The 71,498-nt window shown below is 46.3% G+C and overlaps 2 protein-coding genes across 2 annotated transcripts in view; both read left to right on the top strand.

Annotated features, from left to right (window-relative positions):
* The first annotated feature begins 35,340 nt into the window (after positions 1–35,340).
* On the top strand, positions 35,341–62,295 carry LOC309595280 (immunoglobulin delta heavy chain-like). Its single transcript, XM_082322045.1, has 7 exons — positions 35,341–35,473; positions 37,968–38,337; positions 57,199–57,254; positions 59,657–59,941; positions 60,629–60,691; positions 61,168–61,287; positions 61,761–62,295. The coding sequence occupies exons 1-6, from the start codon at positions 35,401–35,403 to the stop codon at positions 61,284–61,286; spliced, it is 966 nt and encodes a 321-aa protein (XP_082178171.1). The 5' UTR covers positions 35,341–35,400; the 3' UTR covers position 61,287; positions 61,761–62,295.
* Positions 62,296–65,900: 3,605 nt separating this feature from the next.
* The window catches only part of LOC309595136 (NACHT, LRR and PYD domains-containing protein 3-like), a 17,043-nt gene continuing 11,445 nt past the window's right edge, over positions 65,901–71,498 (top strand). The window contains exons 1-4 of the mRNA XM_082321685.1: positions 65,901–65,978; positions 69,078–69,282; positions 69,727–69,765; positions 70,224–70,295. Of these exons, the coding sequence (XP_082177811.1) occupies positions 65,976–65,978; positions 69,078–69,282; positions 69,727–69,765; positions 70,224–70,295 (319 nt within the window). The 5' untranslated portion in view covers positions 65,901–65,975. The remainder of the gene's footprint in view (positions 65,979–69,077; positions 69,283–69,726; positions 69,766–70,223; positions 70,296–71,498) is intronic.

Below are 71,498 nucleotides of genomic sequence, written 5' to 3'. Positions count from 1 at the left end.
AAATTCACGGATGCTTCTGTTAGGGGGAGATGCTGATGTGATCTCTCTGATCTGATGTGATATTTAAATTATCCTCCTTGCCCCTAGGCTTTAATTCTTCCAGGAGGCATTTTGATGCAGTGGCTTTGTCTATCTTCGCTTTAACCCTTTCACCTTCGCAGGCGGATTGCCTGCTGTGTCTTTAGGCACTAACACAGCCCAGGTTGATGGGCTAAGGTGTGCCATAGCCATGGAGGTGTTGTCTTCTCTCCATCTCCGATCCTGTGGGGACTGAGAGTTTGGGGAGTGGAAAAGTGTTTTAAAGTCGTCTCCCAACCTTTCAGGTGAGTGAAGGGACAACTTGACAGGTGACAGATCCATGGGGTTTATTATTGTTACCTGCCTCAGCGGTGGGTATGGGAGTGCTGCTGGTTCTCTAAAGCTTCTCTGGTCTCTCCCCCACTTCTGTTGCAGGCAGGTCTCTCTGGAGAAGGAGCTCGTCTTTGACCTGGTTGTGTGCTTTCTCTAATTGCCTCATTTTCTGCTTTAAAACTGTTTTTGTCTCCTTCCTTTAAACTTCTGGTATTTTGCCTTAGTAGGCAGATACCACAGAACGTATTCTGTTTCCTTCTTGAAGCTTGGGCAATGTAATAGGGATGCAATGGTGTCCTGGTTTCAGCTGGGATAGAGTTAATTTTCTTCTTAGTAGCCGGTATGGGGCTGTGTTTTCGGTTTAGGATGAGAACAATGTCGATGATACACTGATGTTTTGGCTCTTGCTAAGTAGTGCTAAGTAGTTTCTAAGTGGCGCTCACAGTGGTCAAGGACTTTTTCAGCTTCCCATGCACAAGAAGCTGGGAGGGGGCACAGCCAGGACAGCTGACCCAGACTGGCCAAGGGGCTATTCCATACCACATGACGTCATGCTCAGTATATGAGCGGGGGGGGGGGGGGGGGAAGTTGGCTGGGGTAGGGGCAACGATTGCAGCTTGGGGGACATGCTGGGCATTGGTCGTCGGGTGGTGAGCAACTGTGGTATGAGCAATTGTACAGTGTACCACTTGCTTTGTATTACTATTGTACTATTATTACTTGTTTTTATTATTATTGTTATTATTACTATTACTACTGTTCTATTTTGATTTTACTTTAGTTATTAAACTGTTCTTATCTCAACACACAAGTTTTCCCCTTTTGTCCTTCCGATTCTCTCCCCCATCCCACCAGTGGGGGAGTGAGCTAGCAGCTGCGTGGTGCTTAGTTGCTAGCTGACATTAAACCACGACAAATGGGAACAAAGGTCTTCTCCTGGAAGGGGCAGCTCAGCTCACATCTCAAGGAGCCTTTGTCCTGTCAGCCTTCTTGGGGAGATTCATCTTTCTGTGTGTGACAGGACCATAATTGGAGGGGTGTCTGCTGCTGGGGGGTTGGTCACAGGGAGAAATTGCCAGCTCTGGCACACAAAAGCAGCAGCTGCACCCCTGCCAGCATCACCAGCCTTTTGAGTGCTTAGTTAGTATGCAGTTTGAGAGCAGGAGTAAGGATTAGCATCTTTTGTACCCATTGAATGAAACTGAGATCTCTGGAGTGTTAGGCAAGCCCTTCTCTAGATCCTTCTGTTCCTCCATTGTGGGCCCCCCCCCCCCCATCCTTCCAGTACACCCCATTTCTCCCCTGTGCTCTCAGAGCCCATTGCTGTTGTGCTTGTGTAGCACTCCTGTTTTTCAGCTCCCCCTCACACCTTTCCCAGCTGACATTACACAGCAGTGCCAGAGCCTCAACTCCCACAGAGTTTTGCCAGGCTCCAGCACTCTGACGTACCCCTACCTCTTGGTGAGGGCATTTGCTACATGGAGCAGCCAGAGCTTTGTTACTTGTTACTAGGGCATTTCTGCTCAGCCAATGCACGAGGAAAAACTGTGCTGCCACCCAAGGGATATACTCACTCAACAGCTCCCAGCTTACCTGAGTTTCCTGTACTCAGAAAAGAAAGCCTAGGAGGGTGGAGGGAGGAATGAACCTCCAAGGAAAAAAGGCAAGGAACTGCACATGCTGAGTTTTAAGTTTGGACAGATCCTACATGAGTATGACAAAGTCAGAAACCACTTCCCTTTTGGCACTTCGTAGGGCGTTGTTCCTAAAGATTGATCTGTGCTTCTCTCTGGTCCTGGCAGCCATGTTCCTGGGCTCTCGTCACATGCCTTATGAACAGATCAAGACTGCAGTCCTGGAGCTGGATGAGACTGTGCTGAGCAATAGCATGGCACAGGTGAGTGTGCGCACTTGGCAGGAGTAAGACTATTCTGGGCATTTGTTTCCTGACTTTGCTGCATTGCGTTGTTTCCTGACTTTGCTGCATTGCAATTTGGGACCATGAATGACCTCATTTACTGCAGAGCTCTGCTAAGTTTTTATGCCCTCCCTTTCTTGTACGGGAAAGTTATGTAGTCATGGAGCTATCTGTACTCTATGTCACTGGGACTTCTCCCTCAGTTGCCTGTAGCACGCTCAAGGTGCTTGTCCAGGCAGCTCTGTCCAACTGATTTGTGCACTTCTCTTGTAGAACTTGATGAAGCTGCTGCCACAGCCACGTGAGCTGGTGAAGCCTGCAAAAATGCAGGCTGTGTATGATGATCTGGCAGAGTGAGCAGTTTGGGGTTATGGTAAGTAACTTTTCCTCTAGTCAAACAAAGAGAGATCACATCAGCATCTCCCCCTAACTGAAAAATTGCATTTTTCACTGTTTTGTTCCTTGTGTGATGTCCCACTCTACCTCCCACTTCATGCTCCTTGCAGTGTGTCTGCATTTCCTTTGACTAGTGTTGCACAAAAGGTGACAGGACAGGATAACATGCAAACAGGTTTAGTCTCAGGATCTGTTGCTAATGGCAGGCATCAACTATAGCAGTAAAAGTTCCTTGGGGGAGGTGGGGAATAAAAAGAAAAAGAGAGGAAAAGGAAAGGAAAACCTTCCCCCAGTCGCCACCTGGGAAGAGAAACAATGCAGCAAGGAGTCCCCCAAATACTTTTCTTGCAGTAGCTATCTGGTCCCTTCAGGACTTGCTCAGTCTCCCCAGTTTCACTCAGTGTTGATTGGAGCAGGCTTTGATCAGGTGCAGGCCTTGCAGTGCTAATTACCCATTAAACTTTGTACTGTCCATTATTCGGTCCAATAAACATGTATTGGTTGCTTAAATTGCCATTGTCTCCTGTTGTTGTCTACTGAACTCTTTGGTCCCTTGTTCAAGGCTATAGATCTCAGCTAAAAACTGAGGGGTGGAAAAGGAAGGACAACTCTTCCATCAGTGGACATTGCTTCCCACTGCATCACACAACACAAGAAACCTGACAACTTTATTGCAGTACACTTGTGCAAGGCCCTGAGGGTTAGAGCCCTTTGGGTGCAGGGTGAGAGCACTGCCTAGAGCCTGCCGGTGGAGGCTGCAGGGCTGTGAGTGAAAAGACGACTGCAGGGAGAGGCTTCAGCGTTACAAATGTGAGGAACTTCACCTTACATGTTACAACACTGTGGACTCAGGACTAGTCTGAGGACTAGTCTGAGGTCTGGGTCTTAGTTTGTAAACCCTTAAACACCTTGTCATGGTTTAACCCCAGCCGGCAACTAAGCACCACACAGCTGCTCGCTCACTCCCCTGCCCGGTGGGATGGGGAAGAGAATCAGAAGAGTAAAAGTGAGAAAACTCATGGGTTGAGATAAAGACAGTTTAATAGGTAAAGCAAAAGCTGCGTGCGCAAGCAAAGCAAAGCAAGGAATTAATTCGCTACTTCCCATTGGCAGGCAGGTGTTCAGCCATCCTCAGGAAAGCAGGGCTCCGTCACGTATAATGGTTACTTGGGAAGACAAACGCCATCACTCCAAACGTCCCCTCCTTCCTTCTTCTTCCCCCAGCTTATCTACTGAGCATGATGTCATATGGTATGGAATAGCCCTTTGGCCAGTCTGGGTCAGCTGTCCTGGCTGTGCTCCCTCCCAGCTTCTTATGCACATGGCAGAGCACAAGAAGCTGAAAAGTCCTTGACTAGTGTAAACTCTACTTAGCAAGAACCAAAACATCAGTGTGTTATCAACATTATTCTCATCCTAAATCCAAAACAGAGCACTATACCAGCTACTAAGAAGAAAATTAGCTCTATCCCAGCTGAAACCAGAACACCCATGAATCACTTCTGTCATACCTCTGAACATTTGGAACACTTTTCTTCCTAAAAGCAAAAGGATATTGTCATTTTTTCAACAAATTTGTCGTTCTCATTGGTGTCAGCTGGGAAGTTCTGAATATTATATTCCATGCTTGAAATTTGCTCCTTTATCAGGTACACACTTTTCTTCAAGTTCTCAGTGGGCACTAAAAATAAATAGTATATAATAAATATATATAAAATAAGTATATAAAAACAGGTATAATATATATAAATAAATAAAATAGAGAAGGACATTCCTAAAATATTTGCTTCAACCAGGAGCATGGTTTCTACCCTGCCTCCCATGGTATGCCTGCAAATGCCTTTGACATCACTGCCAGAAGTGTGTCTCACCCCACATTTAGATTCAGGCAAATCACCCCTATGCATTGATAATTAACTGCTTCAGACAACACCTCAGTGCTCCAGAAGCCTCATCAGCAGATCTTCCAGGAAATCTGGTCCTATCTGCTCCTGGATGGCGCTTACACTCAGATGAAGGGCAAAGCTCACTCGTACATACTTTCACAGGCATTTACAGGAGAGGTCTCTGGCATTGGTATAAACCAAGTTATACTAAACCAGCACCAAGGTTCTGTACTCTCCTTTTTTTGCGGTATTTTGGTAGAGGGGACACAACAGGAAAGCTCTTCATGCTTCAACAATCTCCAATCTCTGAAATGCTGTAAAAGGTAACTTCTTTTGACCTGGTGTTCAAAGCTGTTTGAAGACTGACAGCCCCCAAACCAGGTGCCTCCAAAGGCAGCATGAAGCGACCTGCCCAACTCCATGACAGCACAGTGGGATTGGCTCAGCAGCCCTGGGACAAGGGATGGGATGGAGTTACACTGGAAATGTCACTGTGTGTTAGAAGGAGCCTTAACAGCTGAACATAAATGTGAGATCAGCCCTGTCAGATCACTGACAGGTAAGACAAACTGCACAGCTCTGTGTGTGTGTGTGTGTGGGCAGGGGGTGGCAGTCAGGTGCTAAGCAGAGAGCTGAGGGAGGGGTACGCCAGCAGTCTGCCTCCTACCCTGGCCTCCTGCTCCCCTTCCTCCCTGGAGATGGACTCACCACCACCAGCCTTTTATCCCAGGACAGGGTGTCCTTCCTTCCAGGCATCGTATCTGTTTATTTCATCCATGTTTCTTTTCTTTGCCACCCTGCGCAGTACAGCACAGCCACAGCACTAATAAGAAAAAGGCTTCTACTATACAGCCATCTTTCTTCTGGCACCCACAGGCATATCCACAAGCCAGAAGCATCTTTGCTCAGAGCAGCCCAGATCCAAATACCTGTCCCCAGCCACAGCAAATATCCATCCTCTGTTCCCCTGAAGAGAAACTGTCCCGGTTGGCACATACCAGCCACAGGCCATCTGCCCTGCTGCAGCATATTTGCTGGCCTTTTCCACCTGCCCAAGCCCATCAGTGAACTCCAGAAGTCTGGGTAGGACTGCTCACACTGCTCAGCCACAAAGTGCAGCAGTGTTGACTTCTGATCTGTGGACTTTGTGTCTTGGAGCTGGTAATGAGAATAACTAGTCATGAGAACAGGACTGCACAGAAGAGCCAGCAGGTATTTCCAGCCCCTCATGCAGGTGGCTGGGAAATAACCACAGAGGATATCAGTCAGTTCCCCAAGTTGCCCACTGAAAAGCACTCACCTTACAGATAAAGTTGATTTTGAAGCCAAAGGCACCAGTATTTGTAGAGCCTGAACTCTTAGAGTTGCCCACCAGCAGAATGAACTCCAGCAGCTCAGAGAAGCTCTCTTATGCAGGTCCTCACAAGTGGCCGTCACTAGGATGATATTCAGTATGAGGCCCTCTACCTGCTTAGTCAGCTGTAGCTTGAAGAGGAGGGCACTGAAATGGGGCTGGAGGTGAGGAATTGAGCTGATCTGAGAAGGGAATGGGAAAGGAAGAGTGCTCACTCTAAGGAGAGGGAGAAAACTGAGTTGATCTGGGAAAGAAAGGGATGAGAACATTATTACTTACCACCGACTCTAGTTCTATGCAGACCCACTCAAGAGTCACAAAGCTAACCCAGAGCAATCACCCCTCAGAGACTCACACTCAGGTACCTCAGGTACTGGTTTCAACTGAAGAGACTGAGCCCACGCAATACATCATGATCAGGCCCAAGCAAAAAACTTAAGTCAAAGGCACAGAGGAAGCAGGTAACTGAGTAGGTGCAGGATGTGCACATGCACTAGGACTGGCAGTCAGCAATCTTTTTCTTTGTACAAGATTGCCATTGCCAGTTCCCACTTGAAAGATCAAATCCAGAAAACATTAAAGCGATGCCTACAGTCCCCCAGACATCAGGCATATCAGGCACTTGTTTCCTGCTGACCTGAGTCAAAGTCCACACAGCTACAAGCACAGAAAGCAGCAGGAGAATAATGCAGAACGTGTTTAAACAGAGAGGAAGAGAAGCTTCCCAAGATAAGCACCGACCGCCTGAGTCTAAAGGGACCCTCACCAAGCACATTCATGCCACAGGATCCTATAGCAGCACAGGCACATCAGTTCATCAAGCAAGACTTTCTGCTTTTTGAAATCCCAGCTGCCTGAACACAGTTACTGGAAAACAACTGCTTGTTACTTCTGCTACTTCCCAACTTGTTATAGCCACCAGAAAGATTTTATGAATGGTTGGGTTCTATCTCCAGAGCAGTTTCACATTCAAATCTTGGGCAAGCTGTCCGGAAAGCAAAAGACCTCACACCAAATGTATATTATCATGTCCAGGAACAGGCTTATAAGGTTATCGATGCACTTGGGGAGGAGGAGGGAGACTAAGTTCAGACTCCAACTATTAGGGAGGTTACATAGAGCTGGGTAGAGTGAGATACTTGCAGAAAGAGCATTGGCAAGGGCTGAGTGATGGCAGAATTATCATCCTTCATGGAGAATCATTCTAAGCAATTAGTGCATCTCAACTGTAAGAACGTTACTCTGATCAAAAAAATTTCTTCTGTCCAAGCAAGTTAAAGACATCAGTACCTTTTCTTGACACATTAAGCAAATTGTTTATATTCATCACTGGTTCATCATAAGGATGCTAAATAGCATATCAACAAGCAAGATGAGGAAGAAAAAGAGATTACATAAATAAAGTCACTACCTCAAATAGAGGGTGTGTAGCAGACACACAAGGCAGAAGAGACTTTTCAGTGTTATTTACCTTGAAGGTGTGTCCTGGTTTCAGCTGGGATAGAGCTAATTTTCTTCTTAGTAGCTGGTATAGTGCTCTGTTTTGGATTTAGGATGAGAATAATGTTGATAACATACTGATGTTTTGGTTCTTGCTAAGTAGAGTTTACACTAGTCAAGGACTTTTCAGCTTCTTGTGCTCTGCCATGTGCATAAGAAGCTGGGAGGGAGCACAGCCAGGACAGCTGACCCAGACTGGCCAAAGGGCTATTCCATACCATATGACATCATGCTCAGTAGATAAGCTGGGGGAAGAAGAAGGAAGGAGGGGACGTTTGGAGTGATGGCGTTTGTCTTCCCAAGTAACCATTATACGTGATGGAGCCCTGCTTTCCTGAGGATGGCTGAACACCTGCTTGCCAATGGGAAGTAGTGAATAAGTTCCTTGCTTTGCTTTGCTTGCGCACGCGGCTTTTGCTTTACCTATTAAACTGTCTTTATCTCAACCCATGAGTTTTCTCACTTTTACTCTTCTGATTCTCTTCCCCATCCCACCGGGCAGGGGAGTGAGCAAGAGGCTGTGTGGTGCTAGTTGCCAGCTGGGGTTAAACCACGACAATGGGGTTAAGCAAACTTTGGAAAGAGAGTGAGCAGAAGGGCCCATGGTGTGGGAAAAGGCATTTCTGTCATGGTGTTAAAGAAGTGTTCCTGTACAGTTTTGGCGGGATCTTGCAGTGCAGCAGGGACACTATTCGCCATCAGCAGGGGATCCCAGTCATTCTGAGCCTCCTTGACAGCTTTGGGCAAAGGGATTGCTGCTCTGTTCAGTTGTCTTCTACAAGTTGAGCTATCGGACTGGACTGATTCAAGGTCAATGGTTTGCTGGGAGTGTTTCATGCTTGCTGAGGGACTCCAAGTTTTGTGGGTGTTGCAGGGCAGCTGTGCTGATCCCAGCTGTGCTGGGATGGGCTTTGCGCAGTTGAGGCTGAAATCTTTCAGCAAGAGGTGCTTGCAGGTTTGTGCCATAGGACTTTCATCCAGCCTGTGAGGTGGAGCATAAGCAAGATGCTGCTTATTTGAGAGCTGCATATTCCTACTTTTTGCCTTTGACATAAAAGGTTGAAGTGTCACCCAGCCACTGAGCAGATTAGGTTGGGTTCATCTCAGCATCATGGTCTGGTGATGGTGGCAAGCATCTGTACTATACCACAGATGAGGTTGAATGTTGCAGTAATCTGTGGTCTGTTGCTCACTCTGATGTTTTCCATCCAGCAATTGGTTTATGGTCCTTGACTTCTGGATTTCACAGCTTTGTTGAGGATGCCAAGACACATTATGACAATTCGCAAATGAGGTGCTCAAAGATGGAGAACCTGTATAAGGAACTGGACCAGTACTTTCTGTTTGACCCCCAGAAAATGGCTATTGATAGCTTCTTCATAGAACTGGATAACCTCAGAAATATGTTTCTGGTGAGCAAAATGCCCTTTTCTCTTCTTATTCTTAACTGTGTTTCCTTCATTACCCAGATCTGCCATGGTTCTCAGTACTCTTCTGAAAAGGGATGTTAATTGCCTTTGTTCATTTTTCCCCCAGCCCCTAAGCAGCTGTTTCTCCTGTTTTGCAGCAAGCTGTCAAGAAGAATCACAAGCAGCGTGAAACAGAGGAGAAGATATGCCGTGCAAAGCTGGCGAAGAAGGCAGAGAAGGAACACCAAGAGATGTGGCAGCAGAGAGGACAGCTGATTTACGTAAATGCAGGTATAAGATGAAACTGGGTGTTTGGGACAGCAGAAGTTTTGGACTGGATGCAAAGCCCTATTAATACAGTTGAAGACAGAAATGCTTTGGAGTTGGATTCCCAGTGACAGAGGCCTGGGGATATCATGAGTGTATTACTCTATTCTTTATTGAGAGGATAAGTCCTGAAAGCAGCAGCTTGAGGGTTTGCCTGCAGAGCTTTGAACATAGTTGCTGGATGACTCACAGTAAACCCATCTCCAGCGGTATGCAAAGCCTACTAAGGTACAGAGAACCTTGCCAAACTTGAGGGCCTTCTTGAGAGGCTTCTCACCTAAATAAAATGCAACAATTGGTATGACACACCAAAAGCTGTAGGATGAACTGTACGGCCATTCAATGCTGTAGTCCTGCACTCCGTCTCCTCCCTTGTTTTTTTGGGAGGACTGGTGGGTAAGAGCTCTTCTCTCCCTGCTCTCCAAACAGTTACACTACAGTCTGCTCTATTAATGCAGGAGTCTGGCATTACACTCCTCTATTCCAGCCACATAAATTTCAGATTTCCTTGCAAATGTATTTTAAAAGCAGAGGGGGAGAGAGATCATAAACAGTCTTTCAAGCTTTGCCAGAGCTGTTGCATGACCCTACCTAAACCAGGTGCAGCTCTTTGGGATAGGCTTGTGAAGTTTATGCTGACCAGATGGTACTCAGATTCCTCATTCATCCCCCCTTCTGTGCCCTTACTTTTGAGTGAGTGAGTCTGTAGAACAGTAGGTACTCCTACACCACAGCTGTATGCTTTCTGGGAGCAGAGTGGACCTGACATCCCTGCTGGCACTGCCAGATGAATGGCAAGATCATGTTCTGGTGTTATTGTTGTCCACTTTCCTTCCTGGCTCCATAATATGCTTTAGTGACATGGGTGTAGATCTAACCCTGTCATTTTGCAATAAATCAACCATTTCCTTCACTTTTTGCAACATAAACTACTATATTAATGAGTTTCAGGTTGGAAGTGCCCTGACCTGTAGCTACTACAGGTTTAGACCTGAAAGTCCAGCCTGGAGGCACCCAAGTGACAAGTGACTCATCTTGGCTTCATCAGCAGTTGTGGCTAGTCTGAATTCAAAGGCCTCTGCTTGGTCCAAAAAGTCAACTTTACTGTGTAAGTGCCCTGTGCTGTCCCCACAGCATGGGCTTTCTCACTTACTGTCTGCTTTCAGCTATGAGATGCATTCTTCACTTGCAACATGTGGACTCAATTACGATCCCTTTTCATTGATTTCCTGCGTCGTTGGGCTTCATAAAATGTATGAGGTGGTCCTGGTCTAGAACATGAACACGTAAGGGCCCAGATCCACACTGTCATTATAGCTGAGCCCAGGAAGCTTATAAGGGTTTGGCTTCCTGCAGAAACAGCTCATTAAGTGTATGTTCAGTGACTAGCAGGGATGTCACAGGGATGTCCCAACTCCTCTTTGCAGAGGTCCCCACCCTGCCTCAGCATCATTCCTATATCACTCTGTAGTTTTTGTCCAACTGCTTAATTTGTAAGACTCAGGCTTTCTTCCCATTCCCTTCTGAGACCATGGGCTTTCTGAGCCTGTGCATTTCCAAAGGAGCATCAGACTGCTCTGGGTTTCTCCTGGGTGCTGCTTGGCTTCTTTCCTGGACATTTACTTCTGCAGGACTTGCCAAAAAACACATGCTTCTGCCTGTAAGAGCACTTGAGGAGGAGGGGAGAGGGAGCAGTGTGTTCTCTGCTAGTGGTTCTCTCAACTTGTGCCTGCTGCTCTGAGAGAGGCCCAGGTGCTACAGCATCAGGATGCTTGAAATCTTAAGAAGTCTTGAGCTCCTTTAAGAGATGGGGACAGATGAAAACAGTTAAAACACACAAGTGTACATGTTAATGATTTCCATCCCCTTGCTGGCATGCTTCAGTTTTTGGAAGGGGGTCAGGCCAGCAGGTGTGCCAGCAATTGCAATTGTATCTTAAAAAGAGTATTTTTGTTCTGTGTCTGCTTTCATCCATGGCCTCTTTGGATTCCCCTGACTCCTGCATATACCAGAGCTTTCCATGGCTCCTGCTGCTATGAGTCCCTGTGACTGTTTTCCCTCCCATGCCCAGCAATGGAGTTAGATGATGGGGCGATGAAGAAGGCACTTGTTCACTCCCTGCTTTCATCCTTCCCCAAGCAGAGGAGAGGCTTTCTTCCAGGATCCAAGGGACTCAACAGCACTTGCAAATGGAACAAACAGCTGCAGCTTCTGCACCTCTGAATCCAAGAGCACAGAGGAGCAACTTATGGTACAGCTTGGGGTTTCATGTGAGGAAGATTCAATAAATCTGTGGCTGAGCAGTCCTGCAGTCAGCTTCAGATGCGGAAGTCCATGCATTTATTTTGTGCCTGAGTTCTCACATCTAAGGATGCTAAGCCCCACCAACAGGTATTCAGGAATGAGCTATTCCTGTGACTGTTGTTGGAGCTTCCCCTTGAGGGATGGTGTTCATTCTCTCCCAGACCACTTCTCCCATGATTAGTAGTAACTCTCTAATATCCTCTGATCCTGGTATCCAGAGAGCCCTTTGTGTGATACCAGATTAAACTCAGCACTGCTTTTCTTTCCCACACCAGGAATGCATCTGTTGAGCTCTGCCATCAGGAACATCACCTTAAATGATCTGCCTAGCACTTCCTTAACTTCCTACTAGCCTTTTTCTGATGCCTCTTCCTATTCCAGGCAGTGGTGGATATGTGGACGGGAAAATATCGAACTTCTCAAATATAAAAGATTTTTAGAAGTCCTTGAGTACTGTCCTGGTTTCAGCTGGGATAGAGTTAATTTTCTTCCTAGTAGCTGGTATAGTGCTGTGTTTTGGATTTAGGATGAGAATAAAGTTGACAACACAGTGATGTTTTAGTTGTTGCTAAGTAGTGCTTACACTAGTCAAGGAATTTTCAGCTTCCCATGCTCTGCCATGTGCACAAGAAGCTGGGAGGGGGCACAGCCAGGACAGCTGACCCAAACTGCCAAAGGGCTATTCCATACCACATGACATCATGCTCAGTATATAAACTGGGGGGAGTTGGCCGGGGGCAGCGATCACTGCTCAGTGACGAGCTGGGCATCAGCAGGTGGTGAGCAACTGTACAGTGTATCACTTGCTTTGTATATTATTATTGTATATTATTACTATTATTACTACTGCTGCTACTACTACTACTACTATTACTACTATTCTATTTTATTTTGCTTCAATTATTAAACTGTTCTTATCTCGACCCATGAGTTTTCTCACTTTTACCATTCTGATTCTCTCCCCTATCCCACCGGGGAGGAGGAGTGAGCAAGCAGCTGTGTGGTGCTTGGTTGCTGGCTGGGGTTAAACCACAACAGTACTCTAAAGCTGGAGAACAGCAAGTGAAGCCCAGAGGTGAAGCAGGGACCCCAAATTACCAGTGTTCTGTCATCCTTCTGCCTTCCAGTCCCATCATCTGGCTTGGGCTGAGTTCAGTCTAAAGTCCCCACTGGGCTGCTTCCTTGCCTTATCCTCAGAGACCCTTCACAGCAGCCTAGACCTTCCACTTGGGCTTGCCATAAGCAGATGCATAAGTATATGGGAAACTAGAAAGCACTGGCTCTAATGGATGGCCTACTGCTGTTGCCCAGCCCTGCCCCCAAAACTTTACAAGAGCCACAAAGGTGAACCTGGACTGGTTTTCTCTGAGAGAAGTGTCTCTGCCAGCTTTAAGTGGCAAAGTCACAGTGATCAGTGTGAGGTGTTGGGTGCTGCCAGCCTCTGCCCCGGCTTGGGAAACTTAAGTCAGCAGCATGGTGGGTGGGTTTGCCAGCAGGTGGCACCCAGTGCAGGCAGTGCAGGCAGGCACTCACAGATGTGTAATGGGATTTTATAGCTCTGGGTTTCATCAGGAGCTGTTGCGGAAACTGAGATTTGCAGCATGCTCATACATTTGGTGTTACCCATTTTGGTGCCTCACTGATGGCCAGGGCAGGCAAAGGGAGGATGCATAGGAATCTTTCCTCTTTTGCCACTCCCCACACTGGCACAGGGTAGCAAGGAGACTTGACTGGCTCCTTTTAAAGGCATGTCATGAGTAATTTGTGCCTGGAGCCAGAAGTGTTAAAGAGCTTGCAACCCCAGCCTCTCTTTTCAGAGAGGCAGCAGGAATGTGCTGCTTTGTTTAGGACTGGATTTTTAGTGGCCTTGAAAAATCTGATCCTGTGCTGTTGGAGCACAAGGCTGTGCCTTGGAAGGATGCAGAGGGGCTCCATCCTCTGCCCAGGAGTCCTGGCCCTCTCATTTTCAAGCTGTGGAGACTCCCACACAGACAAGAGGGGACAGAAGGTGAGGTCCAGTACAGTCCTTCAAGGTTCCCAGCTGGGGTGAACGTGCTGTACCAGAGTGACCTTCCCAGCACATCTCATCCTACCTGATGGCTGAAAGTCTGTGGCTCAGACATCTACTCTGGGCCTGTCTGGCTGGGCAGGAGAGGGCTCCGGAGCTGCACTGCCATGTGTGACTGCTGGCACTGCAGGAGGCTGGGAAGTTCTCCTTGTTGGTAGGGAAGCAAAGAGCTGAGGCCAGACTCATGTCCTCAGTGATCGGAGCACCATCAAGAGAGTGGAAGTGAGGTTAGAGGGCAGAGGATGGCATTAGTGTCACAGGTTAAGCCATATCATGGACCCGAAGTCAATCATAACACCTAGTGCATTAGAAACTTATATTTTTTTACATTGTTACAGGATCAGATCAACTTGACATGTTTAAATGGATCTGCTTGTTTGGTTTCCTCTATAAGATCATCCTAACCGCGGTACCACCAATGCCAAGATCAGTAGCATGAATTTACAAGGGATTATTTAAGAACGCCCCCAACGAAGTGAAGCCATTAACCAGGCCAGCAATTGTAAACATCATTGAAAAAGTAAAGATATGGACTATTTGGAAAAGGAAATACATCCCTTAGTGGCAAGGCGGGACATGTAGTCTAAACAGCTGCAGGAAGGTCTACAGAATTTTCCTTTGAGATTGTGCTTGGGGAGAAGTTGGACTCTACTGTGTACCACTACCTCTGGTCCCGGAAACTGCCCCTACCCTAAACCCTATCACTATGACTACCCAAAATCCCTATGGCACAAAAACCCTTCCATCACATGACTATCATCTACTCATACTCCCCATGGATGGGGATTTGCAGGACTGTTTCAAAGAAACTTTATACAAGGAAAAAAAGTGATTACTCAATTCAGGGTTGAAATGGCGGACACATACATTTATATCATTGGGAAAGAACAATAACTTGGTCCATAAATGGGACTTTCTTGTTTCTGGTTCCAAGGTAACCTTCATTGTGGAACAGGCATTAATAACACTTGGAGACTATTGAAATTGGCTGAGGATTTACACACAAAATGTGCAGCTGTTGCTATCCCAGGATGGTGTTACCTCCTAGTGATTTAACTATGGGGCACTGAGAACAGTGGGATGTGTACTATACAACTGGAACTCACCACAGCTATACCTGGGGTACAAAAGAATTTGTTATTTGGAAATGTTGGGATGATAATTCCCTCACAGGAGAACATCACAGTTCAACATCAGTTGAGTACAGGTTACCAAATGTGACACACATCTGCAAGAAGGGCTGGAAGGAGGATCCAGGGAACTACAGCCCTGTCAGTCTGACCTTGGTGTCAGGGAAGGTTATGGAGCAGATGATCATCTTGAGTGCCATCACATGGCACATACAGGACAACCAGGGGATCAGGCTCAGTTAGCATGGGTTTATGAAAGCCTTTCTGTACATGGCCCCCAACTCCATCTTGGCAGATCTCCTCTGGACCCTCTCCAATTCCTCCCCACTCCTGAATGAGGAGCCCCATACCAGGACACACTATTCCATAGGACCTCATCGCAGCCTGCCAATACCTATGAGGAGGTTATAAAGACCTAGACCCTTCACCATGGTGCATGTTGGTAGGATAAAAGACAATGGGTGGAAAGTGAAAAAGGAGAAGTTCATCCTGGACATAAGGAAAAAATGTTTCCCCATGAGCATAGCCAAGCATTGGTACAGGTCACCCAGAGAGGCTGTGCAGTCTCTGTCCTTGCAGTGTGGCTTGCTCTCTTCAAAGACTGAGGAATGTCATGGACATTCTCTTCAAAGACTGAGGAATGTCATGGACAGTCCTGGGCAGGGACTGTTTTGGGGGCATGGGGCTCTGTGTAAGACACAAAATAACCTCTTAATGCTGCTAGCCTGACATGTACTAATTGATGTTAATAAAAATGAAACAAAGAAGTGAAGACTAGGATCTAAATCAAAGCTTTTAAAATTCTTTTGGGGTTTGTTTTCTGTTGTTTTAATATGCTGGTCTTTGTGGGGATTGTGTGTCTTTTTTCTTTCTTTGAAAAAGAAAGATGTTCAGAACTGGGTTTGGATGTGAGACAAATGTCTTCAGTTACAGGAACTCAGACACCTGGTGCCAGCATCAATGCCCTGGGACCCTCTGCCCAGGCTCCACCTGCAGCTCCTGAGGGGCTCTGTTCTCCCACAGGTCCTCTGTGGTAGTTGCCAGTCCCAGGAAAACACCTAAGGTACACTGGGGCCCTGAAAAGTGGAACTGGATGTTTGTGGTCAGACAACTGAGGTCTGCCTAGAAATGTGAACAACTTTTTTCAGTGTTTAGAAGAATTTGAATGCATTTTGATCAGCTGAAACAACTGAGTACTTTTAATAAAATGGCAATGTTTTTCTACCATGCCAGCATGGGAATTTCCAGGAAGTATATTAATCATAGAAAAAATATTGATCTCCTCCTGTACTTGCACTACCAGTACTCTGCAGTTACACTGCATATTTAATCTACCTCATCTTTCAGGTGTTCCCACCTGTTGTGATTAAAGGACCATGTTTAAGAGGGCATCTTTTCAGCAGACTATCTGGACATGTGCCCTTCCCATTGCTCTTCAGATTTCCCCTTCCTTTTTGTTCATTTAGACACTTCCCAATTAGTTGCTGCTTTGAGCTTCAGGGAGTGAGAAGCTTGCCCTATCTCTCAGAAGCCTAATTTATTCTTTAATCTACTCCACTGTGTTTGTATCTAGCCTTTCCTATCTCTCTCCCTAAAAAAAGTTCTTGTACAGCTATCCCCTGTGGAAGGTGGACATCATTAGATGCAGCTTGCACTTAGCATACAGTTAAGGAGTGTTTTACTGTTCATTAAATTGTGTTGTGTGTAACGTTTGTTGACAATGAAGAGAAATCCTTCTGTGCCTGTGTGCAGGCAGTTCTCTGAGGAAAGCAGGTGGGAGTTGGTGCAAAGGAGCTGTAACATTACACTGAAGCTGCAGACTTCAGTGGAGAATTCTGATGTAAGGAAAAGTTATGCAAGTCCCAGGGGGCAGATGACAGAAATGGTGGGGTTGGGAAGCTGAGGAGGAAGTTTCCCTCTGGATCAATATCAGTTGGAGCATGCTGCTATCACTTCTTCTGTAAAGTGAAAAGTCATAAAAATATCCTTAAAAAGCAAAAATCCTTTCTTATTAAATGGTCATTGAACTCTTCATCATTCACTACTCTCCTGAAAACTCTCCAATTAGCTGTACAAGGCGTGAAGACTTGAAGAAAATTACAGGATTGTAATGAGCCCATGGTGTCTTTGGTCCTAAATCCATCAGTCTCAGATACTAAGAAGAGATTGAGCAAACTGCTCGAGAAGGTAAAGTCAGAGGGAAACGCTGAAGTTTCTTGGAGTATTTAATTGGCCCCACTGAGGGCCATTACTGACAAAGCCTCCCCATGGACTTGTTAGTGCAGAAAACTGGAGGCAGTGATGAGAGGAGGGGAGAGGCACTGTGCAGGTGGCTCTGATGCTGAATAAAGCCTTGATGTATTTATCAAGCTATACACCAAGTCCTGACCACCACCACCCTTGGTGAAGGGAGATCCTGTCCCTCACGTATGGCTCAGGGCTCTTCCTGGGGCAGTAGGATATGAGCTTTGTCATGCCAAGTGAAGGACAAAGGTATGACACCTTCCAGCCTCCTTGGGGGATTCAAGGAGGAAATGAGGCTCCAGTGCCATGAGGAAAATATGTTTCATCATAGGCTTTGGTGGCAGAGACATCAGACATAGCCAAGGGGACAAAGACCTTGGTTCTGTTGGAGCCTTCCAGCCTTGCCAGCACCCTTGGCCATCTCCACTGCAGGCTGTCCTACACTGTTCCACATCTGCGCCTGTTTCCCTGCAGGCTGTAGACATTCCATCCAGTTCCCCAGCTTGTTCTCACCCCAGCATGTCCTTACCTTCACTGATTTCTCTCCATCCTCACTGGCTGTTCCTTGAAATACAAAGCTATGGGCTGATCACGGATTCCCTCTAAGTCACCTGTAGCAGCACAGCACTACCTTTTGAATGACATTTCTTCCTCCTCCTGTTCAGTCTGGACCTCCAAAGCTGCAGTTTCTGGTGGTTTTCCTTCCTCATACTCTTTCCCACTGCCAGAAAAACATGCAGTCATCTCTGTAAGCAACTGTCAAGCTGCCTCAAGCTACTACTACACTACCCTGAGCCTCTGCTTCAACAGGCCTAAGCAGCCCAGGTCTCTCAGCCTTTCCGTACATGGCCCCCAACTCCATTTTGGCAGATCTCCTCTGGACCCTCTCCAGTTCCTCCCCACTCCTCCTGAATGAGGAGCCTCAAACCAGGACACACTATTCCAGATGTGGCCACACCAGCGCCAAGTCAAGGGGAATGATAACTCCCCTTGTCTGGGTGGCCATGCTCCTCCTAGTGCAGCCATATTCACATTTAGCACCACTGACTCATATGGCATCCCTTGTAATGCCCATTGAGGCATGGTCGTTGAGGTTGCTCCTCATCCAGTCAGGTCTGAGCCTCCCTTGATGTGCAGGGTTGTTCCACCCACTGGTACAGAACATCAGAAGATCCCTTCTCCTTGGAAAATGTCTAGAGGTTTCTACTGACCAAATCCATTTCTCAAGGTCTGCTTGGACTGAAGCTCCGTTGTGTCAGCTGTTAACATGTAGGTGAAGATGGAGATGCTAGTTAAATGAAATTGCTGGCCAAGGTAGTATGTATTACCATGGTAACCATCCCAGAAACACCAAATGAAGGTACAATGCAAGTAAAACCAGGGACAATGAGGAAAGGGTAAGCAGAGGTGTGTTGATTGTACAGGAGGACATGAGGATGATCAAAGGGAAGAACTTGGGAGAGGCAAAACACGGAATAAGAAAATACAAGATGAAGCCACAGATATGATCAAGGCTGTTTTGTGTTACCTGCCAAGCAGCCTTTCACCTGAGAAAGACTGACTGGAGTGGGACAAGAAAGCTGCACTTGATCTGAGAATATTTACGCCTGAGTTACTTCCATGGTCACAGACAGTCTGAGTGCTTTGCATACCAGCATCAAGGGAAGATCCATAGTGGATGGAAACACAGAATTGTTTGGGCTGGAAGTGATCTCAGGAGGTATCTAGTCCAGCCTCCTGCAGGGTCAGCTATGAGGTCACAGCAGTTTTGACAGGACTTTATTCATTTTGGGCCTGAAAACCTCCAAAGACAGAAATGGCACCAACTCTGGGAAACCTTCTCGCTGCACATTGGCCCTCGTCCCCCAATCATGTATAGCAGTGATAAGCATAGCTCTTCCTGGTTACTTCCTGGTAGGTGTGGGAAGGCTGTTATACAGTCTCCCCAAAGCTACCTTTTCTCCTGACTGAAAAAAACTTAGTACTTTCAGCCTCCCATAGTGAGAAAGTCAACGTTACAAATGCATGCCTGAGATGTTTAAGGCTCTTCCAGTCCTGCTGTATTCTCTTGGATCTGCAAAGGACTTCAGGGTTGTTTGTTAGAATACCATCATCTTCCTGCTATGGTGTTCTGCAAGTGTCAATCTCAGTTGTCATCATGATGTAATGCACGTGTTGTAGGCTATGAGGAGGGCACAATCTGAACAACTAGTCATTCAGAATTAAACTTTGTACTTAAAATGTTTCAGGCCCAAGAGGCAACATCACACCACTAGGAGAGGATTGCTCTGGGGGATCCATGCTTGGTGCTAACCCACATGCAGGAGAGGAATTCATGACTCCAAGAATCGCAGTAGCTGTCACTAGAGCCTTAGGAGGTCTCCAGTCCAACCTCCCACTCACATCAGGATGAAGACTGAATTACCACCAAGTTCCTCAGGGCTTTGTCCAACAGTGTCCTGAAAATGTTTTCTGGGGACTTTGTCTAAGATCATTTGTGGGCTCTAGGGAATCCTCTGAGGAAGTTGAAGGTGCCTTTTGCTGCCAGGTAAGGGCAGCCACAGGATTCCTTGACTCTCAGCAAGCTGTCAGCAACCTCTAGCAGCTCCTAATGAACTCTGTCCACTGTCCTTGATCAAAACGTGCATTGTTGAGAGGCTGCTGAAGCTTTTCAGGCCCTTGGACGATTACTCCTTGCTGCTCTTCCATGTAGGCATCAATGATACATGCAAACGGGTTAAGTATAGGGTATAACTAAATGACTCTGGGGGTGATGGTCAAGGGCATGGTGACCTAGGTGGTAGTGTTCTTGATCTTGCTGGTGAGGAGGTTTGCGCACTGGACAGATCCTATGGGTTAACAATTGGTTGTACAGCTGGTATAAGCGATAGAGTTTTAGTTTCTGTGACCATGAGAACCTCTCTAAGGATCAGCGACTTCTTGGAATACATGGGGTAAAATTACCCTCTGATAAAGTGGGGTAAAATTATCATCTTTGCTAACAGACTAGCAAACCAGTTAAGAAGAGCTTTAAACAGGAATTTTGGAGGAGGGAGGAAGCGATGGATGGGATAGGCAAGCAAAGGTTTATATAAACAAAAGAAGCATAACAATCAACAAAGCAGGGCTGAAGTGGAATCACCCCAAGTGTATGCACATAAATAAGGAAGTGCCTATGGCACAGCATTGCAGTGAAAGCTCTCATACCCTTTCCAGGAAATCAGCACAGCTGGGCACCTCTCTGAAGTGCCTGTACACTAATGCATGCAGCCTGGGGGAAAAAATAGGAGGAATTAGAAGTCTGCGGGCAGTTCCAGAGCTATGATCTCATTGGATAAGAGACATGGTGGGATAGCTCACAGAACTGGAGTGCTGGGATGGATGGATGGATGGACGCATGCATGCATGGACAGATGGATGGATGGATGGATGGATGGATGGATGGATGGATGGATGGATAAAAGCTGTTCAGGAAGGACAGGACTGGTCAAAAAGGAGAGGGAGTTTCCCTTTAAGTGAGAGAGCAGTGGGAAAGCATGGACCTCTGCCTTGGGATAGATGATGAGCCAGTCAAGAGTTTATGGGTCAGGATTAGCAGGCAGACCAACATGGGTGACCTTTAAGTGAATGTCTGTTATTGGCTGCTTGATCAGAAAGAAGATGAGGCCTTCTTCAACCTGCGTGAGGGACAACATAGCAGGGCACAAACCATCCAGGAAGCTTCTGGAGGACATCGATGATAAGCATGCAGAGATGGGGTTAGGAGAGCCAAAACCCACCTCAAGTTGAATCTGGTGAGGGACCAGAAGGGCAACAAAAAAGGCTTCTACAAGTACATAAGCAGCAAAAGGAAGTCTAGGGGAAAATATGGGCTCACTGGTACGTGTGCCAGGGGTGCTGGTGACAAAGGAAATGAAAAAGCCTGAGACACTCAATACCTTCCTCACTTCAGTCTTTACTGAACTAGTTTCCCAAAACACCCTCATGGACAAGCTGCCCAAGTATAGGCTAGACAAATGGAAAGTGACGTGGATTGCAAACTCTCTGAATTGTTGGGCTCCCCAGGAATAACATCATGCACAGGTAAATGCTGGGGGCTGACCAGCTGGAAAAATCTTTTGCAGAAAAGGACCTGGAGGTCCTGGTGGACAATCAGCAGGACATGAGCCAGCAATGTGTCCTCATGGTAAAGAAGGCCACCAGCACCCTGGGCTGCATTTGGGGTCAGCAAAACCACTACCCTGAACTTTAGAAAGGCAGACTTTAGCTTGTTTAGGAGTCTGGTTAACAGAGTCCCTTTGGAGGCAGTCCTGAAGGGCAAAGGAGTCCAGGAAGGCTGGATGTTATTCAAAAGGAAATCTTAAAGGCGTAGGAGTAGGCCGTCCCCATGTGCCAAAAGACGAGCAGGCGGGGAAGAAGACCAGCCTGGCTGAACAGAGAGCTTTGGCGGGAACTCAGGAAAAAAAGGAGAGCTTACCACCTTTGGAAGAAGGGGCAGGCAACTCAGGAGGAATACAAGCATGTCATGAAGTTATGCAGGGAGAAAATTAGAAAGGCAAAGGCCCAGCTAGAACTTAAACTGGCCACTGCAGTTAAAGATAACAAAAAATGTTTTTACAAACATATCAGTGACAAAAGAAGGGCCAAGGAGAATCTCCATCCTTTGCTGGATGCAGAGGGAAATATTGCCACAAAGGATGAGGAGAAGGCGGAGGTACTTAATGCCTTCTTTGCCTCAGTCTTTAATAGTCAGAGTGGTTATCCTCAGGGTATTCAGGCCCCTGTGCTGGGAGACGGAGATAGGAAGAAGAATGAAGCACCAATTATCGAAGACGTAACAGTCAGCAACCTGCTCCTCTACCTGGATGCCCACAGGTCTATGAGGCCAGATGGGATCCACCCGAGGGTACTGAGGGAGCTGGCAGAGGAGCTGGCCAAGCCACTTTCCATCATTTACCAGCAGTCCTGGTCAACCGGGGAGGTCCCAGCTGACTGGAAGCTAGCAAATGTGACACCCACCTACGAGAAGGGTCGGAAGGAGGATCCGGGGAACTACAGGCCTGTGAGCCTGACCTCGGTGCCGGGGAAGGTCATGGAACAAAGCATCTTGAGTGCCATTACACAGCATGTGTGGGACAATCGGGGGATCAGGCTCAGCCAGCATGGGTTTATGAAAGGGAGGTCCTGCTTCACTAACCTGAGCTCTTTCTATGACAAGGTGACCCACTTAATGGATGAGGGAAAGGCTGTGGATGATGTCTACCTCGACTTCAGTAAAGCATTTGACACCATTTCCCACAGCATTCAGCTGGAGAAACTGGCTGCTCATGGCTTGGACAGGCTTACTCTTTGCTGGGTTAAAAACTGACTGGATGGCTGGACCCAAAGAGTGTGGTGAAAAGTTGTGTGTGAAATCCACTTGGTGGCTGGTCACAAGTGGTGTTCCCCAGGGCTCAGTATTGGGGCCAGTTCTGTTTAATATCTTTATCAACGATCTGGATGAGGGGATCGAGTGCACCCTCAGTAAGTTTGCAGACGACACCAAGTTGGGTGGAATTGTTGATCTGCTGGAGGGTAGGAAGGTTCTACAGAAGGATCTGGACAGGCTGGATCAATGGGCTGAGGCCAATTGCATGAGGTTCAAGAAGGCTAAGTGCCAGGTCTTGAACTTGGGTTACAAAAACCCCATGCAATGCTTCCCCAGGCTTGTGAAGTGGCTGGAAAGCTGCCTGGCGGAAAAGGGCTTGGGGGTGTTGGTCTACAGCTGGCTGAATATGAGCTGTCAGTGTGCTCAAGTGGCCAAGAAGGCCAACAGCATCCTGGCTTGTATCAAGAATAGTGTGGGCAGCAGGACTAGGGAAGTGATCATCCCCCTGTACTTGGCACTGGTGAGGCTGCACCTTCCATACTGTGTTCAGTTTTGGGCCCCTCACTACAAGAAAGACATTGAGGTGCTGGAGCCTGTCCAAAGAAGGGCAATGAAGCTGGTGAAGGGTCTAGAGAACAAGTCTTATGAGGAGCAGCTGAGGGAACTGGGTTTGTTTAGTCTGGAGAAGAGGAGACTGAGGGGAGACCTTATTGCTCTCTACAGCTACCTGAAAGGAGGTTGTAGCAAGGTGGGTGTTGGTCTCTTTTCTGAAGTAACAAGTGATAGGATGAGAGGAAATGGGCTCAAGTTGCACCAGGGGAGGTTTAGATTGGATATTAGGAAAAAATTCTTCACCAAAAGAGTAGTCAGGCACTGGAACAGGCTACCCAGGGAAGTGATTGAGTCCCCACCCCTGGAGGTATTTCAAAGACCTATATATGTGGTGCTTAGGGACATGGTTTAGTAGTGGACTTGGCAGTGTTAGGTTAACGGTTGGACTCGATGATCTTAAGGGTCTTTTCCAACCTTAATGATTCTATGATTCTATCAGGAAGGGTGTTGCCAGCAGGGTGAAGGAGGTGATGATCCTTCGCCTCTACTCATCACTGGTGAGTAGTACTCGCATCCCTGCACCAGCCTTGCCCCACTGCCCCACATGCAGCCCCACAGCCCAACTGTGCAGGTACCACACTGTGCAGGGTGCATTCACGGGTAGGAGAACGTGCCCCTGGCATGGTCTGTGCAAAAGACGGCAGTGCATCATCCCCCCACGTCCCTCCTGCTTTCACAGCCTGCCCAATATTCGGTGTCTGCCCAGACTCAACTGTGTCCCATGCAAGGGTTCACAGACAGCCCTGCTCTGAGGTCTGCCAGGGTCTGGGCATGTGTGAGCTAGGGAAGGGCTGGACACTTCCCTGATGTAGATGGAGGTGGTCACATTTCAAAGATCAGCCCAAACCTGGACCATGGTGACTGGTCAGGGCTGGAAATGAAAGGCACAAAGGGCCAGGCCTGGGGGTGACATCTGGGGTATGGGCCAGCTAATGAGGTGGGGGAGACTGTCTCAAGGACATGTGCTAGGCAGAGGGACAGCAGGAAACTCTCCTGGCTGCTGCGTCATGCTTCCTTTAGTGCAAGACCTGACACAACATCCCAAACTCCCTCTCCACGGCACCCTTCAGGAGGGATGATGGCAATAAGTATAAGGAGTTGGGGGCACCAGGCTTCTTCAGCCACTTCCCAGGCCTGGTGGAGCACCAGAACAGCAAGAACTTCTGGCTCTGCACCGTGAGCATGCTTTAGGGTACCCACAGTCCAGATGTTGCTTTGGATTAGCTGAATACCAGCATTTTTCTATTTGAGGCAATTTCTAGAACAGGTCACCCCCCATTTGATCTCTCCTCATCTATCCTCTGATTTGGCTGGACATTCCTGGCCCCCTCCTGATACTTCTCATATGGCCCCAAGCTGGATGGGGATCACTGCCACTAATCCCCCTTCCTAGGAGGTCTGTGGATAAGGCGGGTGGTTTAAGGGACTATGGTGTACTTCCAAGGACACTAGATGTGTTCAGCCGTTGCCTGAGAGTGACATAAATCTCTCTCCAGCCTCCCTTCCTTATGCCTGCTGGGTCCCCACTGCCTCCTCTGGGATTGCAGAGTCCATATTTCCCTGCAGATACCTGGGTTTAGCACTTTCCCTTTGGATGACTCCACTGCTTTGTGGGGCTTCATTCACTTCCCAGCCCAGGCACACACAGTACATGGAGATCTCCTGGGCTCTCCAGGCAGCTCCAGACTCCCCTGCTGAAGGACATGATCTGCATGTCACATGTGATACAGCCCTGGGTATGTACTTCGGTGAACATTCACCATCACTGCTGTCACCAGACACCAACAGGTGAGTCTTAAATCCAACCCTTGATCTATAACACGTCACACCATGACAATGAGCTGTTTACTTCTGAACCCATGGAGCAACAGGCCCTTTTGGGGTGCAGTTGCCTATTCTTGGCACTAGCCTTGGAAGACAAGTCAAGTCTCCAGGCACTGTACTTGGGAGATCCCTTTTTATTATAGAGATGCTAGGAGAGAGTCAGCTCTGACCCATTGTTGGACATACATTTATGCAGGCTCCAGGTGTGACAGAGCAGGTTAATTCCTCAGTAGAAGTGAGATGAATCTAAACATTTATGTAGGAACATAATAACAAAAAATTACCACAAAAAGAGAATGATAGCAATTATGATAATGATAATTAGCATAATAATAATAATGCTAATGCTAATGATGACAATGATAAATAAAAACAACAAAGCATAGGCCTAGAATGGGAGTCATTTGTAGAGAGTGATGGGAAGTTCATCATGACTGAGAAATACCCAAGAAATCACTTTCCTAATGGCATGCTTGAGCTCCTGGTTCCTCATGCTGTAGATGAGGGGGGTTCACTGCTGGAGGCACCACTGAGTACAGGACCGTCACCACCAGATCCAGGGATGGGGAGGAGATGGAAGGGGGCTTCAGGCAGGTGAACATCCCAGTGCTAGCAAACAGGGAGATGACAGGCAGGTGAGGAAGGCATGTGGAAAAGGCTTTGTGCCATCCCTGCTCAGAGGGGATCCTCAGCACAGCCCTGAAGATCTGCAAGTAGGACAGCATGATGAAAACAAAACACCCAAATGCTAAACAGACACGAATCACAAGAAGCCCAGCTTCCCTGAGGTAGGTCTCTGAGCAGAAGAGGTTGAGAAGCTGAGGGACTTCACAAAAGAACTGGTCCACAGCATTGACTTGGCAGAGTGGTATTGAACATGTATTGGCAGTGTGAAGAACAGCATTGAGAAAACCACTGCCCCAGGCAGCTGCTGCCATTTTGGCACAAGTGCTGCTGCCCAGGAGGGTAATGTTGCCCAGATGGCAACGTAGCGGTCATAGGCCATGATGGTGAGAAGACAATACTCCCCTACAATTAAGAAGAGAAAGCAAAAGACCTGGGCATCACATCCTGAGCAAGAGATGGCTCTTGTTTCCCGGAGGGAACTGGCCATGGTTTTGAGGACAATGGTGGAGATGGAGCCCAGGTCGAGGAGGGAGAGGTTGAGGAGGAAGAAGTACATGGGTGTGTGGAGGTGGTGGTCGCAGGTTACAGTGGTGATGATGAGGCCGTTGCCCAGGAAGGCAGGCAGGTAGATGCCCAGGAACAGCCAGAAGTGCAAAAGCTGCAGCTCCCACCTGTCTGCAAACACCAGGAGGATGAACTGTGTGATGGAGCTGCTGTTGGACATTTGCTGTCTCTGGGCATGCAGCGCTGTTCAAGGAAGACAAGACAGTAAAGAGTTAGGAGAGTCTTGTCTGAGCAAAATCAAAGCCATTCCACAAAGACATTCCCCATTCTACACACATCTCCTTTTCCTTTTCTTCAGGGCTGTGCTTCATCTCCATCGCTGGAGTTCTGGTTTGTGCTGGCTGAGTGTGCCATGAGGAGCAACACTTCTGCCTGCTGCATCCAGAGGAGTCAGCCCTGCTCTGCAGCAGTGGGTTCATGGGAATGGTGAGGGCAGGGGCCAGTCCTGATGTTTACATTTTTCAGATGAAACCACTCCTAATGCAGAAGGGCTTGTCAGCATCTGCACTTTCATTGCTAAGGAATGGGGATTGCAAAAGGAAGTTTGAGAGTGTAGGGTTTTTTTTTTTTTTTACAGCTGCTCTCCATATCACTTGAGGAGTGTTCTTGCCTGCCAGAAACCCTCAGCATTTCTGCTGCACTCAGGGAGAACAGAGTGAGTCCTACAAAGCAAGAGGATTGCCTGTGAAAGGCCCCACAAGATCAGTGTTTGACTCTGCAATTGAAACTCCCATCCCCAGAGAGCCTGACAGCAAGATAACTATAACACTGTCAACCAAGTTAACAAGGAAAAATATGTACACAGTCTAGCTGTGAGAGGAGAGGAGAGGAGAGGAGAGGAGAGGAGAGGAGAGGAGAGGAGAGGAGAGGAGAGGAGAGGAGAGGAGAGGAGAGGAGAGGCAGGCACACAGGAGAGCGTTCTCCTTACCCAGCTGTGCATGCCACCTGCCAGACATCAACATTGCCAGGCAGTTGCACTCAGCCCCTGTGCTCTGCAGACAGAAATGGGCATGTGACCGGAGAGATGCACCACTCCTCTTCTGGAGCTCTAGCTGGAGGTGGTTCAAGCCTTGGACCCCACAGCCCTGCAGGCAGAGGCTTTGCTGGGTGGGAGAGGAGGCAAGGTATCTTGCTCAGAAGAAGCTGTGTGCATTGAAGGGGATCATACAGAGTTTTCTGAATTCTCCCTCCCAGAACATTTCTGGTTTTAGTTTCCTCTCATTCCCTGTTCATATTCCTGCTGCCTGGAGGTTTTCCTCTTGGGAGGTGTTTCCCTGTCCTATGTCTTTTCCCTGTCAGTGCTCACAGACCCCATCCCAAACTTTGTGCACTCACCTTGGCCCTACAGCAACCTGCCTCTTTGCAGGGCACTGGCTAGGCACATGTTCGTGTTTTCAGGTGGAAAAGGGCAGGTCAGAACAATCCTGAAGGGTCCAGCAAAGGTGATGCTAATGCTGTCCACAGACAGAGGAGTGGGTGGAGGCACTTTACAAGGCTCCTAGCAGACCTGCTGACCACTTAAAAGTTACAGATCAGACATCTCAGTGACTTGTTCAAACTTGAGAGCTCATTTTCCATCTCTCCCTTCCCCACACGCCACTACCCCTAGAGTAGGAAAATGAAAACACAAGAAAGCTCCTTATCTTTATAATAATCCCTGCATTGAGCTTCCTCTTGAAAAGTCTCTGCTAGAGATGTCCTGGGGGTGATCTGGATGTGTGAGCAGCCCTGACCCACACAGCACCCTCCCAAAAGCAGGACCTGCCCTGAAAGGAGTTGTTCCTTCCACCCAGAGCTTCTTCCCACAGTGCCCTGAGGGGCTCCCCAGGCAGGTTGAATGCTGACCCTGCCAGGTGGCAGAGTCCCTGACCCGGCACACAGCTCCCTGGGGCTCAGGGACCCTGATCTGAAGGACAGCCCTCGGCACCCCTGGGTGCACACCTGACTTCACATCCCTGCAGACATTCCTGGCAGAAGGGATATGTCATGCCCTGTCCTTTGACAGTGCGGCAGGGAAACCCTGCTCAGGAGCACCTTCTCCTCCTCTGCACAAACCATGGTATGTGCCAGTTCTAAGAGGACTTCCAGGATACTCATCTGCATTGTCCTGCAGCCAGAGACTTACTGTGTAAAGGGCTGAGAAGATTTCTCCCCCAGTGAGCTTTCCTCTGTCCTCCCACACCAGACTTTTTAACCTCTCTGCCTTGTTCATCTCCCCTTGGTGCCTACAGGCAGTGCTCTCAGCTCTGCTGCACGTTACAGAGGAGCTGCTCCTGGGCAGAGCTGTCTCTCTGCAGTGCTGCATGCTTGCCATGAGCTCCCTCCATCCCAGGAGCTTGTCCAAGCTCAGCAGCAGAGCACTAGCCCAAGGCATCACTTTCTCTGCCCACCACCAGCCTCCCTTGAGATGTTTCCAGAGCACCAGGGCTGACAGCTCCTGAAATGCAGGAGGGTCCCTCCTGGGGTGTGTAGGTTGAAGCAGACTGAAGTAATCACTGAATGGTCCTCTCTGAACATTGGAGAGACTGATTTTGTAAGAGTGATTTGTCCTACCAGAACATGGTGATCTATGAGAGGGGGAAATTTTCCCCTCCCTTAGCCACTGTCACTGTCTTATTGCCAGGCAGGACACCTCAGCAGTGACAGGCAGGGATCATTTCTCCTCCTGTAATGCAGGTATTCAGCAGAGTCCATGCAGATATCTCTGGTTAGAAGCCCTGAGGCTGAAGAGGGACTCAGATCCCCAGACCGACAGGAGTTGGCATTCTTCTTGCTGCAGTTCAGGTGTGCACAAAACAGGTGCCTGCAGGCCAGCCCCTTCCCTGAGCTCTCACTGTGACCAGTGGGATAGAGGGTGGCAGTCAGCTACTCACACACACAAGAACCTGATGGCATTTGGAGCATCTATGACTCTTGCAGAGCATATGAGAAACCCAAATCCTTCCTGACATCAGTTGCAGGGCAGTGGGGAAGGACATCCTTGGTCACCTCAGATTACATCAAATGTTTAGGGCATTTGAATGTCTGTTAGACTCACATTTCCCTGTTGGCTGCTGGGCGTTCAGCTAACCAAATGGAGGAGTGCACCAGAAGGAGGGTCAGATCTCTCTTTTGCCTCCAACCATTGCACTCACTAGAACTCAGCTCACTGCAAAACTAAGACATGTGCACATCCCTGCACTGCAAGCACCTACATTAATTCAGGGTTCTCATTTTAATGGCATAAGAAAGGCTTCTAGTGCCATGCCAGGTGCCTGGGATACCCAGTGCAAACACATGTGGCTGGCAAATACTGCACAGGCCATCCAGGGAGTCTGTACCCTGTTGGAGCTGGTGCAGAGCAGATAACCCAGGGCCTCCCAAAGGGGTCCAGTGCCTGTGTGCAAACACCTGAATGCTAGCACCACAGCACAGAGGCAAGGTCCCATCTACACCCAGAGGTGCTGCAAGATTAGGAGGCACATCACACCAGGGTCTCCACTCATGCCACTATGCTCTCATACCACTATGCTCTCATGCCACTATGCTCATGGTGGTCCTCCTTTCCTTTACACACCTGCCTGGTGATATAAAGAAAAAAACATGCCACTGATGTCCACAGTTTGGCTGGATCACAAGCTTACCTCACCCAGGGGCTTTCTTAGTGGTACCTTATGTTCCTGGAAACTGGCACAAGGTGCTGCAGAAGTCACCTCAGGCAGCAAACTCCTTTCTTGCAAGGGCTGCACAGCCCAGGGCTGATTTCCTCTGGCCTTGGGGACTGCAGGGTTTATTGTCTCTGTGGCCATCTCATTTCATCAGCACATTACCACCTGCGATCCATTCCAGGATGTCTTTGCTCTGAAGCATGCATGGGTTCCTGGGTGCTCAGTTCCAGTTTTCCATGCGAAGACTTTGCTGAGCTGCTGCCACTCAGGTATGCACCAATACCCTCATCCTCAGACATGGGCAGAAGGACCCAGAGCTCCTCATGCCATCACTGCTGAGGGAATCATGGCTGTGACAGCTTGCACAGCTTTCGGTGCTGTGATGGATAGAGACAAGCTCTTTAGGAGAGACTGGGTGAGGTTGGGGAGAGTGAGAGAATGAGGCTGAGGAATACCCTCTGTGAGCTGCAGAAGCTCAAATGTATGGAGCTCTCTACGGGACAGATGACAGGTTGAATGAGCATTTGTGGGTGAGAAATACCCACAGACTCCCGTGGAGACTCCACTGAAGGTGACATCATGATGGGAGTTAGAACCACTCAGTCAGGGTGAGAAAATGGACAAAGCCTTCTGTAAGCAACCTGAGGAAGTCTCCAGAACAACAACCCTTGCACTCACTAGACGGGCAAAGCAACTGTGTGTAATCACAGAATCACATGATCACAGAAGCACAGAATCAGAGAATAGATGACCTCTGAAGGTCATCTGGTCCAATGCCCCTGCTTAAGCAGGGCCACCTAGAACCAGTTGCCAAGGACCATGTCCAGATAGCTTTTGAATATCTCCACAGAGGTAGACACCGCAACCTTTCTGGGCAGCCTGTTCCAGTGCTTGGTCACCCTCACAGTAAAAAAGTGTTTCCTGATGCTTAGACGGAGCCTCCTGTGTTGCAGTTTGTGCCCACTGCCTCTTGTCCTGTCACTGGACACCATTGGAAAGAGCCTGTCCTCTTTACACCCTCCCTTCAGGTATTTATAGACATGAATAAGATTCCCCCCTGAGCCTTCTCTTCTCTATGCTAAACAGTCCCAGCTCTCTCAGCCTTTCCTCACAGGAGAGACAGTCCACTCCCTTCATCATTTTTGTGGTCCTTCATTGGACTGTCTCCAATATGTCCATGTCTCTCTTGTACTCAGCACTGACATAGCTCTCCAGGTGTGGTCTCACCAGTGCTGAGCAGAAGGGAAGGATCCCCTCCCTGACCTGCTGGCAGCATTCTTTGCATCAAGGGCACATTGCTGGCTCATGCTTAAACTGATGTCCACCAGGACTCCCAGGTCCTTTTCTGCAAAGATGCTTTCTAGCAGCACCCATCATGTACTGGTGCCTGGATTGTTCCTTCTCAGGTGCAGGACTTTGCACTTCTCTTTGCTGAACTTCATGAGGTTCCTGTTGGCCCATTTCTCCAGCCTCTCAATGTCCCTCTGGATGGCAGCAACACCCTCTGGCTTATCAGCCATTCCTCCCAGTTTGGTGGTGTTAGCAAATTCACTGAGGGTACACTCTGCCTCACCATCCAGATCGTTAATGAAGATGTTAAACAGGACTGGACCCAGTACTGACCCCTGGGGAACACCACTAGTCCCTGGCCTCAAAGACTTGACCAGGACAAAACCGGGGATGATATGAGGGAAGTGCTAGCAGCTGTGGTCATTGCTTTATGGGAAAGAAATAATAGGGTGATCTCTCCAACTTCTTCACATTTCATTGCTTCCAACTCTGTTTGGATACGAAACGTAGATGTGCAATGTGCCACTATAAATGTGTCCTGGGAACACAGTTTTTCCATTCAAAGTGTTGGCAGGAAATAGGTTTTGGAAATTTCTATATAAATCTAAATTTACATACAAGGAGAGAAAGTGTCATCATCTTTGTGGTCCATGTATATGGCCTGTGTAAAAACTCAGAATTTATAGACAACCCTCAAAATTCTGAAAATGTAGAATTCTTACACTGAGGTCTTTTCTGCATTCTTCATTCATGACCTTATTCAGGTGCCCAAATAGAGGTGGCTACTGCCTCCAAAATAGCCTGGTGTAGCTGAAACCCCCACATGGGACAGGGAAACATGACCCAGGACTGATAGGAGTCTTTCTGGACGGGGAGCTGGTGGACAGGCAGGATAGGCCAAGGCACCTCAATTGAGATAACTGATTTCTCTCTCTTAACTAGAAAGGGAGGTCTGGACAATTGCACCAAAGTTGTCCAACATTAGAGGAGATCAATCTCATTGCTTCCTTCACATGCAATTTACCCTGCAGGGAAAGAAAAATGAGCGAGTCTAGACGCTGCGGAGTGTGCTTGAAGACACGTCTGTAACCCACATATGTTGAGATTAGTGCAGAGGCTCCATCCTGCGAGGCTCCATCCTGACTTTGACACTGGGATCTCCCCTTGGCTCTCTCCTTCTCAGACATTGCCCTAAGCCCTACTTGACTTAGTCTCCTCTGCTTGACTGCTCAGACCTGGAGATACAGGAGAAGGTACAGCAGCTTGCCTTAGTATCTCCATTTGTTCTACCAGGTGTCACATGGAAATGCAGCCAAGGGAGCACAGAGGAAGGCTGAAGATTTTGTCCATCTCTCTTGTGAAGTTCAGGCCTCCAGTCTGCTGGATGTGACTCAGAAGTGGGGCACTCAGTAGGAGGTCTTCAGCGTTTGCTGATCTGGGGCACAAAAGATACCACAGCTTTTCCAAAAGTTGTTCCCCACGTCCAGGGCCACAGATGCAGCCCAGATCCTCATGCATCTTTACAGCAGCCCTGAGACTCAAGGATGCTAGAGGTCTGATTGCCAGAGAGAAAGGGTGGGGGAGACGGCAGGCTCACCTTTGACCAAAAGGCTCAACTGCTGCTCATGAGGTCAGTGGACCCCCAAGACCTCCAGATGCCAAGCCTAGGGTGGACACTGCTTGCTCTGTGGGGAGGGCTGCTCCTCTAGCAGTCCTGCTCCAGCCAGAGACAAAAGTGTAGTTCTAGTACTGAGTCTGAGACTGACTCCAGCTCAGCACTGGCACCTGCCTGCTCTCCCTGTTATTCTTCCACCCTTTTCCAATCTCCTCCTTGGCAGCTGCAGGGAGATGCCCCCAGTGCAGCTTATAAGGCAATTTCTCTCCCTGTCCTGGACCAGGATGGACTGGCTTTTCTCACTGCTGTTCCTGGGCCACAGTGAGTATCTGGGTGCTAGTGGCTGGCTAGCACACAATGTGTCCTCCTGAGTCAGGCTAGTGGTCCCCCTGTGCTTCACCTGATGGTGGCAGTAGGATATGCTGCTTAGGAGTATCTGACCCCTTTCTGCCATCTATTTCCAATGATTGGGGAAGTGTCCATTATTCCCTCCCCCTGCCTCCTCCTCCCCAGCCTGAAGAGGGAAGTAGAGGCCAGGGGAATACTGGGGAAAAGTTCTGTCTTCCTGACTACACACACACATTCTCCATTCACCTCCAGTGGTCAGAACAGTTTCTTGACTCTCTTTCCCAAGGTGTCACCTTACAGTTATAGCTGATGCTGTCCAGCCAGGTATAGGAAAGCTTCACAGCTCAAGCTTTGGAGGAAACTGGTACAGGGAATGTCCCAGAAAAACCCTGAACTGGTTGTGTCTCAATTTATTGAGATGAGGATGCAGGATATGACCCATCCCTCAAAAAATTTAATCCTCATTCCCACAGTCCCCTTCACCAACCAGTTCTCCCTGAATCTGACCCTGTACCTGTACTCCTAGAGCCCTGCAGATCCAACTACATACCGCTGTCCAGACACAGAGTTGGGGACATAGACTCCTGAAGGGCTGTGACAAAAGGAAACAACAGAGCAACCCTGCTCAATGCTTTAGAAGTCTCCTTTTGTCCATGTACCAGTGTTCTTCCCTCCAAAATGGCAGCCCATTACCCTTCTCTGATGCAATCCGTATCATTCCCTGCGCCCTGTTCCTCCTGGAAAGCAAAGGAGGAGTATTATTTTGCCAACCAAGTCTCACCCTAAGAAGGCAGGAAAAGTATGGAGGAGCTTCCCCTGTGCTCTGCACGAAGTGCGTAGTGCGCTGCACGAAGACAGTAAACCTGTAAACTCTGTAAACTATGAGGCATGCAAAAATATCATCTCCAGTTCATTTTCAGTTACAAGTCCTGGTTCAGCCTGTCCTGATATTTCTTTCTCTGCCTTCCTAACTACAGAAGAATGAAAGACTAACCTGTTAACCAACCAGTTAAAACAAAGCAGAAAAAATAAGTAGTTACATCTTAACACAGTTTTCTTATTTCATGGCCTTGGTTTTAGAGGAAAGCTGGAAATAGCTCACTCTGGTTGCTCACAAAGAAGCATAGCCACACAGACCAAGCATGACAACAGAACCAGAGAAAGAACAGAGAAAGTAAAGCAAGAACAATTCAATGCATGTCAAGGTAGCCCTGCCCAGCAAGCTCTTTTGAAAAACCCACCTAATTTTCTAGAAATATTTTAATCCTAATTGAAGGCCATAACTTCTCTGGCTGAAGATTAGCATGACCCTGCACTGGTGGCTGCTATTTCAGCTAACAGCTATGGGACACTTAGTGTTTTGTGTAGGACTTGCTCTGACTACATGAGAATGTGGGAGGAGTATGCAGAAAGCGACTTCACGTTTTAACCTGTGAAATTGAATGGTGGTATTAAATAGACATGAGTTCATCCTGGTTTATATTACACATGAGTGCGACTGGAGATGATTCTGTTACTGAGGCTGAGTCATAGATGTTTTGTTTTTCTCTTCCCTTCTCTCTCTGCACCTATGGACATGCTCAGTTAGCCCCTTGTTGTCATTTAACTCCGGTCGGCAACGAAGCACCACACAGCTGCTCGCTCACCCTCCCCCCCTGGTGGGATGGGGGAGAGAATTGGAAAGGCAAAAGTAAGAAAACTCGCGTGTTGAGGTAAGAACAGTTTAATAATTGAAGTAAAATAAAATATAATAATAATTATATAAAGAAGTAGTAGTAGTAGTAGTAGTAGTAGTAGTGGAGCAGGTCTCCCTGTTCCTCTAGCTCCCCAGTCAGCCTCTCTGTGCTGGGTGGTGTGGAGCAGTGGAGACAGCCCTGCTTTGTTTCCAAATGAAATTCAAGTCAGCCTGCACACTGAGCAGTGTGGGCAGGGGACTGGGGAGCTCTGTGATGGACTTACAGCTCTGAGGCCTCTCCCATTTATTGGTATTGGTACTGGAGCATCTCCCTGCGACCCCACAATATGTGGTGGGCAGCAGAATTCTCCTACAGCCACATGGCCCATCTTGCCCAGGATAGATGTTCCTCCCAGGTGGGGATCCTGCTCTTCACCACACAGAAACAGGAAGACTGCCTGCTCTATTTCAGTGTTGTGGACACAGCTCACAGTGATATGGACACAGAGGAGCCAGAAGTGAAAATCCTCCTGCTCCCTCCCAGATCTGGTAGCTGTGGCCCTTGGCTGGGGGTGGGGCAACAGGTTTGGGCCATGCTGAGGGAGGAAGGATATCACTCCCAAGGAGAAGGCCCTCTCCACATTACCGTGCCTGTCCCTTCCCAGCCATCTACATGACCGCAGCCATCTGCACAGCCACAGCCTCTCATAGGAGGTTCAGAGATACTGGTATGAGGGGCCCTGGGGAGACAAGAGAGGTCCCTGTGTTTCCTGTGCAGGCTGAACCTTACAAAAAAGGGAATGTGGTTTCCTGTCCCCACCCAGGCCAGCAGTGACGAATGTATCCAGCTCCCCAGTGTATGAAGTACCTGCAACTGCAAAGAGAGAGAAGGTCTGAGCTCTTCTCAGCCCCACAATTTTACTTTCTTACTTCACGGTGCACCATGCAAATTCCTCTGAGGAAGCCTGCAATGCTCCTCTGGATGCTGGTCATCACCTTTGCTGCAGCCCTTAAAGGTGAGAGCCCCCCCCTTTCCTGGGAAGAGGACATGGACATGGGTTTTTTGTGTTTCCCTCTGCCTGGGACCTGTATCATTCCCAAAATACTTTGCCCTTTCCTGCCCTCCCATAGGATGTGTGGAGGTTGGAGAACCAATAGAAGGATGCAGATCTGACGTAGCCCTGCAGTACCCCATCACCAGGCATAGAAGAGATGCTCACCAGCCCCAGGGCTGGAAGGAATGGGAGCCCAAGCTGGCTCTTCCTGACCTAGGCACATCTGAGCTGTGTCCTCCCATGGTATCTTGACCCCTCTCTCCAGATCCCCAGAGCATCGCTCAGCCTGGCACTGTCCTGCTGTGGGTGGGAATGGGGGGAGCCAGGCTGGCTCTGGGCTTAGCTCTGGCTGGAGAAGAAGGAGCAGGGTCAGGATGGTCCTGATGCTGTTATGTCTCTTCTTGGCAGCGACTGCAGGAGTTAAGGTGGGTCCCAGGAACACAGGGCCATTTCTGTGACCAGGTACTTCCATGCCTTGCTGTAATGCCTATCCATCCCATGCATTCCTGCTCTGTCACGTCTCATTTATCCACATATTGGGGTATCCAGCCCATGGAGAGAGAAAGGTTGTGTGGGGGAACAGAGGCAGTTTTAGAGCTTTAACTTCCCTCTGTAAAAGGGAGAGGAGCAGGCTGTAGCCCCCTAGCATTCTCCTTCCCCCCCTACCAAACACCATGCCCTGGCTGAATGGACAGTGGTGGAGAGCAACTCTGAGTGAGGGGCACAACAGGTGGAAGTGATAGGGGGCCTCTGGGCACCCTGCACCTATCCGCTTGTTGCTGTGGCCATGTGTCTTGGCAGATGTGAGCCCACAGGTGTGGCTGGTGGTGGGTGGAGAGGGACTGACAGCACTCAAGGGCTTAATGCATCTCTCCTGCCAGGCCTGTGACCTATGGGTTTCACTTGTACCAATAGCTGCCTAGTGTGGGGGTACCAAGTTTGTCTCCTACATCAACCACAGTTCTTCCACATCACAATATGTGGCTGCTGTGGACAGGCAAGCCACCACCTGTAGAAGCAGCTCCCAGAGCACATCTCTGGTCTTGCGCATCCTGCAACCTCAGGACCCTACCAACTACGTCTGCATGTGATGACTTAGCACAGCTTGCAGGAGCCAGACAGGGACCAGGCAAAATCCTCCCTAGGTCTCTGCTCACCCTGGGACTACCAGGTCCAGTGAGCTCCTGCCTGCGCTCTACCTCCAGCCCCTTCAGTTTCCACCCCAGGGCACTGATCTCCTCTACACAAGAACCAGCATGAAGCACCACAGGAAAGAGGATGGAAAGAGAGCTAGACACTCTTGTGGATGCAAGAGGAGGAAGAGGAAGGGTACTGTTGGGGAAGAGGGAGTGGAGCAGGGGATGCCTCTCTTTCTGCTGAGCCAGGGCTGGAAGAGCCTAGCAGGGCCCAGAAGGGTCCCAGCTCTGACTTGTGCTCCTGCAGGGCTGGAGGGTACACTTGGACCACAGTCCCACAAAGGGTGTAGATGAGCACCAAAGATGAGCCCAGCATGCTTAGCCCACCTCTACCCATGCAGCCACTGGCACTGGTTTGTCCCCCTGGGCTGGTGTTCCCAGTGCTGCTGGGGAGTGTGTGATGGGGCCAGAAGAGTCACAGGCTCCATCTGCCCAACCAAGGTCTTGCCTCTCCCTTCTGGGAGTCAAGAGTTGGGCTCTGCTCCCCTCTGTGTCCCTTTGGGGTTTAGTTTCTCTTCTCCCTGCCCCAAAACAGAAGGACATGATCCCATAGAGGATGGGTCCTTGGCTACTGCCCAACACTAAATGCCACTACATAAGATGAATCCTTGCATGGAAATCATCTTCCCTTTTCAGGCGGGGTGGGATGCTGGTGCAGTGCAGATGAGGGAAGTTTTCAGAGATTTTTCTGAGCATGGAGTAAGGGGAAGACATTCCTAGACAAAGCCAATAACTGCCCCAAGGAGTTGTGCAGAGTCTCACCCTGAGCAGCCTTGGGATTTTCTAGGGAAAGGCCATTTCCTGGAGAGGTTTAAGAGCTCCATGCTTCTTGTCCGTCTGGGGCTCATGTGCAGCTGACAAACCAGTTCCCCATATGTCCGTGCCCAGCCTGGTCTCTGCACTCTCTGTGCACGGGGGTGTGGGTCCAGGCATAGCTGGTGAAGGGAGCAGGAGGACTGGGAAGGGTTGGGGACTCCATGTTCTCCTTCTGCCAAGCTTCTTGATTCATATTTAAAGATACAGCATGTTTAGCAGCAGTTACCCAGGTTCTCATGGGTCTCCTGCCTCAGCAGTCCTTTGGGCAGTGCAAAGAAATATGTGTCTGTGGTGTCTGGGCAAGCCACTGCCTCCAGGGGTAACTCCTGGAACTAAAGGCCAAAATTCTGTTTTTGTGCACCGTATAACCCCAGAATGGACTACTGCACCCATGAGCTTTCTCATAGACACTCAAATCCCACACCTGCCCTGTGTCTTTCCAGGTACCCTTTCCACCATAAAGATGGTGGCATCTGGTCCCAAGGAGGGGAAGGTCTCTGGATCACTCCCACTCACCTGTAGTGTAATGGGAGCACCTCTGGATAGCCCTCGATATGACTGGAATTGTGTTCGTCAGGCCCCAGGAGGGGATCTGCAATTTTTAGGCTGGATCTATCCTTTTGGGAATAACACAGGCTATGCCCCACCCTTCCAAGGCCGAGCCACCATCTCTGCAGATAAAGACAAAAACAAAGTCTCCCTGCAGCTGCGTGCCCTTACAGCCTTAGACACAGCCACCTATTTCTGTGCCAGGCAGCACACAGTGATGCCAATGGAGGGAAAGGCAGCACAAAAAGGGCGAGGAGTGCTGTGGTGACAGGGCCATTTCTCAAAATGACAGTTGCCTGTACTTTCTCTGGGAACTATCAGTGAGGTTTGGGATTAACAGATATCGGAACGCCCAATCTATCCATGGGCAACTGAATTTGCAGTAAAATTTGACATTTATAATGGAAGTTAGAAATAAAATTTCATGTGTGAATAAGTCCCATGGGCAGGTCAATCCTCAACCCCCCCTCTCCAGCAGACTTTTCACCTTCATTCACAGACTTCCCCACAAGCTACCATCACTGCCTCTTCCTCACAGCTACCCTGGTGCTCCTTCAATCCCAGGAGAGGACAGAGGGACCACCTCAAGGCATGTCTCTGGGCAGGGACACTGTGGAGCCAGTGTAGGGGCTGCAGAAGGGCACATGGCTCCTTCTCTGTGCAGCCCAGATCTGCCTGCCCCAAGCTGCCTGTCCAACCCTCTCCTGTAAAGAAGGGGGTTATACCCTTGGAGGGTAGGTACCCTCACAGCTTTAGGCACAGAGGGGTGAATGGATGCTTTGTCACATGTTGGACCTGGGGTGGGGCCTGAGCAGTGCCAGTTTGCAGCAGCATGTGTAAAACCTCACTGCACAAGGGGAAAGGATTTTGGGCTGATGAGCCTTTTTGGGTGAGAGGAGCCTGAAGCAAGGGACCATTAGGAGAGTGGGAGGTGCCTCTGAGAGCACAAAGGTGGTGGAGAAGAGGAAGGAAGAAGGTAAAGAAGGCAAATGGTATCCTGGTCTACATTAGGCAAAGCATTGTCAGCAGGTTGAGGGGGGGGATCCTTCCCCTCTGCTCACCACTGGTGAGACCACACCTGGAGAGCTGTGTCCAGTTCTGGGCTTCCCAGTACAATTGAGACATGGATATATAGGAGAGACTCCAGTGAAGGGACACAAAGATGATTAAGGGATTGCAGCATCTCTTCTGTGAGGAAAGGCTGAGAGAGCTGGGACTGTTCAGCCTGAAGAAGAAAAGGCTCGGAGGGGATCTTATCAATATATAAATACCCAAAGGAACAGTGTAAAGAGGATGGAGCTAGGCTCTTTCCAATGGTGTTCAGTGACAGGACAAGAGGCAATGGGCACAAACTGCAACACAGCAGGTTCCCTGTGAACTTGAGGAAACACTTTTCTACTGTGAGAGTGACCAAGCACTGGCACAGGTTGCCCAGAGAGGTTGTGGATTCTACCTCCTTGGGGGATTCAAAAGCTGTCTGGACGTGGTCCTTGGCAACTGGCTCTAGGTGGCCTTGCTTGAGCAGGGGGTTTGGGCCTGATGACTTCCAGAGGTCCATTTCAACCTCAACCATACTCTGATTCTGTGAGTCTAAGTTGGTTTCTATAGTTTCCAGGTCAGGCTTGTAGTGAGGCTGAGCATGTATTCCTGACAGGTGCACTGACACAGTATACCATATATACATGGCTGGCCACACAGATCAAGAAACACAGACAACACAGCACTCATGCAAATATGAACAGCACAAACAGCCTGATATTGTTTCCCCCTCTGGCTGATCAAGATGAAAGGCCATTAATTGAAAAAATGTATATATATTCACATATGTACACTGTAGAGACCTCCAGTAGCTGGCCTTAGGCACTCAGGTCTCTCCAGTAGTTGTCCACACTTCTGAGGTTCACAGTCTAACTCCAGTTGCTGATTCTATGCACCTACCCACCCACCCACAGACACACACACTCTATTCCCCCCCCCAGTAACTGACCTTAGACACCCAGTCTATGCAGTAGCTGGCCCTGGATCCCCTGGTCTCCCAGTTGTTTCACATACAAAAGAGTCTCTCTGCTAGCTGGTCCAGACCTCTGGCCTGTACTCTGGCACTTGGTTTGAACCTCCTGCGCCCTTCTCCCAGTAGCCAAATCTCAGATTCCTTTGTTTCTCCAGTACCTGGCCCAGATTTATGGCTGCTTCAACTCCTGGCTCCCAAGCCTCTTATCCTACTCATTGGCTAGTCTGGCTCGATATTCAGTAGTGATTGCACACATTGACATACACACTCACACAATATGCACTTATTCCAGTCTCTGAAGTTGCTGGTACCCCAGGCACAGGGGTTCTTGCAACCCATGATTTCCCTTCCAGTTGCTGGCACCACCATGACCCAGGCATTTATGATCCACAGTCTCTTCTCCAGTTGCTGGCACTTTGATCTCCATACACACACATGCACACAGAATAGAGAGCCTCCTCACCTAGGAATATAGTTAGAAATGGATTTTAATAAGAAGGTAGGACAGACTGTGGAGATCACATGCAGGGCATGGCCAGACAAATGAACTGACCAGCCCCCAATGCACACAACAGGACCCTTTTATCCCTTTTTCTCTGTTTCCCCACATTTCTCTCTCCCTGAATCACCCTGATCCCTCCTTTTTTCCATCTTTTTCTCTTCCCTTAGCACTTCCCTTGCATATTCTCACAATCCTTTTAGAGCACTTTATAATATGGTGTATTCAATCCCCAAATCCTCTTCCTTTTATCCAATAATAAGTCACTAGATTATCATCCCCTTTTTGTTTGCAAGTCATCCTGGTAAGAGTTTCCCTGTTTCTTAACAAGGATAGGATAGGATAGGATAGGATAGGATAGGATAGGATAGGATAGGATAGTTCAGGTGGAAGGGACCTACAACGCTTATCTAGTACAACTGCCTGACCACTTCAGGGCTGACCAAAAGTTAAAGCATATTATTAAGGGCAGTGTCCAAATGCCTCTAAAACGCTGACAGGCATGGGGCATCAGCCACCTTTCTAGGAAGCCTGTTCCAGGTTTTGACCACCCTCTCGATAAAGAAATGTTTCCTAATGTCAAGTCTGAACCTTCTTTGATGCAGCTTTGAGCCCTTCCCTCACATCCTGGCACTGGATCCCATGGAGAAGAGATCAGCAGCTCCCTCCCTGCTTCCCCTCCTCAGAAAGCTGTAAAGAGCAATGAGGTCGCCCCGCAGTCTCCTTTTCTCCAAGCTAGACAAACCCAGAGTCCTCAGTTGCTTCTCATAGGACATACCTTCCAGCCCTTTCACCAGTTTTGTTGCCCTCCTCTGGACACATTCGAGTACCTTCACATCTGTTTTTAATTGAGGGGGGGGCAGAACTGCACAGAATACTCAAAGTGAGGCTGCACCAACACTAAATACAGTAGGATAATATCCTCTTTTGAATGGCTAGTTATACTGTGTTTGATACACCCCAGGATGCGGTTTGCCCTCTTGGCTGCCAGGGCACACTGCCAACTCACATTAAGCCTGCTGTCAACCAGCAATGCCAGATCCCTTTCTGCAAGGCTACTCTCCAGCCACTCCTCTCCCAATTTATACTTGTGTCCAGTGTTACTTCATCCCAGGTGCAGAATCCAGATGATGCGCTAAATGTCCTTATTGGGTGGACTCAGCGAGTAGTAGATTCTCTGTGCTCTGTTTTCACTGTTTAGATTAGTATTGGGTTACTGGTTTTCTCTGATTTTCCCATCTTGTCTCAGTGTCCATGTTCACAGTAATTAGACATTCAATAGATAACCTAACACTGGTTATGTAGAGAGATTTATTAATTGTGCTGTTGGCACTGGCTCTGTCTGCTGCTTTCCAGGTTTTGATGCCTGGATTTATGGACCTCTGAAAGGGAAGAATAGAGCAAGATACTGAAGAAAAAAATTACACAGCAATAAACAATATACTTGAGTGTCTCACCCAGCTGTGCTTTGAAAACATGGCTGTGCCATGATCTGCTGTGAATCTATCCATTTATCTCCTGCACTGCACTGAGACTTGGCCATGTCACATCCTTCCCAAATGAACCTGCTGCCCTGAAGAAAAATGTAGAACCCAGTCTTGTTTGTCACTGGCATCCCATGATGCCACCTCCTAAACCATCCTTTGCACACATTCAGTAAGTCCTGGGGTAGAAGAAAAAAAAAAAAAAAAAAAAGAGATTGCATGGTTGAATTCAGTCTTTTCATTACTTTCTTGAAGCAGTCACAAATCAGAAGCTAGGAAGCTCTTACAGTAAAGGGCAGAAGAGGGCGACACAGTTTGAAAAGTGAGAATTCATGACACAGGTTGAAGCTGTTCTTGGAAATTCAGAGGCTGTGTAGTGAAATGCATATTGTGTGGCTCTCCAGCATGACCCAACTTCTCCTAATTGCTCTAGATCTCCTCCCATATGAGTGAGCATCTGAGGATCCCTGCCTCCTTGTGATTTTCTTTCATGTGTGTCTCTTAATTTCCACAGTATAAATGTGTATTTATGAAAGTTGTGTGTTTACAAAGAAACAGAAATTATTAGCTTTTTACTTTCTGTTTGTCCCAGGTCTCCATAATTGCTTCAGTGCTTTGGAATGCTTTGGAGAAGGCTGAGGTACTCCATGACTTTTTTGCCTCGGTCTTCACCAGCAAGTGTTCTAGCCACACCACCCAAGTTGCAGAATGTAAAGGCAGGGACTGGGAGAATGAAGAACTGCCCACTGTAGCAGAAGATCAGGTTTGAGACCATTTCAGGAACCAGAAGGTGCACAAGTCCATGGGACCTGATGAGATGCATCTGCGGGTCCTGAGGGACCTGGCGGAGGAAGTTGCCAAGCCACTATCCATCATCTTTCAGAAGTCGTGGCAGTCCAGTGAAGTTCCCAGTGACTGGAAAAGGGGAAACGTAACCCCCATTTTTAAAAAGGGAAAAAAGGAAGACCTGGGGAACTACACACCAGTCAGCCTCACTGCTGTGCCCAGCAAGATCATGGAGCAGATTCTCCTGGAAACTACATTAAGGTATGTAGAAAATAAGGAGGTGATTGCTGACAGCCAACGTGGCTTCACTAAGGGCAAATCATGCCTGACAAATTTGGTGGCCTTCTGCTATGGGCTTACAGCATTGTTGGATAAAGGAAGAGCAACAGATGTCATCTACCTGGACTTGTGCAGAGGATTTGACACTGTCCCACACGGCATCCTTGTCTCTGAATTAGAGAGACATGGATTTGACAGATGGACCACCCGGTGGATGAGGAATTGGCTGGATGGTCGCACTCAAAGAGTTGTGGTCAACAGCTCGATGTCCAAGTGAAGATCAGTGATGAGTGGCGTTCCTCAGGGGTTGGTACTGGGACTGGTGCTGTTTAACATCTTTGTTGCCAGCATGGACAGTGGGATTCAGTGCATCCTCAGCTAGTTTGCCGATAACACTGAGCTGTGTGGTATGGTCGACACGCTGGAGGGAAGGGATGCCATCCAGAGAGACCTTGACAGGCTAGAGAGGTGGGCCCATGCGAACCTCATGAAGTTCAACAAAGCCAAGTGCAAGGTCCTGCACATGGGTCGGGGCAATCCCAAGCACAAATACAGGCTGGGCAGAGAATGGATAGAGAGAAGGTCTGAGGAGAAGGACTTGGGGGTGTTGGTTGATGAGAAACTCAATGTGACATGGCAATGTGCACTTGCAGCCCAGAAAGCAAACCATACCCTGGGCTGCATCAGAAGAAGCACAACCAACAGGTCAAGGGAGGTGATTTTCCCCCTCTACTCCACTCTCGTGAGACCCCACCTGGAGCACTGCGTCCAGCTCTGGGGCCCCCAACATAAGAAGGACATGGACCTCTTGGAGTGAGTCCAGAGGAGGGCCACAAAGATGATCAGCGAACTGGAGCACCTCTCCTATGAGGACAGGCTGAGAGAGTTGGGATTGTTCAGCCTGGAAAAGAGAAGGCTCTGGGGAGACCTTATAGCAGCCTTCCAGTACCTGAAGAGGGCCTACAAGAAAGCTAGAGAGGGACTTTTTACAAGGGCATGTAGTGATAGGACAAGGGTTAATGGCTTTAAATGGAAAGAGGGTAGATTTAGATTATATATTAGGAAGAAATTCTTCACTATGAGGGTGGTGAGGCACTGGAACAGGTTGCCCAGAGAAGTTGTGGATGCCCCCTCCCTGGAAGCATTCAAGGCCAGGTTGGATGGGGCTTTGAGCAACCTGGTCTAGTGGAAGGTGTCCCTACCCATGGCAGATCATATTTAAGTTCCCTTCCAACCCAAACCATTCTATGATTCTATGATTCAGTGTAGAAACATTTGTCCTCTGAAGAGTTTGGGGTTTTTCTAATGTTTTTAGGGCTTTTCTATTTTTTTTGTTCTCCTTCCTCCTCATTCTCAGATGCCTATTCCCTGTCAACCTTGTAGCATTTGTCCATGAATGGGGGAAAGTTTCAGACTCTCTCACCCTGAAGAGTGCTGTTGTTGCTTCCTAAGTACAACTCTCCCTTTGTAGACTGGAGACTTGTGACATAACTGATCAAGATGGTTATGATGTTTATGGATTAACCAATGTACCCCTAAGAAACTAGTAATACCTTAAATAGGCTAATAAACCAACTTCTATTACTAATAGTATTAATACACAAGCAATACTGAGTTAAAATTCTATTGTTTAATGTTAGTATTGACATACAAGTATATTACTATAAAGAAATTTTAGACATCACACACATAAGCACTACTAAATTGCAATTCTATTGCCTTTCCTCCTGCACATAGAAAGGTAAAAGTCTCTCTCTCCTTACAAAATCCTTTCTTATTTAAACTTCCCACACCAAGTCCTTTGACCATAGACTTCTTGGAGAGTCCAGCATCTTGTTGAATGCTGTTCCTTACAGGGTCCTGGAGGGCTTGGGTCCACAGTTCACCACCATCTGTAGATATCCTACTGCTGCAAGATTTCCTCTGCTTCAGTTCTTTGTTCTCCACCCAACTTTATACCATATCCCCCATTTTTTTCTTTTCCTGAACATAGCTTTTAGCCACCTTTGCACCTTCTTTTTTTCTTCCCACACTTCTCAAATAAACAACATGCCACTAAATATCTTTTTTTCTCATTGGTCCCAATTCTATTACTTTCATACCAAAATTTGGTATTTCTGACACTATTACCTGGCAATTTTGGAACAATATGGTATTACTGATACTGTTATGCAGATGAAGGCAGCTTTCCATCCCAAGACTCCCTTCTGAACCTTCAGTTCATGCCAGTTTCATTTCATTTATGATGTTATTTACTTTCTTGGACAGAATTATCTCACTTTAGCCCTGACTCCCCTACCTAATTCTAATTAAGCACTATCAGTTTCTCATCAGTGCCCAGACAGCTTGCATACCAGAGCAACAAAATAACCTATTTTGTGCTCATGATATACCTTTGCCCTTGAACAGTTTTCATCACATGCCTGGTTCCTATCAGAGGCCTCAGGTAGTTCTGAGGCCTGGAATCCCTGTGCGACCTCTTCCTCACAGCTGTCTACAGAAAGTCCATGAGCACTGGTACAAGAAAAATCTATAAAAAAATCTGGGGTGGAACTTTTTTAGCTGTGTGAAGGACTACATCCCGTCCTTCCAAATCTGGATCAGCATCTCCAGAGACATGTCCAAGAAACAGTTCTCACTGGAGATTTGCCTCCTCACACTTGCAGTCACCTCTACCTCCCCCTGTGGTAGCAACACCAAGACAGAGATGCAAACAGTGTTAACACTAGAAAGAAAGGAAAGTTTCCCCATAACCAGGGCCTATTGTGGAAGAAAGCACAGGCCTACATTAGTTTTGCTGTTAAATTGAAGACCTTAGGGGGAGAAGAAGAAAGAAATATATTCAGTAGATGTATCCTTGTGATGCACTGGGAGTACGTACCTAAAAGAAGCATTTTGGCTGAGGGCATAGATGACCAGTGGTCCCTTTTCTGCTTCCCTTTTTCACTCTATTTTTCAAGGGCTGAAACAACAGCATCAGTCCTGAAAATCAGGCAGAGGTTTTAGGGACAGCTTTGTGATTTGGAAACGCTGTGGGATGATGCCTGTGTTTCCTCATCTTTCCTTGCAGGAGAAAGCCAGACTCTTAGAATCACCAAAGCATTCAATCACAAGGAGGTCCAGGTGGGAAAGGAATCCTGGAGACCACCTGGTCCAAATATCTGGTAAAAACAGGGCCTTAGATTAGATTGTCCACAGTCTTGTCAAGCAAAACATTGAATATTTCCAGCAAGGGAAATTTCTACCACCTCTCTGTGCAATATGTTCCAATGTTCTCATGGTAAAGATAATTTTTTTCATAGCCAGATCAAATTTTCATTTTGGCAACTTCTGCCAACTGCCTCTTGTCCTGTCCCTGGCCACCCTTGTGAAGAAAGTACATCCATCTTTTCTGTAACTACCTTTTAGATGTTGGAAGTGATTAGGTCCCTTTAGCTTTCTTTTTTTTTCCTCTCAATTCCTTCAACTTTTCCTCATATGCCAAGCCCTCCAATCCTCTAATCTTATTGGTGGCCATTTGCTGGACCCTCTCCAATTTCCCAATGTCTTTCTTGAATGAGTGGGCCCAACACTGGACACAGCATTCCAGGTGTGGCCAAACAAATGCTGACTACAGTGGAATAATGATGCTCTCCACCTCATACAAATCAGTCACCTGAGCCTGAAGTGATCGTGGGAAGACTTTACCTTCCATGACATCCGACTGCGGAGGTCCTCCAGGGACACCCTAGAGCAAGCTCATGTGGTCAGAATCTCAGTACTTGACAGCCTGCTCCTCTTGACCGATGCCCCTGACAACAATCACTCCTGTCAGCAAGGAAAGTGAAAGTAGAAGTAACAACTTTTCTATAACTTCTAGTGTTCTTTGTGCTGGTAATCATTCTTTCACAGAGGCAATAAAATCCAAACTTCTTCATAAGAATGCAATTACTGCATTGTGATTAACGTGAGTTTGACCCGTTGCAGCCTAAACCATGACAATACCTGCTTCTCTGTATTTGCAGAAGAGCAATCAGTTACACACTGTAATTAGAACATGAAAAAAATATGCTGAGCAGTGCAATTAAGTCCTAAAAGACCTTCTTTCTCACTCATTCTGCACTACCTTTAATTCACTTGCAACTTCTGCTCTAATATTGGCATTAAAACTTACAGCAAACACAAGAACAGCAAGACAGGCTTCCGTAAAATCAGCAAAGTATAGCTTTATATTGTTAACTTATATGATAAAAAGGCCATCTCCACACACAAAGGAACACAGAGGTACCCGGGTAGGGGAACCCAAATAATACCCTGAGCCAGCTTCTCCCAGGCCACCACAGGTGATTGGCTCATGAAGGGTTTATCTCCACAAACATGAAGGAACAGAAGAGGCACAATGGCAGGTAGGTGATCTCCAATAATGTATTCAGAAAAAGAGGGGCCCTGCTTCATCTCCTCCCAGGGCTGTCCCAAGAGAGCTATCAGCTCCATGGTCCAGGTTTGAAACTCATCAGTATGAGTCAACAGGAGCTCTCTGGAGCACCTTTCAGGCTGAGGGGAGTATTAGAATCATAGAATCATTAAGGTTGGAAAAGACCCTTAAGATCAGCGAGTCCATCCGTTAACCTATCACTGCCAAGTCCACCACTAAACCATATCCTCGAGCACCATGTCTACCCTTCTTTTAAATACCTCCAGGGATGGAGATTCAACCACTTCCCTGAGCATCCTGTTCCAATGCCTGACTACCCTTTCGGTGAAGAAGTTTTTCCTAATATCCAACCTAAACTTCCCCTGGCACAGCTTGAGGCTGTTTCTTCTCGTCCTGTCACTTGTTACTTGGGAGAAGAGACCAACCCCCACCTCACTACAACCTCCTTTCAGGTAGTTGTAGAGAGCAATAAGGTCTCCCCTCAGCCTCCTCTTCTCCAGACTAAACAACCCCAGCTCCCTCAGCTGCTCCTCGTAAGACTTGTTCTCTAGACCCTAAAACTAAACTAAAACCCCATTAGTGCCTTGGGGATACAGGGCACATTATGGGATGCCAGGAACACCTTAGGATGTTTATTGGAATAAACAAAGTCAAGGAAAGGGAGGGATCAAGGTGGTTTGGGGAGGAACAAACATAGGAAAGCACAGGGAAAAAGGGATAAAAGGGGATGGTCACATGTAAATAGATGGATATTCAGTAAGCTTGTCTGACCGTGTCCTACACCTGACCAGTGCAGCCTGTCTTGTCCTCTCATTAAACTCCAATGTAAACTGGAATCTGGGGAGAGGTTGAGTAATATTTTTCCTTGCTTTTGCAATTTAATGTGAACAAGTGTTTCTGACAATGTGTGCTTGCAACCCTAATAGTCAATGCATCCCATGTAAAAGAGTCAATGGAAGGAGTAATATAGATAAATTGATTCCTTGGTGTCTTATCAACTGTTCATTTCCAGATACCCTTTCTCATGTGCAAAGAAATATTTGGGATGGAAAAGATCTCAGAGTGAGTCACCTGGAACATCCCTGGCATACCCCTCACTGATAGCAGCTGAGAATGGGGCTGGATCCAACACACTGCTGGGAAACACCTAAAACCTGGCTTTACTATATCCTTTCTTGAGAGTCCAATGCAGCGCTTCATCCTTTCAAAGCCAAGTCATCAGCTCTGCAGATCCTTCTTCTGTGAAGAGCAGGGCAAAAAGAAGGGTGAGGAGGTTGAAATGTTATCAGAGTTTTTGATAGTTGTGTACAGAACCAGTTTTCATCCAGTCTTCTCAAGGCAAGTTTGGCTTTCTGTGAAATGGCTGAAGGGTAGTTTTGTGTTCTTTAGGGAATCTCACAAGTATCATAGACAGCCACAGTAAGTCAGCCCCCACTCCTTATCTCTGCATATACCATTTAGACAGTGGACCATATTAGAAGCTGAACTGCAGAACAGTTTTTGCTTTGCAAAATGACTAAAAATGTCTTATCTATGTTGTTAGCTCTCTCTCCGTGAGACTATGTATGTCTGTTTATTCTGGGGGTTCAGCATACTTTTCTATGTTTGGAAGGCCTTTTGCATGTGGGCTTTGGGGTCTGTCCACACAAAATCATAATACACACCCACTTCTTCAAGGGATATGTCATCTTCGGTTCAGATGATGTTGACTGTTCTTACAAATGAAAACTGTGTACAAATCCAGTTATTGTTGTGGTATGAAAGGAATGGATGTATAATGATCTAGACTCAGGGTATACTGCTACAGAAATATGAGTGTGGGTTAAAGTAAGAGTAGAGACTGCCTGGGGACCAAGAATTATACTAGGGTTTTTTCCTGGAAAGAGGCAGCTGAGCCTTTCTAGTGTGGGCTTGTGGTAATAAAGCAACCATTCACAAAGAAGCCATCTACGGCATCTCCTCCAAGTCCACTCTTATCCTCCTGGGATGCCATCCTGGAGGCAAAATTCCTTCATCTCCTTTTCACTTCCCTGCCCTTGCTTCCCCTCCTCTTCCCTCTTCTTCCCTAACTCAAGATTGAGTTTCAGGATTCAATGTTTCCTGCAGTTTTCTTTCAGCATTAACTGAAGTTATCAAATAAATTTATAAAACTCAAATGAAAAGCAAGGTAGTTACTTTAGCAAGAGATATTCCCCAGACACTCACACAAAATGAAAAGCAGGCATAAATAAATAAACAATCTAAAACATAGCTAGCCAGGTGGTTAAATAGTAAGGCAAACGACTGAAGTAAGAAAACCATCATGAAAAGGGCTTATGACTGAATAAAAATAAATCACAAAAAAAGAAGGGGAAAAACACAACAGTGGCAGTAACCGATATAAAAATCAAGGACCTTAAGGCCCCAAAGTGGGGTATCCTTGCTGCAGTGACCATGGGATGGTGGAGTTCAGGCTTCTGAGAGGAGGGAACAAAGCAAATAGTAGGATCACAATGCTGGACTGCTTTGGCTTGTTCAGGGTCCTTCTTGGAAGAATTCCATGTGTCACAGACAAAACAGGAATGTTGAGGAATTTCACTTCCTTTATTGCCTAGTAACATAACTTTTTAATAATGATTTAGATACTGAGAAACAAAGAAAACATAGACCACTAAACAAACACTTACGAAAGCACCCTTCACCAGGTTCAAACTGAGTCCAACACCTCACCTCCCCCCTTGTCATCTCAGTGTCTTTTTCTTCCATCACATGATATACTCAGTTCTTCCCAATTCCTTTGATGAGGCAAGGGGCAGCTCAGGAGGTTGAGATCATGTTCCTCATAGTTTCTGCCGTGCCTTGCTTCTTGTTAATTTTCTCTGTGTCTTCTTGCTTCTTACCTCTTCTGCTGTGGCATGGGTTTCTCCACAGGCCACAGTCGCTTCAGGGGTTTTACATACTCTTGCATGGGAAAGTGGTTCCTCCACAGACCACTCTCCTTTTGGGAGAATTCCTGCTCCAGCATGTGTTCCTCCATGGGTTGCACTCACTTCAAGGGCTGTATTGCTCTGGCATGGACTGCCTCTCTCCAGCACAGCAGCTCCAATCATCTCCCCAACAATGTCCCCTTCCATGTGTCTTTTTTTTTTTTTTTTTTGTGTCTCCACTCATCTCTTTCCTTTCCTGTCTTTTGTATGTCCTCATGTGTGTACTCACATGTCTCCTCCTATGTCTCATCTCAGGTTTCTGTCAAAGGTGAATTATTAAGAGAAATCATCACTGTGGGTTAACTAAAAGGATTTTATTAATGATTATACAATGATCAAATGGAAATTAAACAATGATTGAATGAAAATTAAATGGTAATCAAATGGTGATTAGGCAATAATTAAATCATAATTAAACAGTGATTTGACAATGACAATTTAAACGATAATTTAGACCATGTTTAGATGGCGGTCAAACACTACTACTTACTACACTTCTAAGAATTAAGTTATAGCTGGATATAAAAATGTCGCTAGCATATATTATACCTTTAGGCCTAATGTAAAATGTTGCTTTTGCTTACCTCATTATAGATATTGGATGCCAGGTAAGGCATCTCTCAACCTCAAGGAGTAACCTTGAGAGGCATCCCTGCTCAAGGGGAGATCACTGTCATGCAGCCTGCTGCCGTACAGGAGAGCTCAATAGGCTTGGAGGGCTACAGATATTTATAGCGTAAAGTGATTGACTTGTAGCCAACCCCCTCTTTGGTGTATGTGCAGGAGTGCAGCCACAGCAGTTATAGTTTTGTCTAGTCCCAGCTCAGGCTGGTACTGTTAGCTCCTGATAAGACATGGCTTATATTCCTTAGTTTCTGGGAAGATATGGCCTAGCACAGTTCTCACAGGTTGCACAGCAGGGCTGATTTCAGTCAGATCTACTTGTTGGTGATGCCTGAACCAAATCACGGTTCACTCAGTCAGAATGGGTGCATCCATCACAGTCTCCTTTTTGTTGCGTTTACCCTAGCTAGCGACCTCTCTTAAATATATTTGAGAAGAGAAGTCATATGCTCCTCTGATTGGTTGAGGTTTTGACACCTGGTGGATTGGCTTTATCTGTTTCAGTGCCAGCTGGAAAAAGTTGTGACAGGCACAGAGCAGTATGTGACCTCCTTCTGTAAAGGACAACTCTGCAGCACCATGCTACTGAAACCCTGAAATTTATGCCCAATAAACCATGAGAGACTGTCCTGAAGAGAACAGAGGTCCAGGAGAACTGCTTGATTTTCAAGAATCATCTCCTCCAAGCTCAAGAACCCATGTACAGGTTTCATCTCCATGTACAGGAAGCCAAGCAAAGGTGGCAGAAGGCCTACATGAATGAACAAGGAACTCCTGACAAAACTCAGACATAAAAAGGAAATATACAAGTATGGGAAGCAGGGCTGGGTGGCCTGAGAAGAACATAAAGACTCTATCAAAGCATGCACGCATAGGGATAGGAAAGCCAAAGCCCACCTAGAGATGAATCTGGCACGGGATGGGAAACGCAACAAGAAAAGCTTCTACAGGTATGTCAGCACCAAAAGGAAGACATGAGGAAATGGTCCTGCTGCTAAATGGGAATGGGACTTGATGACAATGGGCACAGAAAAGGCTGAAGTACTCAATGCCACCTTTGCTGCATTCTTTATTAATTCTTTATTACCTGCAGGAATTCCAGGCCCCTGAGGTCAGTGGGAAAGTCTAGAGCAAGGAAGACCAAGACCCTCCTCAGCTGATGAGGATCAGGTTGAAAGAACATTTAAACAAACTGGACACACACAAGTCTTTCTGACCTGACAGGATGCACCCACAAGTGCTGATGGAGCTAAGCAATGTCATGTGAGGCTGCTCTTTGATAATTTTTGATTATCTAAGTTGATGGGGATCCAGGAAGGTTCATGAGAACTGGAAAAAGCAAATGTCAATTTTATCTTCAAGAAGGGCAAGAAGGAGGATATGGGGAATGACAGGCTGGTCACCCTCACCTCAGTCCCTGAGAAGATGATGGAAAAAAGGATCCAGGGAAACATTTCAGGTGTATGAAGGACAAGATGATTGGGAGTAGTAAGCATAGATATAAGAAGGAGAAATTGTGTTTAGCTAATATGATAGCTTTCTGCAATGAGATGACTGGCTTGGTGAAGGATGCGAAAGCAGTGGATGTTGTTTATCTTGATCTTAGGGAAGTTTTCAATGCTGTCTCCCGTAATATTCTCATAGACAAACCAGTTATGTATGGGCTAAATGAATGGACAATGAGTTGAACTGAAAACTGGCTGAACTGCTGGTCTCAAAGAGTTGTGGTCAGCAGCATAAAGTCCAGCTGGAGGCCATTACTACCTCAAGATCAAGAATGGGTCTGATGCACTTTCACATCATGAATAACCTTGATGGTGGAACAGAGTGCACCCTCAGTGAGCCTGCAGATGATACAAAACTGGAAGGAGTTGTTTTGCTACCATTCAGAAGAATCTGAACAGGATGGAGAACTAGGCAGACAGGAACCTCATGAATTTCAGTGAAGGGAAATGCAAAGTCCTGCACATAGAGTGAAATAAGCCCAAGCACCGATACATGCTGGGGACCAACCGATTGGAAAGTAACTTGGCAGAAGGACCTGGAGGTCCTGATGGACAACAAGGTGAACATGAGCCAGCAAAGGGCCCTTGTAGCAAAGGCCAAAAGCTTCCTGAACTGCATTAGAAGGAGTGTTTCCAGCAGGGTGATGGAGGTGATTTTTTCCCCTCTGCCCAACACTGGTGAGGCCATAACTGGAGTCCTGTGTCCAGTTCTAGTCTTCCCAGTACAAGAGAGACAAGGACATACTGGAGAGAGTCCAGGGAAGGGCCACAAAGGTAATTAAGGAATTGGAGCATCTGTCATAGGAGGAGAGGCTGAGAGAACCAGACTGTTCAGCCTGGAGGAAAGGTGGCTCAGGGAGATCTTATCTATATAAATACCTGATGGAGGGGACTAAAGAGGATTAATCCAGACTCTTCTTAGTAGTACCCAGGGACAGGACAAGAGGAAATGGAAACAAACTGAAACACAGGAAATTCCACTTAAACATAAAAAAGAGTTTTTCACTGTGAGAGTGACTGAGCACTGGAACAGGTTGCCCAGAGAGGTTGTGGAGTCTCCATATTCAAAACTCAACTAGACATGGCCCTTGGGGACCTGCTTTAGCTGACCCTGCTTCGAGCAGGGGCTTGGGACTTGACAATCTTCTAACATCCCTTCCATCCTCAACGATTTTGTGATTCTGTGTTTCTGGGACAAACACCATGCCCCATCTGTCCCCTTCCCAAATTTTAGAAGATCCACACAGATAAAGAGGCAATGATGCCAAGCAAAATTAACCTCTGAAGAATTTGTGCATCACAGACTCATTTTGCTAGAGCATGAAAATATTAGAGATATAAATAATTTTAGGTCCAGAATAGTCCTGATACATAAGAAAAAATGAAACTGACAGTTAATGTGTTTGGGACAGCTGGTTCCTGACATTCTTAAGAAAATATCCTACCTTAAATCTCTAGAAGTTTATTAAAAATATATCTTTATATCATTTCAGTAGGAGAGTTGTATTATTACCTTAATCTACCATAAAAGTGGCTGGCAATGCTATTTTTAATTTATGGCAATTGATGTGTGGTTTGATTATCCAGCAATAAAAGAGCAGAGGAAGACAAAATGCAGCATTCAAAAGACATCAAAGAAGGGGTGTCACCTGACACTGAAATGAAAACATAAATGTTTTTGTATGACTGTTCATCACTGTGTGGACTAGGTATCACAGTGGTTGAAGGAGACTGAACCACCCAACACAAACTGACTTCCTGAAAAGCCTGAAGGTGCAACATACTCCACTACTTCACGTCATCTGCCCACAGACAACTGCATCCTGAAGAACACATTTGATGCTGATTGTGATTCAAGCTATGGGACAATCACTACATGCCATGACAGTTTTTCTTGCACTCAAATATGGATGTTGGGTTCAAGACCATTTGATTTTGAACATATAATTATCAACACCAGTTCAGCAGATAGGTTTTTGCCTGCTACAGTTTAGAAGTTTCCGTCTAAGTTACTCATTGTATCCCCTTTGTATCCATTACAGAGAAACAATTGGTTCTAAGAAGAAATTTGTCACTTCCCAAGGTATTTTAGACAGACGAAATAGCTCAGTCAATTGCACTTGGGGCATGACTCTCTCTCCACAACATTCAGATGACTACCTCAAATGCAGCCCCTGGAAGCTACATACAAAGACTCTAACACCATGTGGCTGGAAGACAGCTCCAGTTTTCCCTGACTAGGCACACAGATTATGATCCTACACTCTACTACTGAGCATCATCATTGAAATGGGCCCCTCTATCATCATCTCAGCTTGCAGCAAACAATGCCCCTCTATCCACCACTTCAATCTTAGTATTACAGTTCTCCCCCCCTTCACCCCTTTTCCACATCTGTTTCTTCTTCAGGTCAATGATTTAAGAGATCATGCATTAATTCCCTCTTGAACTGCATGATTAATATTTTACTCCATGGCCCAGATCATGATCTCCTTGTCTTTGCCCATAACAGCTACAGTTTCTTCTCATTCATTTTCTCCTCAAGGATGACTTCAAGGAACATTTTCCGAGTTTCATACAATACCAACTTACCTCACTGTCATAGGAAATGTAAGTTAATGCATTCATTCTTAAACACCTTCATGGGCTATAGATTGCTGTGGGAGATGGGAGCTGCAGAGTCTCCACTGCTGCTAAACTCTAAGGAGGCCTTAGAGCTTGCCTGGAATCACCCAGGCAACTAATAGCTTCAGGGAAGAGAGCAGGGCCCATCCACTCTATTTCCAGCTGTGGCCTCTTTATGCCATGGTCAGCAGCTAGAGGTCCCCCTCCCACCCCATTTTTTGTGTATGTTTATTATCCTTCACTGCCAACTTTCAACACCACTTCAGCAGATGATAAGACTAATAGTTTCGCACCCTTTCCCCTTGCTGTCCCTTTCACTTGGGTAGATCAATCCTATACTAGCTCACAATTGCCTTATCATCTTCCTGTACATGTCATTTTTTTCTTTTCTTTCAGGATGTTAATAAATTTCTCTTCCTTCCTGCCCTCTTCCAGCTTGAGAGCAGTTAGAAAGCAGTACTAAATCATATTTCCTTAGTACACCACCTGTGCCCGTCTGTACCCAGGTCTTCTTTTTTTCCCTATAAAGCTGTTAATGGGAGGTTAGCTTAAAGTTACTACCTCAGGGTAAGAGAACCATGGCATGTCAATTTTCAAGGATTTTTCTGTTTAAACACTGTCTGGGGCTGGGGAGGGAAGTACTCATACACTTACCCCAGTGCAAATACCAAGTGATTAATGTTTTAATTAAAGGCAATTTCCTGGTATCATGTGGCTGTGTTTACATCCTTACATTGCAAGGTTGTCTTTTATAGCATCTTCAGTTACAGTCAGACAATATCTAGCCAGCACAGTTCTGCTTCTTTAGTAATCACTGAAGTGTCAGCTGCTTTGCTGTCCAGCCTACACATGAGGAATGTATTCAAACAAAATTTATCTTCGCCTGCATATTATGCTTCACACAAGTCTTTAGGTGCAGGTGGCACTAAGGATGCAGAACTTGTCCATCATGCAGGATTTGATCAATCCACTTTGCATCATCCAGAGCAAAATCCTTATTTAATAACTCCTCCCATGGAAGAATATATCTCTACCTAATAAGGAACAATCATTTCTTTTTCACTTTTAAAGATAGCAAAAGCATGATATAGACTTCCTGAGGCACCAAATGACCTTCAGCACTGGCCCATCCAGAAAGATAACAACTCTAGAACCCCAGGTTGAGCGTATTCCTCTTCTTCCTGGGCAACAAAAAATAGTTCAAAGTGAAAAAAAAACAGAACACTTCTGCAACTCTGAAGAGTTTTGCTAATTGTTGTAGAATAATACTCAAACAATTTTTGCATTTTCATTAGATTAAAATCTGAGCCTTCTCAGAGCAACATATAATCCTTCATTATAATCCTACAAGTCCCAAGCAGCTTCAGATCCCCTCTTTTGGCCCAGCTTCAGGTCCTTACTTTAAAGTCTATGTGGTTTCTTCATGTGGTATCTGGGCTATATGACTACCTGTCTCATATGAAATACTGTACAGTAAAAGGGAAGGAAGAGGCACTTTTTGTAACTAAGTATACCACTGTGTGGAGAACTTGGAGTAGCACAGTGACACAAACACTGTATAGTCCCATACGAAAACCTGAGACTGCAAAAGGAACAATATATTTTGAGGAAGAAAGGAAAAGGGAATGTGTTGAAGAAGAGAACTGCAGAATTCCTATGAGCATTTATTCTGGAAGTATATTGCTTAATGAGCTAGCAGAAAAGGATTTTAAAAGCTTTGGCCTGGATCAAGTTGTTTGAAATCACTCTACTATGAAATTATTGTTTTCTCCTCTCATGATTTTGGAAACAATGGTGACTTTGGAGTATTGGTGACTTCATGACAGTCCATGTATGGATCCTTTGGGCAAACCGCTCTCGTTTTATTCCCTGATTTTATACACCTTTGGAGCGTGGTGAGGAAAGTGGGTTTATTTGACTATGTGCAAACAGTGTGGCAACAGACAAGCTTGTATTTGGAACTGGGATCACTTTTTCAGTTGAGCCAAGTAAGTTCCACTTGTTTTACTGCTAATGTATTTCTTAAGTTTGTGGTGGGGTGAACAAAGGGATTGTGTGATGTGATAGCATAATGAGAAATTTCTGCCTTCTTGGATCTCTTGAACATGCATTCTCCAACCAGGTGTTTGAGTCCTCAGCTCATATTTAGTTAACAAAGCTTTTCATGAACAACAAGGATAGCTTCCTAGCTATGTGCATCATCATTACTCCACAGATCCTCACCCCCTCCTATAGCCGCACTGCTAAATTTAAGACTCTTGTTTATAACCAGCGGGGATAGTATCTTAGCCCAGCTTCAGTACGAGATGAAAGCAGTTGCTCGCTTTCTTTTGTGTAACACTAAGGTGTATGAAAAGGAAAAAAGGAGATATAAAGAGTTTCAGGAGAAAGTAGTTCCCATAGAAATACAGGGCATATTAGGTTTTGCAGCAACTGCTTGAAATGTGAGCAAGCCTTTTATATTTAGAAATGGCACTCTTCTGAATGTGGTCGTTATAAGGATGGACCATCTTCCCCAGCTTCTGTGTGACAGTGTGAAAGTTGGGGCAATGGGTGAGTTTGTTGGGTTGATTTTTATTGTCCCAAAACGTACAGTTGCATACCACCACCTGAACACACACGGTCCCCAGACAGGCATGGGACTCTCTTAGGTGCTAGCTCATATCTGCAATCCCCATACAGCTATACAGCTGCCTTCAAATCTTTAGGGCATCTTACATGCCTGTTTTGGGGTAGATGAATGCAGCTCCAGTTCCTGTGGGAGTAGGAAATCCAAAGATACTATTTTGAAAACATCATTTGCAAAAGTAGGACAGCTTCCATCAGCCCAACCTCAGTCTACGCTAATATAAACTTGCCAGTTATCAGTACAAAAAGTATTCTACCATGAACAATCAACCAATAAAAGGTGTTGGTGGATGAAAGTCTAATAGTATTGCCTTTTCAGACAAACACAGCAGTCCTAATGTGAGGTTCAGTTTCCACACAGAAAGTATCTTGCATGCTTTTTAAAACAAACTGAATTTCAGAACTGTTATATCAGTAGTTGCTGTCATGACTCCTGTTCTTCAGGAAAGAGGGAAAAAAGGTCTTTCCCTGAACAGTAGGCTTTAGAAACTATTGGTTCCTCCAAAGTCATGAATAGATTTTCCAGGTTTCTAGAATGCTGGTATCCTGACTCTTTGTAGTGCCTTTTTTTTTTCCCATGGAAGATATTCAAAAGGACTTAAACCAGCTAAGAACACTGCAGGAGCAGGACCTCCTGAGAATCTCCAAGCACAAAAAACATAGAAAACTCCTTTAATCACTACCCAGTTTTTGAGATGTCTCCTCCTGAGAATTTAGTAAGAAAATAGCTAAGGAATTACTTGGTTCATTCCCTGTATACTTCTCATTGGAGGAAGCCAAGATCCACAATAGGATGGACTATAGAGCCAATTCTGTGATTTTGTAAGATTAAGAGGAAAAAGAAGTACGATTGTTTGCATAAGTATATTAACTGCTTTTTGTGTGCAATACAAATATAACCGCTCCCCCCCACATCCCCCCAGTAGAAACATCCCTAAGGATCTACAAGAGATCTGTTTCTTTCAGAAGGGACAGACAGAGAAAAGACAGAATAGATGGTGTATTTGGAATGGCACTAAACTCCTCTGTTAGACACCCCAGTGTTGTTCTTCAGGATGGCTCAGCATTATGTAGTGAGATGGTCTCATGACTTGGAAGCCTCTCCAGAGCTCACATAACACTATTCATGTGTTGAGAGGTTTATATGCCTGGGTCAAGTTCCACACAGAAATATTACAGAAACTTTCAAAAAGAACAGAATTTGGACAGAAAACATCCTTGGAACTGAACATTTTTTAATGAAATATTTAACCTCATCTTCCATTTTAGCAACATTATTTTGTATCTGCAAGTAATCCCATTCATTGGAACAGCATTGTAGAGTGGAGCAGCAAACTGTCTTCTCTCCCTATGAGCTATGGTTAAGCCTTTTAGCCTCATCAGGTAACAGATTTTTGGGCAATAAAAAGTATCTAAATTGTTATGAATTCAAAATTAATATGATCATTTGTGTTGTACTCTTAAAAGTTCCTTATTTCAAGGTCCCTCACTTGAGGGAATTAACTTTTTATGTATATATAAGTTCTGGTAAAAACAAGCTTAGGAGCCCAAGGGATTAGAAGCTCCAATGAAAATCCCACCCTTATACTCCTTTTCTGTCTTTGATCTGCTCTTTGGGAAACATGAGGAAGAAATAAACACAGAAAGACACTCAGCTGTCAGGGGGCAGACATGGCTGGACTATATCTGAACTATAGATGATTTAGCTCTCAGAAAAGTATGCAGAAAATAAAGTCATCCCAAAATGATGCTTCTTTTTCAGACAGTCAAGAAGAATCTGCCCCAGAAGTCATTGTGCTTAAATCAAAGGAACCCAAACAATATGACAATAAACTGAACGTGGCTTGTTTGGCAAGGACTTTCTACCCTAAGAACATCAGCCTTGATGTGCCCAAGAGTGACATTGTATATGATCTGAAGGCACCTCTTGTCACATCTGTGGGGATGTATAGTACTATGAAGGTAGTTGGAGTGGAACCAGATGCAGAGGTGACCTGCAAGGCTATGCACAAGGGGAACAAGACTACAGCCAGCGTAATTCTGCCAGGTACAGTGTTGTGGTCCAAACGCAACGTGATTCTGGGAGATGCATATTCCAAGATTTTTTCTTGCCCTTTGAGAACCTAGCAGGAACAAGTAAGTACAGTCAGAAAGATATTCAGGTGCTTAGTTAGGTGAAGATGAGATATTCAAAAGCACCTAGTATACATGACCTTAATTCAACTATTTAAGCACCTGGAGTTTTCTTCCCAAAAAAAGAAAAAAACAAACAACCCCCCCTAAACACCACCCCTCCCCCCCCAAACCCTCTAATATTTGCAAGTCTACCTTTATCTAAGGCAAAATAGTTCAAGGGACATGAGTATACATGCCTGCTAGAAGAAAGTTTGAAATAACTTTTATGAAAACACAAAATAAAAGAAGGACGTGATTTTTTTTTTCCCCCAAGTCTTTTGGTTATTTTTTGATCACTTTTTAAATTGTTCTTTTCCTATGGTAAAGTTCATTTCAAAAGGGAGAGAAAATAAAACACAACAATCCTGTTTGGTTTTTTTCTGCAATCGCACATAGAAAGCTAATTTTTCTCTTCAAGTTAATCTCAGAATTAATGACCTGCCATCTGATTCTCCAATACTGCTTATCTATTGTTGGAAAATGAGCTATAGGTGTGTTTTGTGTAATTTTTGTTTTATACAGTTTGGATACAATTTAAAGTCTCTCAATTATTCAACAGAAGAGAAAACTGAAGAATTTGAAACAATTAATGCTTGCAACATTACAGATGACTCTACAAAAGGTTCGTTGCCTAAAGGAACAATAGAGTATGGTTACTTTATTGGGGATTCAGTAACAATGCATGAAAATGCATTATCTTTGGTACAGAAATGTCTGAATTGTAGATACTTACTGAGCAATAAGCTGTACTTTTTGTGGACTCAATACCAAAACATGAAAAATTCCTTTCTCTGGTGCAGAAATGTCAGAATTGGAAATACTTATTGAGAAACAACCTGCTGTTTCAGGTTAACAGACTAAATAGCTGACAAATTTCCATGGGATAAAACAGCAACGGGAACTAAATTCCTCACTGAGCAGACATCTCCTCTCTTTCCTGCACTTGATACATTCCTCTGTCATCTTTTCTTTTGTTCCTGCTTCCCTCATCCACCTATGATGTGTGGATCTTCCTTCTTTTTTGGGGGGAGGAGGGAGAGGTGGGGGAGTGGGGATAATATCAAGACCACACACTCTTCCCTCTTCTCCTTTTTAAAGCAGATTTCAAAATGGAGAAAGTGAATATGCTGTTCATAGCTGTTTTGGGTTTGAGAGTCCTGCTGGCAAAAAGCATCGCCTTCAATACACTCATGAGTATCAAGCTGTTTCTCTTCTGAGGTAGGAAACTTGTCATTGGGTCCCTGGGAACACAGAAGGCAAGTGTAAGGAGTGACCAGTTGGCTTTGCATCCTTCTGTAACCCCACAAGGAGTGACATCAGTTCAGCTGTCCCTGTTTCCACTGGATAAATTAATGGAACCCCCAAATTGCACCTCATCCCCAAACTGCCTTTGTATCAGGCTAGTCCAGAGCATCTCAGGTTCTATCAGAAATCTTCTGCTGGTTGTTTCAAGTGGCAGAGCACGAAGTCTGGATAAATGTCCAGATCAGCAAGAACTATAAAGGGAGAATCCCAAAAGCCAACAAATGTGAAAAGGGGGATTGGAAAAGGAGGAGGGAAAATTCTGAAGATCAGGTAGCCAAAATGACAAAAAAAAAAAATTCTCCAATCCATTCCAGATTAACAGAAACTCGGCACTACTGCATTAAATGTGAATAAGAATTTGAAACAAACATTGTTTGCTTTTTCAGGTACTGGGTAAGTGAGCCAGCAATGGGCTGAAGAAGAGCAGGAAAGAACACACAGCAGGATAATTTAAACACCATTGGTCAGCTTTGCTACCAATAAACATCTAAAGAATCAACACCCCCGCCCAGCTCCTGCAGATCTATGAGTCCCTTTACTTCAACAAGATCCTCTTCAGTTAACACCATCTGGAAGCTTTCTTAGACAGCTAATACTGCTGAACTTTTGTCTAGCTTAGTTTCATTAATTGTTAGAATGATTTTTTTTTTATTTCTTATTTCCATAAGAAATCATCCCTGTGCTAGGCAGGAATAGTTCGCTCTCCTACTCCTGTATCCATTGCACTGCAGCATCCAAACTGCTTAGATAGTTTCAAAAACTTAAAATTGACTTTATACTTACTATGCTTTAAAAATACCACCTCTGGTCATATTACCTTATTGTCTACAGAAGAAATGCTTTTCTGCTTAGGGATCCCAGGCACAGAGGCAGCATTGTATAGTTTAATTTTTAGAAGCTTTTATTAGTGGCAATTTTCTAGTGCAGGTAACTAGATCTCCACTGGACCTGAAGGAATTAACTTCAGACAGGTATACAGTAGTATTTTAATTTCCATCTCTTCTTTAGAACATTCTTCTCTTTTGTTAAGTATATAGTACATGCATTTTAAGTTTCCTTAATATACACCAAAATAAAGTTTTATTATGCTTGGTTTGCACAGTGCCCTTTCTTCTGAAAGTTGGGTGGAAATTGTTGAAATGCCACCCTCCTATCCAGTGACCACTGAGAACCAGAAAACCACCTATTACAGCCTAGATTTCCTTTTTATTAGATTTGTCTTTTTTGAGCTTTCCACAGGGAAAGAGAGAGACTCCTTGGCACATTTAAGAGACTTCAGGAGGGCTAGGAGTTCTGGCCCTATTGGGTTTAAAGGAATTTTAATTATTCATGCCCTTTTCAAATTACTCAGGCTCAAAATTATGGACCATAAAAAAAAGAGAGAAGGGTCTAAAGAGAAAACTGTTAAGACAAGGGCCAATATGAGCATTAATGTACAGACCTCAGAATGCGAGAGAACAAGCTGCTGATTTTCTACTCATGAATACTAGGAAGGGGCTATCAGGAAACACTGTGGGGTGTTTTGATAGATAACCTAGCTGTTTGGTTGGCAGTCAAAAAAACCCAACACTGACTTTTGTCTCACAAGCTGCAAGCTGCTGCCTGCTTGAAGCAGGATACTGTGGTTAAAAAACATGACTAAATCATGCTATGCAAGACAAATTCCCCCTTGCTTTTAAAAATATGTTAACCGCTTCCTGGGGGGCAGGGCCTACAACGTTTTTCAGATGCTGACTGAACTATTGCTGGCTCCAAAACAGCCCCCAGAAGGGTGCATGGCAAAATCTCTTTAACTAATCTTGACAAGTTTCGTTGTTCAAACCCTCACTCCTATCCAGAAGATGTGACATTTCTATGGTGAAACCACTGTCTCTAGGTCCTACAGCTCTGTGGTTGGGTCCCAGGAGCACACACTTAGTGTGGAAAACGCTGGTGGTCATGTTTTTGTTTCCTCGGCTTCCCAAGGGCCAGATGGACATGTGGGAGCCAGCTAGACTATAAATGTCCCTTGAAACAGCCTCCTTCCTGTCCCAGTTAAGGGGACAGGACATACTCTACTTATGCAGTCTTAGTGATGCAGCCACACAACCAGACCAGGCTAGACTGCTCTCACAGCACCCAGGTTCTACTGTACTGCTTCCTTTACACTCTGGCTGCTGACCCTGAGTTAATTTCCCTGTAGGCAGTGCCCAGCATTCTGGTCCTCTTCTGTCCCCAAGCATGATGCTGTCCTCAGCAGCTCTTTAACATCCTCTTGCAAGTGGGGTAGCCCCAGACCAAAGTGGTACATGTGACATAGAGTCCGCAGAAGCAGAGAGCTGCCCTGCAGCATCCCTGGGTTGTCACTAGAGCCCCAGGAACTCTGCAGCAGGGTCTTTGCATGGTGCGGATGTTACGTACGTCATCCCATAGGCAGCTTCTCCTCATGACTCTTTCTCACAAGGGCAGACACTGATCGTTTTTGCTTCTGTGGGGCAGGTGCACACTCAGAGGGTTGTGGGCTGAAAGATGCATCTAAAAGCATCTGCCCATGGGAGCTGCCTTTAAGCAGTAGGCAGTTGCCGTGGTTTAACCCTAGCCAGCAACTAAGTACCACACAGCCACTTGCTCACTCCCCGCTGGTGGGATGGGGGACAAAGTTGGAAGAGTAAAAGTGAGAAAACCCGTGAGTTGAGATAAAGACTGTTTAATAATTGAAATAAAATAAAATAAAGTAAAATAGTAGCAGTAGTAGTAGTGGTAATAATAATAATAATAATAATAATAATAATAATAATAATAATAATAATAATAATAATAATAATAATAATAATAATAAAATATACAAAGCAAGTGATGCATGATACAATTGCTCACCACCTGCTACCAATGCCCAGCCAGTCCCTGAGCAGCGGTCGCTCTCCCTTGGCCAACTCCCCCCAGTCTGCATACTGAGCATGCCATCATATGGTATGGAATATCCCTTTGGCCATTCGGGGTCAGCTGTCCTGGCTGTGCCCCCTCCCAGCTTCTTGTGCACCTGGCAGAGCATGGGAAGCTGAAAAGTCCTTGACTAGTGTAAGCACTACCTAGCAACAACTAAAACATCACTGTGTTATCAACATTATTCTCATCCTAAATCCAAAACACAGCATTATACCAGTTACTACGAAGAAAATTAACTCTATCCCAGCCGAAACCAGGACAGCAGTATTGCCAAAGTGGCACTTCCTTCCAAGTGTCTCCATGTTGGCATTGATTTGCTTTAACAGAAAACCTTGCCTTCTGAATACAGAAGGAAGGACATGAGGTTTCAACACATCACATATACGCGCTCCTCCTCCTGTTAGTCCAGCAGGAAAACAGTCTATAGGTGCAATAATATGCCACATGAGAAAACATAACCAGTGAGTAGCAAAATTTATGCAGAGTAATACTAGCCTTTGTCCCAGCCCAAAAAAGTGCCTAGGCTGGAAATTCAGCTTGACCTTCGCATTGGCCTCCTTGCGAGACCTTCAGAAAGTGGTGCCTACTATCGGTACCAAACATCAGAGCTCAGTGACAGCTGCCAACTTGTTTTATTTCCTCTCAACCTCCGCAGACCAGACATTTCTCAAGAGAATGGAGGAACAGCAGGGTGGCTTCTGGGATGGGCCTGGAACTCTGGGACTGAGCTGTGCCTGTAGGGTGATCCTTGAGACCTGGGAGAAAAGAGTGAGGTGAAGGCACCTAGAGGAAAAAAACCCAGGTATTTAAGAGGACAGGGCTCCAACAGTACTTTGATGAGAACAGGAGTAGTTGGGCTGGGAGGAAAGGATTTGGACATGTGTTCCTAGTGACTTCTCTCTCAGGAGGGGTTACATCAATTCACTTGCTCTTTGATAGTGGAGCCTCAGCAGCTGCTGTATTCCAGAGAGGAGGCTAGCTTGTGTCTCAGTTTGCCTGTGCATTTCCACCCAGGGCTGACAGGAAAGAACAGACTGAGCTCCAGCTAACTCCAGCTTGGGACAAGCTTGATCCTCCCTGCCCCCAGGGGAAAACATGAGCCTTCAACAGCAAATGGCAAAGATAGACAGACCAGGAGAGAACTCTGGGCCTCAGGCAAGTAGAGGACTTTTTGTCATTTCTACTGGAGCTGGAGAGAGGACAAAGCTGGAAAGGACAGGGGGACAGTGTGTGGAGGCGAACTGTGGCATCTGTGGGCATGAGACCTGCTATCAGAGCGGCGTTTCTTCTTCAGCACAGATCACATTTCTCCTGGGGTCATCTATGTGTATTGTCTGGGAAATCATCATTCACTAAGCATTTCTGTTTTGGCCAATTCACCTCCTCTTCCAAAGACAATTCCCAGGGATGAAGGAGTGAATCCTTTCAAACTCATCCCTCACAGAAAACATGCTGGACTCCTGCCCAGCCCCTCTGAGATGTTTGGCCCTGCAGGCAAGGGGGAGGTGGGGCCCAGTGAGGAAGGAAGGAGGGAGGGCAGATGCAGAGTTGCTTGTCAAAAGGGAAACTCTGCTTGGGCAGGGATCAGAGAATTTCTGCAGCTCCCTGACCCTGCTGCTCTTTTGGAACAGACACTCGGATCCCCGTCTCCTGCTGGACCTGTTCTGTAGCACTACATGGTGAGCACCTCATGGCCAGGCACTTCAGGGCTTTGCCCACTGCCCTGTAGTGCTCTGCCCAGGGACAGTTCTGATGGTTGTGGAAGCCCTGGGTTCATGTCCTGCTCCACTCCATGCTTGTGCCACGAGGGTGTGAGCTGGACAAGGGGGCATGGCTCTTTTCTAGCTCCCCAAGGCACAGCAGGCTGGGGGCAGGGACTAGCAGTGTGGGATGGCACATGGGTCAGCCTGGCCCCAGAGCCCAGCCCCAGTCCCACCATCAGCAAGAGAGAAGCACCCTTTAGTCTGCGGGGCCAGGGTGTGCTGGGGGTCCTAGGCCCAGACTGCAGAGCTGGGCTCTGCCTGCATTGCTCAGTGTCTTGAGAGTCTGACCAACCACTGTCCCTATTTGTCAGAGAGGATGATTCTGAGGAATGTCTCCAGCAGTATGTCCTGTTTCATGGGACAGATCAACCAGTGCCTCAGAAATGGCCCCTCAGAGAGATGAATGCATCTTCCCAGACATGAGATGAGGCCTCAGCATGGTGATCCCTGGAGCAGGGCTGCTTGAGGGACCTCTAATGTTGGGCCCAGCATGACAAGTCCAATCCCCTGCAAAGCTGCTCAGCCTGACCGTGGTGCTTCTATTTGGCTGCCATGTGGAGTACAGGTGTGAGATTTGATGCTGCCTGGCTGGGTCAGGACGTAAGGTTTCACTTCCAGAGACACCTCTCTTCACAGAATTGGTCACTATACTTTGGTCCTTGAGTCTTTTCCTGCCTGTTTCTTATCTGGTTTTAGCTCTATGATGGATGAATCAGTTTATGGTGGCCTGTTGGAATGGGTCAGGTGTTTGGTCTTTTCCTGGACACAGCATGACTTTTTTCTTCTTTTCATAGAAAGGACTTTAACAGTATGTGGACTGTGAAAGGCCTTCCTTTTCTGGAGAAATGAAAGAATTGTCAGTCAGACCGGAAGCCTTGAGAGTGCTCAGCCAGCATGGAGGGACACAAAGAGAAGGACTGCCCTTATGGAGGCTTCTTGCTGTTAGATCAGCTGAGGAGAAGCAGCATCCAGCCCCTGTGATCTGGGTCAGATTTGTAAATTGCTTACCTGTTTCCTGGCTCTGTGTATGACAACAGAAATGCTCTGCTCAGTGGTGTGGCGGGGGAGAGAGAGGACAGAGAACTTCCTCATCTCTCAGGAGGTTCAAGCTGTGCTGGAGAGAGTGCTGTTAGCAACAGTTCCTCTTTAGAAAGACATTGTTCTTCCCTCTGCTCCTAGCAACGCTAAAATTTGTTCCAAATATTAGCTCTTCAAACATCAAATACAGGCTTTCTGAGATGCCAGTAGAGGACTGCACAGGAGGGCAAAGGGTGGTACTTGGTGTGGCACATAGAGTTTTGAACATATTGGCCTTGTGGTGAGATAATGTATCAGAGTCTTCCTTTGTTTTATTTGAAGCAAACATAGAGGCACTATGAAACTACGTGTAAGGCTTCTGATCTGCTTGACAGGCAGAGGAGTTGTAAAATAATCTTAAAAAAACCTCCCCTCCCCATTTTTCTCAGGTCCATCCAAGTTCTTTCAGTAGAAACATCAAATAAACTGCATCAGTTATGCTGAGTCTTATTTTGCAGAGATGCCTTAGTAGGCATGTCTACTTTGACTGAAGAAAAGAGCAAATACAATCATTTTCTTCTCTTCAGTTCTGCAAACTCTAAAGGGCATTTTGCAGAATATTCAGTCATCTTGATAATTTCTTTGGACCCATTTCCCAATTTATGAACTTTTGGGGTTTTTTTGGTTTTTTGGTTTTTTTGTTTTTTTTTTTTTTCATTTTCCCTATATTTAGGCACCTGCAGTCAGGTTTTGATCACACCTTCCCTTAAACTTTTTCTTCATGGGATATTTCTGCTTCATACATATAAGGAATTGAGCCTCTCTCCCATCTTTAGCCCACCCATCCTGCCCCAAGAAATAGATCCTCTTTTTCCTCCTCTTGTAATAGCTGAATAGTTTTGAAGAACCTCAGACAAGCTTGTCACAAGCCAAAACCATATTTCTATATCCTAAAGAATGTCCCTTCATGCACTTTCCCTGATCATGCATTTTATCTCAGAAAAGCTGTTTGCATTTTTAGTTTTGAAAGAATACAAACCAGTGAAAGTACACTTGTGTATACTTGCAAGTTTTCAGGAACAGTGAAGAAAGTAATTGCACGATATAGTCATAAGTGAAAAGCAGTAGGGTTTTCAAGCAGACAATCCTTAGAGTAAAAATTAAGCCATCAGTAATATTATCAGAACAGAGCCAATGGATGCTTCAAGGGTTGTAAGACATTTGTTTAACAGAATTGGACTGTATGGGACTGGGTTCAGCCATACTTATCACACAGAATATATCCAGCTGACAGAAAGTAACTCCAAAACCAGTGTAAGTAGAGGGTGAAGAGCAGTGTATATAGAAATGACGGTGGGGATGACCCCTTTTTCTCCAGTATAATACCATATCATCACTTTCAATGTTTGGTTGACATGTTTCCTGTGCAGGTGTGGGACTCCATCCTAATGCTCAACCTTTCCCTAGTGAATCCTGGAACCTTTGTGGTTTGCCACTGAAATGAAGCCATACACAATAAAGGTTGAAGGAATGTCCCCTTTGGAAAGTGTGTTTGTGGCCAATACACAGGCCATATTCCACTTTTCCATAAGCCCCTTTCTGGCTGCATGTAGAAACTCCTTCCAGGGTTTTGGCAACCATTCAAAAAGGAATGGCTGACTTTATCCATATACTAGCATGTCACTTGGTGAAAAACCCATCTGCCACCTTGATCTAGGAGCACATCACTCTCCTGCACCTGCGGCCAAGAGTGCAGAGCTTGAAGCAGAGAAGCACTGTGGGTAAAATGAGAGGTGCAGTGATCCAGGCTCTGTAGACTAACATATTCCTGGAAGAACTGACACAGGAGAGCTACCAGTGCCTCTGGTGGCATGGGGATTGGCCCCAGAAGCATACAGATTGCAGCCACTGCCCTGTAACTGTCAGTGAGTCTCTTCCCAGGGTGTGCCTGGTGGCTCTCAGAAAACAATTTGTTGTTGAACTTCTGCTGTTTTCCAGGGTATCTTTAGCATACTACGATGGCAAGAGAGAATACCAAGGACTTCCTTTTGGAAGCACTGGAGGACCAACAATCTAGTTAAACTTGCAGACTACATGTGTGACCACTATGAAGCTGACCTTGCTGACCTTGTAGCTATCTATGTGCTTGAACAGATCAACCAAAGAGACACTGCAGCTAAACTCAAACAGGAGAAAGGAAAAGGTAAAGGAACTTTGGTTACTGGCACTTTTGTATCCTTTTTTTATATTGTTCCTAGCAAATATGTAGAAGAACCTTCATCAAATAGAGAAAGAGCAGACTTCAATCCCCTGTGGAAGTCTGAAAACCCAAAGGACCCCAGGGTACTGCCTCCTTACACCTGGCATGATTCTCCTCTTGCCATTGGTCTTCCTGCTCATTTAGGTGACTGCTGCCACAATCTCTGTACACTCTACAGAACCACCTGCTCCTGGCCTATGATGTAAAGATACTAGAGTCTTCAGAGACACTTGCTCTGCTGCCTTGTCTGCTCTGCCTTGCCCAAGGTATTTTAAGGGAGTTTGTAAAGGCAAGATGCCAAGAGGATTGTTCTCCCCACCTGACACACATCACTGACAGCCTCCGTAGTACCACTCCGCTAACAGCTACATATAATTTCTCTTTCAGCCCTGCGACCCAGTCCACCCCCTGCTTCATCAGTCCAAGGTATGTGTCATTGCGATGATAGATGAGTTTGGGTTTTATCGCCTACACGCTCCACCTACTAGTAGAAAGTGTATGATCATAGCCATGGTCCTGAAGCCCCAGGAGGGTCAGAAGGAAAATAAACAAGTAGCTGTTATATGGCTGGGGGGGCCGGGGAGGGGAGTGTACTGTTATAGAGGTGAGTAGTAGAAACTGGTTCTTAGGACTATTTTCAAGTTCAGCTGAGGTGTGATTGCATTTCAGTGATGGGTGGTGGGCATTTCAGACTTTTTTCATCTCAGCATCGATAATAAAATTGGAAGAATAAGGCCTACTGAATGATCCACAGATCCTTTAAAATGAAAAAGATGAGGTAAACTCAAGATACAATAACGTTGCATCTGAAATGTTTTAATTTTAGCAGGACAATGAACATTGACTTTAATTTCAAATTATTTTATTGCATATCCTTGATTTAGATTACAAGATGAAGTACAGAGCACATGTACAAAAGAATTACTGCTGGATAAAAGACATGAATTCTCATATTGGTAAGATGGTGACTCTGAACTCCAGATATACAAGGCTGGTTCTTGTTAGTGGACATCGCCATGAAAAAAAGAAAGAACATGAAATCACGGCTGTAGGACAGACACATGCAGAAATCATGCAGGAACAAGTGAATTCTTCCATTGCTATAAGTGATCTTTTTAAACCTGACAGGGATAGGCAGACACCAAAGACTGTTGTGATATTGGGAGCTGCAGGAATCTGGAAGTGTCCTGATCCAATGTCAGGGGAGGTTCTGATACGATCTCAAGGACGAGATTAAGACACAAACGAGGTTAGATGCCGTACAGCCCTTTCAACTTTATTCTCTCAAACAATGGGACAGTGATAGGACAGAGAGAAGGAGGAAGGGGAGAGTCAGAATGCCTAACCAAGAAGACGAGGAGACGTGATAGGGATAGCTACCACCACCATCGATCCAGCGATGTTCCATGGGTTCACGCCCCGTGTGGGCAAGTAGCCAATGTCCTCAGAGGGAAAGGGAGGAGCGAGGGCCAACCAGCAGCCCCCAGCAAGGAGCACGCAGTCCTTTTATAGGGGGGTTCACCCGTGCACAGCGCCCATTTTTGCACGCGTGGTACGTGTCGTCCGTGCTACGTGTGGTGGTCTCCTTTCCCACCAACCTGTGCACAAACACAGTTTGGTCCAGCAACTCCTCTGAAAACGGGGTGTCGAGGTCAGGAAGTGGGGGGGTGATGCAACAGCGATGTCGAGACAGACATAGTCCAAAGCAGTCCCTTACACTCCACCCCGTGGCTCGACATTGCTGTCTTTGTGGTGGTGTGAAAGATGATAGAGATATAGAGAGAGAAAGACAGAGGAGGTGCATAATAACTCTTGTAATGGTATTGAACTATGTACATGGCAAAAGGCAGGGTACGATGCGGCAGAAAATATATACAGCTTATTTTATATTAATGGAATGCTTGATAAACAGAACATTGCACAATGTAGATATCCTTCTTTCTAACACGCTTGGGTTTAACAATGTCTTATTTCATAAGGTGGATTTGGGGAATTAGGTGAAGGAGACGGACATTTGTAGGGGCAGTTACAAAATATCAAGGAAGTGTGGCAGAATCTCAAACATGTGGTCTTTTCTCATTGGCAAGGCAGGCGGCCAATAGCTCTAAAAAGGTTCAGATAATTGATAGGATCGCCAACTTTGGTTGGCGGATGGTGCA

This window comes from Platalea leucorodia, assembly GCF_965183815.1.
Source record: "Platalea leucorodia genome assembly, chromosome: 9".
NCBI lineage: Eukaryota > Metazoa > Chordata > Aves > Pelecaniformes > Threskiornithidae > Platalea > Platalea leucorodia.
Note: the sequence above shows the minus strand (reverse complement) of the source record. Positions and strands in the feature narration are given on the sequence as shown.

What these genes read in the sequence shown, in the direction of transcription:
- LOC309595280 (XM_082322045.1), top strand. Translation starts at nt 35,401, where the DNA reads ATGCAAATTCCTCTGAGGAAGCCTGCAATGCTCCTCTGGATGCTGGTC. An exon ending in CACTTTTTCAGTTGAGCCAA is followed by an intron (nt 57,255 to 59,656) that starts GTAAGTTCCACT and finishes CTTCTTTTTCAG; the next exon opens with ACAGTCAAGAAGAATCTGCC. An exon ending in TACAGATGACTCTACAAAAG is followed by an intron (nt 60,692 to 61,167) that starts GTTCGTTGCCTA and finishes TCCTTTTTAAAG; the next exon opens with CAGATTTCAAAATGGAGAAA.